This window comes from Ovis canadensis, chromosome 6 (genome assembly GCF_042477335.2).
Source record: "Ovis canadensis isolate MfBH-ARS-UI-01 breed Bighorn chromosome 6, ARS-UI_OviCan_v2, whole genome shotgun sequence".
Taxonomy (NCBI): domain Eukaryota; kingdom Metazoa; phylum Chordata; class Mammalia; order Artiodactyla; family Bovidae; genus Ovis; species Ovis canadensis.
Genome location: NC_091250.1, coordinates 23,951,912 through 24,024,000, shown reverse-complemented (window position 1 = coordinate 24,024,000; position 72,089 = coordinate 23,951,912).

Here is a 72,089-nt window from a genome sequence, read left to right as displayed (position 1 = left end):
TTTAGAGCTGATATCAAATTGAGAATATTCTCAAAATGCCAGTCTTCTTTCTTGTCAAATGTGGAGGCTGTATAAAAAATGTACAATTCTGTTTTATTTTCTATTATTGCAAAATTCTCCTTGGAAGTATTATTTGAACAAATCAATATTTTAAGATGTCTGGATTTCAGAGATCAACCTATGCCCTGTCATTAAACAGCTTATAGCTTCTAATTATCCAAATTATATCATTATGGTTGTTGTTTGATGTAATAATATTTTACTCCTGCATATTCCTGAGAAGGAAGTGTGTAGTGTATACTTGCAGAGTTTAAATTTGACACTTCTGATTTCTTCCTTCAGAGTTGAATGAAAAGACAAGCCACAGACGGAGAAAATATTTGCTCTCTGTACATCATGTATTGCATAATGAGCTTGCATCCAGATTATGGTCTTTAGAAATAATTTTAGAAGCTCAGACTCTTAATGAATATAATAAATTTCATAAAAAATATGATCCAATTTTTTTTTGAGTGGGCAAAAGATTCGGACACTTTCCCAAAGATAGATGACCAACAAACTCATGAAAACATATTCGACATCATCAGTCCCTGGGGAAATGCAACTTATAACCACCTAGCAATATTATTTGTAATATCCATCAACATATGGAATAGACACATAAATTGTAAGGTTTCCATACTTTAGAGCCAGACACGACTTAGTGACTGAACAACAACAATACTATAAGATAGAATACTGTGCTGCATTTAAAACAAATTAAGTATTGACTCATGCTGCAACATAATGAATTTCAAAAAAAGTATCTCAGTTAAAAAAAAAAGAACAAAATTAAAGATACATACTCTATAACTCTTTCATATGAAATTTGAAAGCATACACACTGATCCACTTTGACAAAGCAAATCAGCCATTGCCTGGGGATTGGCTGTAGAGGTAGGAGGGCGGCATTGCAAAGAAACAAAAGGAAATTTGGGGGAATAATGAATATGCTTGTTATCTTAATGGTTAAATAAATTAATATATTTATTTGAGCTTTGAAAACTGTGTATTTAAATATGTGCTTCAAGTAGCATTGTCTCATTAAACAAAGGAATGAAAACAAACAGAAAAGGACCCTCATCCAGGAGAGAGATGAAGTAAAGCCCTCCACCTTTTAGGAAGTCGAGGGGGTATGGTTTTACTTTTATAACTCTTGAGGATATTCCAGAACCAGGAAACTCCTCGTATGATTGAGTGTTTCAAGATTTTTTGCAAATGCTAACAATGCTTTGATAGATGAGCTTAAAAATTAATTTTGATAGTACATAAATAATGCGACTGGGTTTGAGTAAACTATCCATACAGCAGCTAATTTTTAGTATGAAGAAATACTAAACCATTGCTGTTAAAAAGTACCATTGAAAATAAGCTGTCCAAGTTCTTGTGTGGCTGCATTTGGATTCTGTAACTAACTCACAGTGCTCTGAAGCACAAACAGCCTTGCCCTAGTCTCCACTAGCTTGGAGAGATAAAAGGCTACATGAAACCTACATTTTGTATCCAAAGAGAGGTCTAAAAGCATTTGAATGCAATGTCAAACAATTTTCATGGTGTCTTTAAATTTAACAAATACCAGTGAAAGGCAACATCTGACTGTAAAAGGCCAGCTTCTCTTCACAGCCCACTTTATTCTCATGAAGCAGCGTTCTCAAATTTTTGCTCCAGCAATCCTCTTTTTTTCACTTCACTTTAATTTACTTTTTTCAGTGAAGAAAACTGCCTTTCTCTATCTGTGATAAATAATGAAGTCTTTTCAACCGGAGAGAATAAGATTGGCTGCAGAGATTTCATTATTGTCTCAATAAGATACTTCTAGAGCCAGGGAAAATAACCCTCAAAGTACAATTGGTTAAACACTTTAGTCATTTATGATGTCACTATAGGATAATATAAAATATGTGTACCAAACACAGGGAAATGGACTCTAATTGCTGACATTTGTCAATTATTTGTAAGGAATAATTTTTATCATTTCTCAAAATAATTGACAAGGCAGAGTCCAGAAATGATTTTAAAAGAGTCATTAATATACATTTTGTAACCCTTTGAGATGTAATAACCATCGTTTGGCAAACAGAATCGTTCATACTGGTACTTGGTCAGTGCTCTCCTGCAATTTCTTCATTAGTTTTCAAGAAGTATGAAATCATCTCTAAGAAGGAAAAGAAAACAAAAAATCTTCCAATCTTCCTAATATAGAATACGTTTTAAAAGTTTCCTTTAGTATCTAAACCTCTATGTTAATTATCTTCTGATGCTTCAGTTCAATTCAGTTTAGTCACTCAGTTCTGTCAGATTCTTTGCAGCCCCATGGACTGTAGCATGCCAGACTTCCCTATCCATCACAAACTCCCAGGGCTTGCTCAAACTCATGTCCATCGAGTCAGTGGACATCCATCCATCTCCTCCTCTGTCTTCCCCTTCTCCTCCTGACTTCAATCTTTATTGGCATCAGGGTCTTCCAATAAGTCAGTTCTTCACATCAGGTGGCCAAAGTATTGGAGCTTCAGCTTCAGCATCAGCCCTTCCAATGAATATTCAGGAGTGATTTCCTGATTTACTAGGATGGACTGGTTGGATCTCCTTGCCTTCCAAGGGACTCTCAAGAGTCTTCTCCAACACCATAGTTCAAAAGCATCAATTCTTTGGCACTCAGCTTTCTTTATAGTCCAGCTCTTACATCCATACATGAATACTGGGAAAACTATAGCTTTGACTAGTTGGACCTTTGTTGGCAAAGTAATGTCTCTGCTTTTTAATATGCTGTCTAGGTTGGTCATAGCTTTTCTTCCAAGGAGCAAGTGTCTTTTAAAGGCTGCAGTCACCATCTGCAATGATTTTGGAGCCCAAGAAAATGAAGTCTGGCACTATTTCCACTGTTTCCCCATCTGTTTGCCATGAAGTGATGGAACCAGATGCCATGATTTTAGTTTTTTGAATGTTGAGTTTTAGACCAGCTTTTTCACTCTCCTCTTTCACTTTCATCAAGATGCTCTTCAGTTCCTCTTTGTTTTCTGCCATAAGGATGGTGTCATCTGCATATCTCTAGTCTTTCCCTTTCTACTGTTTTCCTCTATTTCTTTGCATGGATCACTGAGGAAAGCTTTCTTATCTCTCCTTGCTATTCTTTGGAACTCTGCATTCAGATGGGTATATCTTGCCTTTTCTCCTTTGCCTTGAGCTTCTCTTTTTTTCTCAGTTATTTGCATTCTGATGCTCACTTCCATGTTAAAAACTGTACTAGATAAAAATATAAATTTGAATGACTTAAACAAAATAATTCACAATGTAAAAAGTATATCAGCAATTACAATAATTAAGTTTTCACACTTGTGACTAGACACAAAACATACGTTAAGTAATTCCTTCATTAGCTACACAGTAACTGTGTAGTATTAGACTTTGAAAATGCTAAGCTGTACTATCTTAACCTATGTATTATCTAAATTAGCCTCTCCTTTGTCTATCTGCCTTTTTGTCAATATGTCCTTGACCCTCATGTCTGCATCTCTTTGTCCAACCTTCTCTGAACTAAATATTTATAAAATAACTTCTTTCTGATAACCTCTAACTGTATGATTAACAGGTATATTAATTTTTTTTGCTGCTGTAAAAAATTACCACAAATTTATTGATTTCAACCACATAATAGTATCGTATTTCTATAGATTAGAATTCTATCACAGGCTACTCCTGGGCTAAAATCAACCTGTCAGTAGTGTTGAGTTCCCTTCTTGAGGTTTTCTGAGAAAATCCATTTCCTTGCCTTTTCTGGAAGCCACCTGCATTCCTTGGATTATGTCCCGCTTAACCATATTCAGAGTCAGCATCATTAAGTTGAGTCCTCACTCTGCCATCTTTCTCATTCTCCTTCTTGTACTTCTCTCTTCCACTCTTAAAAAGAAAAAAACATAATTACATTGGATCCGTCCAGATAATACACACTAATTTCTCTATTTTTAATGTCCACTTATTTGAATACTTCAGTTCAGTTCAGTTCAGTCACTCAGTTGTGTCTGACTCTTTGCAACCCCATGAATCGCAGCATGCCAGGCCTCCCTGTTCATCGCCAACTTCCAGAGTTCACTCAATTCCCCACTAATATATACAGTGATGTACTCAACAGTTTCCAAATCTGGATGTAAAAATCTTTGGGAAGTCATCAATCTGCTGCCACAATAAACCACCTTAAGATACACAAAATTATCTCCATCTCTCCTAAGAGGTCAGTTCTTCCCCCCATTTTTTTTTTTCCCCATCTGAGTACTTACTACTTTCAGGCCAATTCATGCGTTCATCCTAAGTCACTTCAGTTATGTCTGACCCTGTGCAACTGTGGGTTGTAGCCCATCAGGCTCCTCTCTTCATGAAATTCTCCAGGCAAGAATACTGGTGTGGGTTGCCACACCCTCCTCCACGGGATCTTCCTTACCTAGGGATCAAATCTGTCTCTCATGTCTCCTGCATTGGCAATTCAGGTCAATACCTTAGAATAAATAGCCCCTTGTCTCCTCTCAGTTTCTTTACTCCTCATCCAACCAGCTGCAAGACTTGAGGCTCTAAAATCAACATAAATCCCAATATCTCCCTTTCCACTGTGACTACACACGTCCATGCCTGGATTATCTTCACTGGACAGTCATTGCAGCCACCAAACAGTCTGCAGTTTTTCACACAGCATCCACGGTAATGTTTTAACCATAATTCTAATGCCAGTTTTTATCTGCTTTAAATTTTTTAAAAAGTTTTCTATTGCATTTAGGAAAAACATTCAAATTCCATATTTTGCATACCCTTAGCTCCCACTGGTTTGGTCTATACCTACCTCCTTCTTTCTTGCTATTTTCTAAACACAATTTTGCCTTCTTTTTGCTCTTCATTTTTATTAAATTCTGCAATGTAATTCTGATACTAACTACCTGGAGTTAGTGTAGACTTCTCAGGTTGACCTCTGAGTCTCCAGAAGACTCTCCTCTTCAGAGGAGGTGAAGCTGAAAGTTCTGAGGTTCATCAGCCACCTATACAACTAATGGGCTACAAATGTGGTGATTCTCACTGTGCTCTCAGATTTGATAATTTTCTAGAATGACTCATGGAACTCAAGAAAGTGCTATAATTATGAATGCAGTTTTATTATAAAGGATACAAATCACAATCAATGAAATGAAGAGACTCAAAGGGTGAGGATAGGAGGGTTCCGAACATGGAGCTTCTTTGTCCTCAAGATGTGTCACTTTCCTGACACACCAACGTGTGTCACCTGCCAGCAAGGACACTCTTTCTGTGTGGTTCTGAGTTTATTAGACTTTAATCGCATAGGCTTGGCTGACTGACTGATTGGCCAGTGACTGAGCACAACCTCCTCTTCTTATCCTCCCAGGACATCTGATATTAGCTGGCCAAAGTCTCAGGGTTCATATCTCGGGATTCCCAGGACTTGTGAAAAATCTACAAATAGTTAACCTTACTATTTCCTTCTTTTGTTTTCTTTTCTCTACCTACCTTCTACTGTCCATCCAATTTTTATATAGCCTGCTTCAAAAAGAGACTCCAGTAACTCAATTACAATACAGACATAAAATAAGTGTTTAAATGAAAAATAAGATTATATATAAAGAAGAAAGCAAGAACAACAAATATTTAGTAAAGTTATCATTTTAATGTGACTACATAAATATTTTCATGTGCATTTCTTGGCAAGTGCAATAAAACAAATACACAAATACATAGAGTGCCCTATTAGTATCCATTCTTTTATTAAGGTGTACCTAATAGTTCCTTGGAAGGACTGATGATGCTGAAGCTGAAACTCCAATACTTTGGCCACCTGATGGGAAGAGCTGACTCCCTGGAAAAGACTCTGATGCTGAGAAGGATTGAAGGCAGGAGAAGAAGGGGATGACAGAGATTGAGATAGTTGGAGGGCATCACCAACTCAATGGGCATGAGTTGAGCAAGCTCCGGGAGTTGGTGATGGACAGGGAAGCCTGGCATGCTGCAGTCCATGGGGTCAGAAAGAGTTAGACATGACTGAGTGACTGAACTAACCTAATAGTTCCTAAACAGAGTCAAAATATTTAATGAGTTGAATTATCCTACTTGAGAAATGAGAACACTGAGGTTTTTGCATACCCACTGTAGTATATCCCTGGTTTGGCTCCTCACAAGGAGCCTAATTCACCAACATTTCTGGTCTGCTGTGTGGGTGGACCAAAGGTGCAGACATGCAGTGCAGTGAAAGGTGAGTGGGGGGTAGACATGGAGATGGACAGTGCCCGCCACAACCCAAGCACTGTGCTAAGAATGTCACCACTTAGGTAGTGTTCCCACCTGACATACAAGAGAACTGGGGCCCTTAGTGACTTTAAATAATCTTCTTCTGGTCACAAAGCTAACAATTGACAAAACTAATTACTTTCTGCATTAACTAGGTTATGAATAATTCATTGGAAAAATTTCAGACAATGCTGCAGTGCTCACTCTGGAACATATTCCACAACCTTTGGCCAAGTTAAAGTGGCCATTTCATCAGTGGTTATCCATGCATAGTTTTTAACCCAAGCACTGACTTTTGTTAAAGACATCTTTAACTATATTCTTTGTCAGTACTTCTTTCCTTTAATAGGGCTTCCCTGATAGTTCAGTTGGTAAAGAATCCGCCTGCAGTGCAGGAGACCCTGGTTCAATTCCTGGGTTGGAAAGATCCCCAGGTGAAGGGAAAGGATACCCACTCCAGTATTCTGGCCTAGAGAATTCCAGGGACTCTACAGTCCATGGGGTCGTAAAGAGTCAGACACGACTGAGCGACTTTCACTTTCCTTTAATATGTCATTAAAAAGGCAATTTGTAGAATATTTTATTATTGAAACCAAATCCAGAAAATACCATAAACTCAGATATTCTGGGAGTATCTGAAAATTCTTCAACTAGGAAGCAAATGTTTCATACTGTAACTGTATTACTGTAACTTAGTATTCTAACACTTTTCATATTATCTGCAATATTTTCCATGTATATTTAAATAGTATTTGCTGGAAAAGAAATGCACTTTAGTTTGTAGGTTTTTTTTAAATCAATTTAATATATTGAGAAGAGTAAGTATTTTTATAACAGTAAATGTTTGACTTTCCTCCTTAAATTTAAAAATCTTAAGAAAAAGATATTCACAAACTTTATCATTATATTTAGTAAAGTTTTCTAACGTATTTAATTGAGCATGGCATAGATTGAAACTGCAAGAGAAATTGCAGATGTTTCTCTTCATTTTCATTGTTCCAAGTGTTTGGTTTTAAATTTATTAGCAATCCTAATTGGTTGACCCTATCATCATTTGCTACCTTTCCAAGTTACTGAACTATTATTATTCCACTGTTTTGTCTGGACTTCTTTTTGGAGAGTCATTTACCCAACAGGAAGCCTACATTAAGTCACTCACAGCATTGTTCACAAAGAGAGGAGTAGAGCCTCTGGCCAATAGACTTTAAGCCTTAATTCATCTTACTGGTATTTGCAATGTTAAGGACCATTGTCTCACTTTTAGCCAGTACAGTGCAGCCAAGGTTATGTGATAGGTGCAGGTATGTGTGATTACATAAGAGTAGTGTCATCTTGCTTGTCTCCTCTCTCTCTTTGTCTGTCTCCCTCACTGTCTGTGATGAAGCAGTCCACTATGAATCTTAAACCCCAAGGAGCTGATTGATGTCAACGCCTTGTGAGCCAAGGAAGAAATTTCTGTCCTCCTCCAACTTCCAGATGGACTCTATCTCCCACCAATACATTGCAGCTTGGTGAGACAGGCACAGAATCCAGCTAAGCTGTGTCCAGATTTCTGAAACTCAGATAATAAATTTGTGTTTTAAGTCAGTAAGTTTGTGGTTGAAACATGAGAAATAAATAATTATCAGAACCTCTGTAGTTCTCTCTTTTCAGAGACAGAAACTTCTAGGGTGGTTGGGAAAATATAGATACGCACAGGAAGCAGAAGCCATAATAACACCCATATCAAACCAAATACCTCTTATGTCTTTGATCCCTCTCTTCAGTCCACAGAGGTTCCTATCCAGTGTACCTCACTCAGTTCAGTTCAATTTAGTTGCTCAGTTGTGTCCAACACTTTGAGACCCCGTGAATGGCAGCAGGCCAGGCCTGTCTGTCCATCACCAACTTCCTGAGTTCACCCAGACTCATGTCCATCAAGCCGGTGATGCCATCCAACCATCTCATCCTGTCTTCCCCTTCTCCTCCTGTCCCCAATCCCTCCCAGCATCAGAGTATTTTCTAATGAGTTAATTCTTTGCATGAGGTGGTCAAAGTATTGGAGTTTCAGCTTTAGCATCAGTCCTTTCAAAGAACACCCAGGACTCATCTCCTTTAGAATGGACTGATTGGAACTCCTTGCAGTCCAAGGGACTCTCAACAGTCTTCTCCAACACCACAGTTCAAAAGCATCAATTCTATAGCGCTCAGCTTTCTTCACAGTACAACTTTCACATCCATACATGACCGTCTAGCCTTGACTAGCTTTGTTGGCAAAGTAATGTCTCTGCTTTTTTGTATGCTGTCTAAATTGGTCATAATTTTCCTTCCAAGGAGTAAGTGTCTTTCAGTTTCATAGCTGCAATCACCATCTGCAGTGATTTTGGAGCCCCAAAAAACAAAGGCTGACACTGTTTCTACTGTTTCCCCATCTATTTCCTATGAAGTGATGGGACCAAATGCCATGATCTTAGTTTTCTGAATGTTGAGTTTAAGCCAACTTTTTCACTCTCCTCTTTCACTTTCATCAAGAGGCTTTTTAGCTCCTATTCACTTTCTGCCATAACGGTGATGTCATCTGCATATCTGAGGTTATTGATATTTCTCCCAGCAATCTTGATTCCAGCTTGTGCTACTTCTAGCCCAGCGTTTCTCATAATGTACACTACATATAATTTAAATAAGCAGGTGACGATATACAGCCGTGATGTATTCCTTTTCCTATTTGGAACCAGTCTGCTGTTCTGTGTCCAGTTCTAACTGTTGTTTCCTGATCTGCATATAGATTTCTCAAGACGTAGGTCAGGTGGTCTGGTATTCCCATCTGTTTCACTATCTTCCACAGTATATTGTGATCCACACAGTCAAAGGCTTTGGCATAGTCAATAAAGCAAAAAACTCCTATTGCCAAATTCAGACTTGAATTGAAAAAAGTAGGGAAAACCACTATATCATTCAGGTATGACCTACATCAAATCCCTTATGATTATACAGTGGAAGTCAGAAATAGATTTAAGGAACTAGATCTGATAGATGAGTGCCTGATGAACTATGGATGGAGGTTCATGACATTGTACAGGAGATAGGGATCAAGACCATCCGCATTGAAAAGAAATGCAAAAAAGCAAAATGGCTGTCTGGGGAGGCCTTACAAATAGCTGTGGAAAGAAGAGAAGTGAAAGGCAAAGGAGAAAAGGAACAATATAAGCATCTGAATGCAGAGTTCCAAAGAATAGCAAGGAGAGATAAGAAAGCCTTCCTCAGTGATCAGTGCAGAGAAATAGAGGAAAACAACAGAATGGGAAAGACTATAGATCTCTTCAAGAAAATTAGAGATATCAAGGGAGGAATACTTCATGCAAAGATGAGTTCGATAAAGGACAGAAATGGAACGGACCTAAGGTATTAAGAAGAGGTGGCAAGAATACTCAGAAGAACTGTACAAAAAAGATCTTCATGACCAAGATAATCACGATGGTGTGATCACTCTCCTAGAGCCAGACATCCTGGAATGTGAAGTCAAGTGGGCCTTAGAAAGCATCAATACAAACAAAGCTAGTGGAAGTGATGGAATTCTGGTTAAGCTATTTCAAATCCCGAAAGATGATGCTGTGAAAGTGCCACAACTCAATATGCCAGCAAATTTGGAAAACTCAGCAGTGGCCACAGGACTGGAAAAGGTCAGTTTTCATTCCAATCCCAAAGAAAGGCAATGCCAAAGAATGCTCAGACTTCACTCAGAATCATCTGAAATGGCTACCGTCAATGACAACATGTTTCTATTTTTTTTTAAAAATCACTCCTTTATTTGTGTATTGGCAGTGGTTTTTCTACTCTTTTTGTTCCATCATGATGTCCAATGTTGACTGGTTTTCTCTATGGTGTTTACAAAATATAATATTCTTTTAAGATCACGGTATTGCAAATGACTGTGAAAGAACCTGGAGGACTAAAGAAGTTCCGCTGTGATCCCTCAGCTCTTTCTCACTAGTTTTCTGGTTAAACTAAAAGTGTTACGCAAACCATGCCCACAGAATTGCTCTCCTTACGTTCTGGTTCTTATAATGCATGTGTGGTCAGTTGTGTCAGTCATGTCTGACTCTTTGAAGCCTTATGGACTGTAGCCTGCCAGTCCCTCTGTCCCTAGGATTCTCCAGACAAGAACACTGGAGTAGGTTGCCATGCTCTCCTCCAGAGGATCTTCACATCCCAGGAATCAAACCTGCATCTTTTATGTTTCCTGCATTGGCAGGAGGGTTCTCTCCCACTAGCACCGCCTGAGAAGCCCTGTCCTGATATAACTCAAGTTAAATTTCTCCATCTTCCAAGAATTTGACTAATGGACAAAATGCCCAAGAAAACTGAATCACTCTCTGATATGTGGAAGACAATTGGGAAAAAAATAAAAGTCAATGTGATGACAGTAGTTTTAAGTTAAACTTTGGTTAATTTTTCCAATTTTATAAAAAATTATAAATACTTGAACATTTTGTTACCCCCTCTGATTCGCTGGGTGGCTCAGATGGTAAAGTATCTGCCTGCAATGCAGGAGACCTGGGTTTGTTCTTTGGGTCGGGAAGATTCCCTGGAGAAGGAAATGGCAAGCCACTGCAGTACTCTTGCCTAGAAAATTCCATGGATGCAGGAGCCTGGTGGGCTACAGTCCATGGGGTCTCAAAGAGTCAGGCATGACTGAGCAACTTCACTCACTGCAATATTTTGCATAGGTTTATGCAAATGAACTGCTCTGCTTTAATCTTCCTTAGCTTTATAGGGTATTTATTTGTGCATGCCTTTCCACTATTAAAACCAGATACATTCTTTAGTACTACCAGAGTTATTTATTTTCAAAAAAGTAAAAAAATAATTTTCTTCAATTCATAATGTACAATGTTATAAATTTTTCAATAACCAAACCATAAAATCTGTTACTGGAGAAAATGTATAAAACCTTTCAATAATCTGGTCTCAACTTTTATCTTCTATTTGATCTTCACAAGTCTTCTTCATGTGTAGGTCTCCTTCACCCACACACATATATATGTCATTTCCTTTACCCATTCATCTGTCACTGGACATTTAGGTTATTTTCATATCTTGGCTATTGTGGATAATACTTCTGTGAATATGGGAGTGCAGATATTTTATCAAGATAGTGATTTAATCATCTCCTGATATATATTATATATGTGTGTGTGTGTGTGTGTATACATACATACACACGGGCTTCCCTGATAGCTCAGTGGGTAAAGAATCCACTGCAATGCATGAGACACTAGCAAAGTAATGCTCAAAATTCTCCAAGTGAGGCTCAAAAATATGTGAACCAAGAACTTCCAGATATTCAAGCTGGATTTAGAAAAGGCAGAGGAACCAGAGATCAAGCTGCCAACATACATTGGATCATAGAAAAAGCAAGAGAGTTCCAGAAAAACATCTACTTTTTCTTTATTGACTACATCAAAGCCTTTGACTGTGTGAAGTGAAGTGAAGTCGCTCAGTCATGTCCTACTCTTTGCGATCCCATGGACGGGCTCCTCTGTCCATGGGATTTTCCAGGCAAGAATACTGGGGTGGGTTGCCATTTCCTTCTCCAGGAGAACTTCCCAACCCAGGGCTCAAACCCTGGTCTTCTGCATTGTACGTAGACACTTTACCATATGAGTCACAAGGGAAGCCCATAAAGAAAAAAAAAACTATTTTGAGCCCCCCTTTTTTTTGAGAGGGGGCAAGAATACTGGAGTGGGTTGCCATTCCCTTCTCCAGGAGATCTTCCTTATCCAGGGATTGAACTCAGGTTGACCGCATTGTAGGTAGACACTTTACCATCTGAGCCACCAGGGAAGTCCAGAAGCAACAGTTAGAACCAAACATGGAACCACAGACTGATTCCAAATCAGGAAAGGAGTACATCAAGGCTGTATATTGTCACCCTGCTTACTTAACTTTTATGCAGAGTACTTCATGCGAAATGCCAGGCTAGATGAAGCACAATCTAGACTCACGATTGCCAGGAGAAATATCAATAACCTCAGATAGGCAGATGACACCATCCTTTTGTCAGAAAGCGAAAAAGAAGTAAAGAGGATCTTGATGAAAGTGAAAGAGGACAGTAAAAAAGTTTGACTGTGTGGATCACAACAAACTGTGGGAAATTCTTCAAGAAATGGAAGTATCAGATCACCTTACCTGCCTCCTGAGAAATCTGTACACAGGTCAAGAAGCAACAGTTAGAACCAAACATGGAACAACAGACTGGTTCCAAATCAGGAAAGGAGTACGTCAAGGCTGTATATTGTCACCCTGATTAATTAATTTCTATGCAGAGTACTTCATGCATAATGCCAGGCTAGAAGAAACACAATTGAGAATCAAGATTGCCGAGAGAAATACCAATAACTTCAGATATGCAGATGACACTATCCTTATGGCAGAAAGCAAAAAAGAAGCAAAGAGGCTCTTGATGAAGGTGAAAAAGGACTGAAAAAGTTGGCTTAAAATTCAACATTCAAAAAACTAAGATCATAGCATCTGGTCTCAACACTTCAATGCAAAGAGATGTAGACACAATAGGAACAGTGAAAGACTAAATTTTGGGGCTCCAAAATCACTACAGATGGTGACTGCAGTCATGAAATTAAAAGATGCTTGCTTCTTGGAAGAAAAGCTATAGCCTACCTAGACAGCATATTAAAAAACAGGGACATTACTTTGCCGACAAAGGTCCATCTAGTTAAAGTTATGGTTTTTTCAATAGTCATGTATGGATTTGAGAGTTGGACTATAAAGAAAGTTGAGAGCCGAAGCATTGATGCTTTTGAACTGTGGTGTTGGAGAAGACTCTTGAGAGTCCCTTGGGCTGCAAGGAGATCCAACCAGTCCATCCTAAAGGAAATCAGTCCTGAATATTCATTGTAAGGGCTGATGCTGAAGGTGAAACTCCAATACATTGGCCACCTTATGTGAAGTACTGACCCATTCGAAAAGCCCCTGATACTCAGAAGGATTGAAGGCAGGAGAAGAAGGGGATGACAGAGTATGAGATGGCTGGATGGCATCACCAACTTGATGCACATGAGTTTGAGTAAGCTCCGAGAGTTGGTGATCCACAGGGAAGCCTGGCGTGCTGCAGTCCATGGGGGTGCAGAGAGTCAGACATGACTGACTGACTGAACTGAACTGATACATACACACACAGAGAAGTTACTATGAAAGTAGAACTCTAATGTTTTTAAAATAATAGCAAAAGCAGCAACATGGCACCCAACTCCAGTACTCTTGCCTGGCAAATCCCATGGACGGAGGAGCCTGGTGGGCTGCCGTCCATGGAGAGGCAGAGTCAGGTATGACTGAGCGACTTCACTTTCACATTTCACTTTCATGCATTGGAGAAGGAAATGGAAACCCACTGCAGTGTTCTTGCCTGGAGAATCCCAGGGGCAGCGGAGCTGGGTGGGTCGCACAGAGTCGGACACGACTGAAGCGACTTAGCAGCAGCAGCAGCAGCAAGAATGTGTTAACATCTTATTCTAATTTTGGTAATCCTCTTACAACATCAGTTCAGTCACTCAGTCATGTCTGACTCTTTGCAACCCCATGAATTGCAGCACGCCAGGCTTTCCTGTCCATCATCAACTCCCGGAGGTCACTCAGACTCACGTCCATCAAGTTAGTGATGACATCCAGCCATCTCATGCTCGGTCATCCCCTTCTCCTCCTGCCCCCAATCCCTCCCAGCATCAGAGTCTTTTCCAATGAGTCAACTCTTTGCATGAGGTGGCCAAAGTACTGGAGTTTCAGCGTTAGCATCATTCCTTCCAAAGAAATCCCAGGGTTGATCTCCTTCAGAATGGACTGGTTGGATCTCCTTGCAGTCCAAGGGACTCTCAAGAGTCTTCTCCAACACCACAGTTCAAAAGCATCAATTCTTCGGCCCTCAGCCTTCTTCACAGTCCAACTCTCACATTCATACATGACCACTGAAAAAACCATAGCCTTGACTACATGGACCTTAGTCGGCAAAGTAATGTCTCTGCTTTTGAATATGCTATCTAGATTGGTCATAACTTTTCTTCCAAGGGGTAAGCGTCTTTTAATTTCATGGCTGCAATCACCATCTGCAGTGATTTTGGAGCCCAAAAAAATAAAGTCGGACACTGTGTCCACTGTTTCCCTGTCTATTTCCCATGAAGTGATGGGACCGGATGCTATGATCTTCGTTTTCTGAATGTTGAGCTTTAAGCCAACTTTTTTACTCTCTTTTTTCACTTTCATCAAGAGGCTTTTTAGTTCCTCTTCACTTTCTGCCATAAGGGTGGTGTCATCTGCATATCTGAGGTTATTGATATTTCTCCTGGCAATCTTGATTCCAGCTTGTGTTACAACTTAAACTTACACACTGCTATATGTCAATTATATCTCAATAAAGCCAGAAAAAAAGAAAAAAATCCTAGATATAGTAAAAATATATTGGTCCCAACGGATCTTGGTTATCTATAGTAGCTTTGAGAAGAATTGCCTGTTGGCAGTATCCATCTTAGCAATTTGTAGGATGCAGTCTTGAGCAAAGATTCAGTGTGTTCCAACATAACTGCCCATGTCTTTCCCATTCCAGACATTAGGCATTGTGACTGTAATTTATAAAATACCTAAATGATAAAATTTTTCTTTTGAGATCCCCTAAAAACCATTATGTCTTTCAAAATGTCCCAGTTGTACACCTGGCCTTTCAGAAGGTAGCTTTTACTTTCTACTTCCTTAACAAGTAGTAATGATTACGTAACTATGTTGCATTGCAACAGACTGCAAATGTATGTGCAAAGTACAGAAAAAAAGGTTATTAAAGGGAAGAACCATGTCTACTATTGCTTTTTTATTTCTTCTTATTGATTGTAATGTGGATATGAAAGTTAGAATTGAAACAGCAATTCTAAATCAGCAACATACTGAGTAAGGGAGACCTTACAACAACCAGTTCAAAAAAGCCTGTCCACCGGAAGAGTTGGGCACATTTCCAGCCCTGAGGCTGCTGCCTCAATTTAACTTACCCAATTTAACTTTCAATTTTCTGAGAGAGAAATCCGTTTTTTTTTTTTTGTATTTTGTCAAAACCAGTGCTGATTTGGACTTTCTGTTACTTTTGGCTGATGCAAGAAAGTCTGTGCAGCAACAAAATTTATGATTTTAATTTGGCTTCCAGGTAGACCTGAAAAGAGGGAGAAAGTATTCTAATATTTCAGAAACAAGTAATACAATTCACCTGTATATTACATGTAGTATTATAAATTAGCAGCATGTCTTAAGAACATATTAATGAAAAACACATATAGTATACTAACCAACACTTATGTCACTTGTTCAAAATTAACAGGAAGATCGGGTTAAAGTTAGTCTCATGAGATATATTAAGCATAATGTCTCGTAAATGGATTCACTCTATGTGTCCTGAACTCTCTGCTTTAAGCCTGCTAAGTTGAGAGCTGAGCAGGGTAAGAAATTCAAGAATGTCATTCGGTAAAAGCATTTTCAATAACACTCAGTAATTTTTTTCCCTGAATATATACCTAAACTATGCAGCTTTCCGATTTGAAATACTATCACTCCCTATAAAATTAAAGATTGCTGGAAATGTAAGAATAAAAATATATCAATAAACTTGGAATCTTGATGTACTGATAATAGTAAAATAGAAGAAAACTGCTGTACTGCTAGAAATAGAAGAGGCTTCAAGTCACCTCGGCTGTCGTTGGTGAAATACTGATGTAACACTATGCTATTTGCCTAAGAGAGTGATATCACAGAAATGTACTCTTTTAGTCAGGACAATCCTGCATAGTAAATTTAGCTGGGAAAGATTTGATATTTAGGGCAAATTTAGGTAAAAAGTGGTAAGTTGTTATTCTAAATTTTGTTTAAATCAGTTTACCTTACTTTATTAAAATCATACTGGTAATCTGCATCACTGTGAACAGACCAATCTCTTTGCACAAACATTGTGAAAAACATACATTCTGAAGTCAATGAGTGGTAATAGCTCAAGTTCCTCTACCCTTTCAAATCATTATACATAGATAATATATTCCTAAGCACCTCTCTGATTTCTAAATGTTTTAATCAACGCTGTAAATATCTTTTTAAGAACACTGGTACAGAGATAATTTTAATAATTAAAAAATTGTTACCTTAAGAGCAGATTTAACGTTAATATCAAAATGCTTAGTTTGCATAATATAAAATTATGTTGGGCTAGTATATGTTATGGTAGCAAATTACTTCCAAATGTCAGTGGCTTCACACAAAATATATATACTCACTCAAAATCTGCTGTGCATCGAGGCCTCAATTTAAGATAGTTGTTGTCTATGTGTAGACTGAATGGCCCGCACAGTCTCAGTCTTATGGCAGCTTCTTATCACTTTTTTCCACAATCACCCATGCAGAGACTGTATGGGCTGCAGAGTTGAGCACCAGACATTAGATGCATCCACCTGAAAGGCTGTTGCCACTTGAGCAACAACCTTATCATGGCAGGTGATACAAATACCTTGTATAATTGGAAGGAGGAAAACTACAAATATCAGCAAAATGTACTAATGTCCACCACACTTGATATTTTTAATACAGACACACAGATAAATTGCTTTGTTCAGATGATCAGAAGCATAGGGATCATATTTTATGATACGAGTCAGTTCAGTTTATGTTCAGTCATGTCCGACTCTTTGTGACCCCATGAACCACCGCACACCAGGCCTCCCTGTCCATCACCAACTCTCAGAGTTTACCCAAACCCATGTCCATTGAGTCAGTGATGCCATCCAACCATCTCATCCTCTGTCATCCCCTTCTCCTCCTGCCCTCAATCTTTCACAGGATCAAGTCTTTTCAAATGAGTCAGCTCTTCGCATCAGGTGGCAAAAGTATTGGAATTTCAGCTTCAACATCAGTCCTTCCAATGAACACCCAGGACTAATTTCCTTTAGGATGGACTGGTTGGAGCTCCTTGCAGTCCAAGGGACTCTCAAGAGTCTTCTCCAACATGACAGTTCAAAAGCATCAATTCTTTGGCACTCAGCTTTCTTTATAGTCCACCTCTCACATCCATATATGACTACTGGAAAAACCATAGCCTTGACTAGATGGACCTTTGTTGACAAAGTAATGTCTCTGCTTTTTAATATGCTGTTTAGGTTGGTCATAATTGTCCTTCCAAGGAGTAAGCGTCTTTTAATTTCATTGCTGCAGTTGTCATCTGCAATAGAGGCATGTGAATTATATTATGGACAGACCAGCTGACATCACTGAATTTAAACAGTAACTCTACTGATAGAATGAATAGATGACCCCATTGTTTTCTTTCCCCTTGGTTTATCTGAAAATATTCATTGTTTAAGTTTTTATATTATATTAAATATTCCTGGTTCACGTAAAAAGTGTCAAAGATCTAAGGAAGTCAAGCCAAAAAGAATGTAAATAAACACTGGAAGGACAAACCTGAAAAATGAATTTCCATGGAGGCCAGAAGTGGATAGGAACAATCTAATAGCTGACAGGTATTGAGTGCTTGCTATTTGCCAAATAATTTAATCACTTTGCATGTGCTTTTAAATTTTAAATCAGAACACTCTGGTGTATATATTAACATTTTTATTTTACAAATGAGAAAATTGGTAAAATAACCCATCCAGGGTCATGTACCTGATCAGTGGTAGATAGCCAATAATCAACCCCATGGCCTGCAAGTAGTTTATTTCCATCTGCCACCTGCCTTGTGCCTCCCAGGTTGCTCAGTGTTTGAAGAATCAGCCTGCAATGCAGGAGACGCAAGAGGTATGGTATCGACTCCTGGGTAAGGAACATCCCTTGGAGTAGGGCATAGCAATCCACTCCAGTACTCTTGCCTGGAGAATCCCATGGATAGAGGAGACTAGCCCCTACAATCCATAGGGTTGCAGAATCAGACATGAATGAAGCAACTGAGCACTCAAGCCACCTCCCTTACAGAGTTCATAATCAGTTACAAATCAAGTTTTTATAGATGTTGTCAGTATTTTTATGTCTCTTCTCTATAATTTCACGAGCTAGAAAATTTCCTTTATTCATACAATAAACATTTTTACTTAATAAAACATTTAACATTCTCACACATTTAGTTGCATTTTAATTTGATAGCATATGTAGATTCAGAAAATACATGGAATATGATGGTGCAGCCGTGCTCTGGTGCAATAAATTCCTAAGATGCCATGAGTGAAAGATAGGAGGTGGTCACAAGCATGCAATCAATTTTGCTGCTGACGCTAGTGATGTACTTTCCCAAATCCTTTGTTGACCCATTTTTATTAGTCTTGATTTTAAACAGTAAGGATGTCTATAAAGGAGAGAAAGAGAAAGCTGTAGCTAGGGGAAGAAAAAGACATTGGGTTATTTATAGAATGTTTGGCTAATGTTATTTTAAAATTATTCTTGGGTAAAAAATTATTTTGCTTTCTCTAGTCAGCCTCAAAATACAGCTTAATATTTTCAGGAACTGAGTTTTGTTCTTCTGTGGTTCTTCCAAATATGAATAAACATTTGAAGTTAACTATAGATACCAATGTACATATTTCAACAAAAGAATAGAGACAAAGGATATATTAGTGCATACATCTTATTTTAGACGTGTCATAATTAAAGCCTATAGAAATGTACTGACTTTCCCAAAATAACCTCATGACATAGTAAAGATCCATTATATACAGTATGTGACTGAAAGTCTCTCAGTTGAATCTGACTCTTTGCAAACCCATGAACTGTACAGTCCATTGAATTCTCCAGGCCAGAATACTGGAGTGGGTAACCTTTCCCTTCTCCAGGGGATCTTCCCAATCCAGGGATTGAATCCAGGTCTCCTGCTTTACAGGCAGATTCTTTACCAGCTGAGCTACCAGGGGATATACAGTATAAATGCATGTAAAATTGACAAGAGTATCATCCAATGTGAATTGTGTGAGTTTATCTGGTTAGACTTCAAATTCACAATTATAATTTTTTAATATAAATTTACTTCTTTTATTTGGATGTCAATTACTTTACAATATTGTATTGGTTTTGCCTTACATCACCATGAATCCACCACGGATGTGCACATGTTCCCCATCCTGAACCCCCCTCCCACCTCCCACCCCATACCATCCCTCTGGGTCATCCCAGTGCCCCTGCCCCGAGCATCCTGTATCCTGCATTGAACCTAGACTCATGATTCATTTCACATTTGATATTATACATGTTTCAATGCCATGCTCCCGAATCATCCCACCCTCTCCCTCTCCCTCAGAGTCTAAAAGACTGTTCTATACATCTGTGTCTCTTTTGCTGTCTTGCATAGAGGGTTATCATTACCATCTTTCTAAATTCCATATATATGCGTTAGTATACTGTATTGGTGTTTTTCTTTATGGCTTACTTCACTCTGTATAATAGGCCCCAGTTTCATCCACCTCATTAGAACTGATTCAAATGTATTCTTTTTAATGGCTGAGTAATACTCCATTGTATATATGTACCACAGCTTTCTTATCCATTCATCTGCTGATGGACATCTAGGTTGCTTCCATGTCCTGGCTATTATAAACAGTGCTGCAAGGAACATTGGGGTACACGTGTCTCTTTCAATTCTGGTTTCCTCAGTGTGTATGCCCAGAAGTGGGATTGCTGGGTTGTATAGAAATTTTTAAAAACCATATTGTCTTATTTTGTTTCACAGAGTAATTTTTGTTTTGGAGACCAGTTAATCTCTGATTACAAATCTTCCAAAATCTTTGAGATAGAAGAGATCCTAACACAATCATTCATAAAGATTCTCCCCAGCCACTAAATTTTGGGTTTCTGTCTTAAAATTGCCCACGTGTTAATAGGGTAGCAGGAAGCAGCTCAAAGCCATTGGTAACTCATTTTTTCACGTTCTTTACTGTATTGATGCTCTTTGTTACTGTCCTCACAGCTCCTTCTAGATGATGTCTAACATATCATCTGCAGGTTGGACATGAGAACCTTTTGGGAAGGTACTGAACTAGTGTGAATGTCACCAAATGCTAATGGTCCATGTAGCTACCACCCCATTGAACCTTCAGCTTGCTCTAAAACCCACAGGGTTTCTCCTTTCTCTAGTGTTTGAAAATATTTCTCTACTTTTGAAAGCAGTGCATTCATTGTTGTTGTTATTTAGTCATTCAGTCACTTAACTCAGCCTCAGACTCTTTTGTGACCCATGGACTGTAACTTGCCAGGCTCCACTGTCCATGAGATTTTTTCAGGCAAGAATATTGGAGTGGGTTGCCATTTCCTTCTCCAGGGGATCTTCCAGACCCATGGATAGAACTCACATCTCCTGCATTGCAAGTGGATTCTTTACCACTAAGCCACAAGGGAAATGCAATGTATTCATTGCTTCTAGACATTTCAGGTCTCTGAGGAAAAACCACAACAACAAAAAAGGCAGCCATGACAGCTGTCAGCTGGTTCCTGACAACACTAACAGTTGCACCAAGATATTTCCTTGCTAATGTGGAAAAGTCCGCAGGCTGCCATTAAGACAGAGCAGTCCAAGAATGTGTAGGAGCAGAACAAAAGCAGCTCACTCTGTAATCATGTCTAAACTCAGAAACAAGAACACTGTGAAAACTGTAAAAGTAACCAAACATGCTTGTATTTTGGCTCCCTGTGCTGAGAAAACTCCTTTCCCAATTATACTAGCCTCAATTCATGTCACATGTCTCCTAGGTGAAGCTTATTAGGAAATTAGTCATGAAATTACCCCAACTTTCTGATATCAGAGGAAATGTTTGCTTTTTTAAACCTTACTCAAAACCACTGAGTGCAAACCCAAACCCTACAGAATCAGTGGTCCCCAACCTTTTTTGGTACCAGGACCAGTTTCATGGTATACATGGTTTCCATCGATGGGTGGTGGGGCTTGGGGGTTGCAGTTTAGGAGATAATGCAAGTTATGGGAAGCAGCAGATGAAGCTCTGCTTACCCGCCCCTCACCTCTTGCTCTGTAACCAGGTTTCTAACAGGCTGTGGCCATACCCAAGGGCTTGGGGACCCCTGCATAGAATATCACCCTTTAATTGAGATGGTTCATGGTCCCCTGTGATGCATGAATGGCTTCTTGGAACTTTTAATCCACAGGTGGGTCCCTGGTGGTCTTTATATAAGAAACATGAATACCTCTGAACTTTTTTTCCTCTCATTTCCTATTCTCTAATTATTTTATATCTAATTAAAAAAATAGCCAAACTCAAACACATTCCAAAATAACTAAAGCACACAAACACTAATGATTTTATCTATGTTGTCAAATTTATTTTTTTAATTTGCTTATGACATACTCAGTATTTTCTTTTTCTATATTTGACAGATCTACAGTACCATCCTTATTTTCATTTTTTTTTCCTGATTGTCTTTGTGAATCTCTTGGAGTTTATTAACAACCATTTTAAAGAAATGTTTTGTCTTTAATATATTGTTTTGAATGACGGCCTTTATTTTATCCATCTTTGTTTTTATCTTCATTGTGACTTTTCTATTTGGTTTTTATCTGCCATACTATTACAGAATCTTGGATCATTAATTTCAAGCCACTTTGCCTCCTCTGGTAGGCTGAGTAGTGACCCCCAAGACATCCATCCAAGTCCTGCTTCCTGGGCCTTGGGAATGTTACCTTTTACATGGCAAATGGGACTATACTTGTGCTAGGGTTAATGATTTAAGATGGGAAGAAGAGCCTAGATTATCCAGGTGGGTTCAGTGATGTAATCACAAGCATCCTTGTGAGAGAGAGGCAGGTGGGGGTCGTACTAGAGAGACGGAAGGCAAATGGAGGCCACGTGAAGTGTTGCACTTCTGTCTTTAAAGATGAAAGAACAGCCAGGAACCCTGCAGCCAGAGGTACAAATAATACAACACCAGGAACTGTAAAAACCAAGGAAATGAATTTTTCCCCAAAGCCTCCAGAGAAATCACAGCCCTGCCCACATTGTGAGTTCTGGACAGTGAAGTGAAACTGGTTTTGGATTTCTGACTTCCTAAACTGTAAGAGAGTAAATGTGTGTTAAATTAAATTTGTGTTAATTTGTTAGAGTAGTTGTAGGAAACTAATGCGCTCATCTCATATTAGTCTAGAAAGTTCTGTTTCCTTCTATAGAATGAGTTATCTGCAGAGACAATTTTTCACTCATTGTGCTCTCATTTTCATTTAGTTCCATTTTTTTTTATTTGCTTTGTGATTTTTCTTATGATTCTTATTTAAAATTATGTGGTGTGCTTTTTAAACACTTATGGATTTTCTAGACATCTTTTATTTACTGATTAATTTAACACTGCTGTGGTCAGAGAACATCTTCTATATGACTTTGCCCCCATCTTTCAGTATGGTTTGAAATTTATTGAGATTTACTTAATGGTCCAGCAGATGGTCTCTTTTGATAAAAGTTATTTGTATACTTAAACTGGATATGTTTTCTGTTACTATTAGGTGTAGTGTCCTAAATGCAATTGATTCAAATTGGTTAACTGTGTTTTGCAAATATTCTATATCCTTAGAGATTATTTAATCACTGAATAAATTATTAAAAGAAAAATGTTAGAGTAACTATTGTTATGGATTTATCCCTCCTTAAATCCATTTTTATTTTTAAATTGAATTAATTGTATAAATACTTAGTTTTTAGTAACTTCGTAAACAACTTGACCAGGTTATTCATTCCAAAATGACCTTATTTATCTCTTTATTTCTCATGGTCTTGAAGTGTACTTTAAGATTCTTTAAAAAAAAAATGCAGAAGTTTTCTTACAATTACTGTTTGCTTGATATCTGTTTTTGTTTTCAATCTTGAGTGTCGAAATATCCTTTACTCATTTTTATCTCTAATTAATAGTACAATTTAAAAATATAGAAGTAATTTATTAATAAAAATTTTTGAGTTGATAACTATTTCTCTGTATTGTGAAATTTTAACCCTAGTATACACTGACTTTATCAGCGAGCAGGAAGGTGCTTCACAGAGAGTCAAAGTATTAAAGAAATTGGTGTATGTTTTTATGACATTGCCTACATAGAGCTTTTGTTACAGAGGTTTTAAAACATTGCTCAGGTAAGTTTTTCCTAAACAAAGTTAATGTAAGAGCATTATTAATCTTGAGAGTACTGTGGGAACATAAGTATGAGTCCAACATTGACTTGAAAATTGTTCAAAATTCTTATGCACTTTTGTATTAAAGAGGAAAATGCAATTTAATTCCGTAAAACAAGTACAGTCTGCTTTTCAACAATGCATAACTCCACAAAGAAAAAGGTAAATATAAAATGCAACTGACAATACATGAGTGACACCATAATTCAGAAATAGCATTGATTCATATATATTTTTTCTCAGCACATTCAAGCATTTTACTACAAAGAACCTGTAGCTGAAAGTAAGTTTCCCTCAGATAGCTAAAGGCAGTAAAATCCCACTGAAATAGAAATGTGGCATGATGTCATACCCACAGATCTCCGTGGGTTAGTTTAACTTTACATTCTGCTTTGGAAGTGTTCATTTCACCATTTGTGTGTGTGAAAGAAAGTACTGCTCCACCTGTCCTTTCTGGGGAAGTTTTTCTGCTCTTGTTTTTCTCAGGTCCAATCCTGTTTCATCATCCTATCTATCAAACAAACTTCACAGTCTATTTTTGAAGATAAATTCTATATTTACTAGGATATTCTTCATTTACTAGAAATGTTATTGCATTATTATTTTGATTTACGATTTTGCTATTGCTCCTGATACAAAGTTTCATAGATTTCAAGCTTTGACCCTCTAATCTATTGGTATTTCCTCACCAAGACTTTTCCAAAAGCACTTAAATAATATTAGAGCAGAAACTCCTATACTCCTTTACTGAATTTAAAAACTCAGACCATTTAACTTTCTCACATAATCACAAACATATCATTAAAATTTAGTGTACCTGTAACTCATTTGAAGGAGGCGTACTTTATATATACATGAATGCCTAATTTGATTTTTCATCAACATCAAAAAACGAAACTGAAAGTATATTGATTTCACATAAACTCAGTGAAATGCACTAACCTGCAGCATTTTAAATAAGTTATCTTAACACTATGACAAAAGGCTATTTAGGAACCATAACATTAAAATCTCTGGAAATGTGATTGCTTGTTTACTTTTGACATCTGTTGTAAATAACTGAGGTGTCATTAAGTAATCAGCAAGGAATTCTACAAATTTAAATTGTTTGTGCATTTTAAGGTATTAAGAATTTCAGACCATGCTAATCTGCGAGAAGATAGTTAAAAGACAAGATATTAACAGTCACCTAGTAAACAAAGCCTTTAATGTCCTTAAAATTCTTATAGTTCTTTAAAAATAAAACCAAGTGGTAATAAGTAGAAGTTAATATTGAATTCATAAGTAATGATAGCAAAGAGAAAAGGTAACATAACTGCTTCTCAGCAAAGCTTTAAAAATGAATAAAGCAAAACAATAGCAGAGAAAATACTATACCATAGAAAATAATTTGCTATTTTGAGATCCATTTCAAGTTCATAATAGATTTTGCTTCTCTACTTTAGCAGTAAGATATTTATTTCATGCCTAATTTACATCAAAGCCAACCACAGAATCCCTTATAAATGTGAGATGAAGTTGCTTTTCACTTTTTGAGCTACACCAGTCTGACATTAGGTAAACCTAGAGGATCCTAATGCCGTGTTGAGAGAAAATGTGTGCTGGAACTTTTCTAGTGTCCTACTGAAGGAAATACTATTACTCTACTAACAGACATGGATACAATCTATTCAACTATTAAAGATCCATTTTAGTTAACTCTAAGTATTTAGGTTGGACCCTCATACATGTGTGTATCATGAATTCTATCAGATGAAAAGAGCTCTGGTACATGTCAAATAAGCTGGCAAATCTGAGCAAGCATTTTCTCTCTTATTGAGGTACTGACAATACACGTGAGTCTGAAGAAGAAAACCCCGCCCATCAATGAATCAATGAACCAGGAAAACATGCAACCTGTGTAGTACCGTTGTAACAGGAAGAGTCTCGCAATGGCTAACTGTTCTAATGAGGGTGTGAATTCTCATTTAACATGAGGGCCTTGGTGTGATTAGGTAGGAAATGCACAGATGTATTTAATGGTTAAGAAACAGTCTCTTGGTCTTCATCAGCTAGGCTAGGAAGTCTTTCTATATTTCTAGGTATTTACAATAGTACCAGGTTGTTTCCTGGCCCCCCTCCCAGTTATGCTTTACTTTTCATCAAATTAATCTAGAATACACTGATGATGCTATGGGTCTCAACAATAGAAATAAGCTGTAGGAATGTGGAAAATTATTAAACTATTGTGACCCCTACATTTTGTTTAGAATGTGCCTTTTTGAAGAGTTTTAACTGATGTCTATAATATTTATTAAATATATTCAATGTTCAATTATTAAAATATATTTTTCAATATTGATTATAATTTTCAAAATAAATTTAGTCTTATTGTACATACACAAAATGCTACCTACCTTTATATACTGAGGTTATATAGCTGTGTGTTATCTATAGCCAATGATAAGCTGAAGTTACCCATGAAGGTCAAGGGCAGATTTCTCTTATGTAAATGTGATGTGTTCAAATGTTGAGCAGGTATTACAACATAGAGTTGGACACGACTGAGCAACTGAACTGAACTGTGAACCTCAATGGACATCTCTCAAAGATTGATCTTAAAACTTAGATCCATTACAATTTTTCCAGTCTCTCTTTATCCCCATGAGAATGATCACAGCAACACATTCTCATACCATATTATTAATATAATAAAGGGGCAATGAGAATCGCTATCCTCACTACCCACTGACCTACTCCCTAGCAGTGAGCACTTTGGGCCATATTTTAGTTCTATAAAATTTACTGTCTTCTTTAAATTACAATTCTTTTAAATATACACATAGAAAAGTTGGCTAAAATTTACCCTCCACCTTTTTTAAAAAATCTTCAAATACATTAATAGTTTTCATTTTCTCACAGGTCCCACTTCATCTTCAAATAATATAACTAAAGCCCTACTTTTATATATACCACAGATTCCAGTTCTCATTTAATAATGAGTCCTCGTTCCCTTTCACCATGCAGACCCTCACAGCTATAATTATACTTTTACTTTGTCAAAATTATAACCACTACAGGACATTGCAAGATGTTCTCTAAATTGGATATAAAAATTGGTTGTAAAAAGTGGATAATTGGTGATGTTCCCCTGTAGTACCATGATATTTAAATATGACTTACTTCATAGACAAATATTGTTAGGATTTTTTTGTCTTTCCTATTTGTCAGTGTCATGATCTCTGCTATTTTCACTGCAGAAAGTTCCCAGAATGAATTTTGATTTATCTATAATAGTTTTTGTTTGTTTGTTTGTTTTTTGTTTTAAGAGATTCCCTGATAGCTCAGTTCCACTCCAGTGTTCTTGGGCTTCCTTTGTGGCTCAGATGGTAAAAAATCCGCCTGCAATGTGGGAGACCCGGGTTCAATCCCTGGGTTGGAAAGATTCTCTGGAGAAAAGAAAGACTACCCACTTGAGTATTCTGGCCTGGAGAACTCCATCATATAGGAGCTGAATTGTAGAATGTGTAGCTACCTGAAGAAACCAAATGCTTTATTTCTAGTCGTCTTGTATAAAGGCAACTAATAGCAAAACATGGACCTAAAAAAAATGGCACTTGTGAAACAAATGGAAGATGGTCCAGAAGGTAACATGAAAGACTAAGTGTAACAAACAAAATGCCTTTAACAGGTGTAGTTGTAGTCTTTAAATTTGACTATGATGATTAGTAAAATAAAATTAACACCCATCTTATTAGCAGCTGGCATTAATAACTGGAGTGTTCAAGGCAATGAACTTGTAAGAACCTACTATGCATCATCTATTTACATAAGGTTTTTCTAGTGAGCAACGAAAGAGAAACTGGGTCTGTGAAGGAAGAACCACATCTTATAAAAGATAGAATTGTGTGTTAATAAAGCCTCCTTTTCCCTTTCTCATGATGTCACAGTCCTCTTTCTCCTACCAAAAAGAAACTTTAAAATAAATTAGTTTGGCAAATCAGGGCATATCAGGATAGTGACTATTTCTTTCACATGAGAGTCCAAGGCCTGTATGCAAGTGGAAAGGCTAATTTGGAGGGGGGAGGGATTATTTAAGGACCATAAGTGGTGTCTTTATCTGTCATTTCTTAAGGTCTCATTTTCATCTGTATCCTAAAGGCCAATGGCAAAAGAACGTGGGAGACACATTTGCTTCCTTAAAATTTCAGCCTGGACTTTCGCAAATATCATAAGGCAAGATCTAATCGCATGGCCACAGTGACCACGAGGGTAGCTGGGAAGTGGGGATTAGCTTTGGCCCAGGAACATCTGGTGTGAACAGTCAGGAGGTTCTGCCAGAGAAACGTGCTGTGTGGTGTCCATGTACTCTTAGTAGCTGAGGGAGAGTGAAAATAAACTCCTTTAGACAATAAGTTGGAAAGATCCACTGGAGAAGGGATAGGTTACCACTCCAGTATTCTCGGACTTCCCTTGTGGCTCAGCCGATAAAGAATCTGCCTGTAAGGCAGGAGACCTAGGTTCTGTCCCTGGGTAGGGAAGATCCCCTGGAGAAGGGAATAGCTACCCATTCCAGTATTCTGGCCTGGAGAATTCTGTGGGCTGTATAGTCCATGGAGTCTCAAAGAGTCGGACATAACTGAGCGACTTTCAGACAACATATACTCACACTGTTATTTTTGTTTTATTGTATTTGGTTCTCAGAAAACAGTCTTATTTTAAATTCTGAGTATGCAGCTTTGCTTTCCACAGCATGTGTTGTATGATTCTCAGTGTACTTAAAGTTTTAAAAATACCATAGTTAAAGTCTGTCTTGTATTTTCATTAGATACACTCTGTGCAAATGCAAGAATGATTCTTTCAAGAATATCCACTTACAGAAACAGATTTTTAATCTAGGGTTTTTATTCATAACATACTTTGTAGAAAGTTATTAACATGAAATGAATTTCAGTAAATGGATTTGTATGGAAACAGATGCCTGTACACAATTCTCTATAGTCCTCCTTATGTTAACAGATACATAGATTATTTGAAGAAATTGGTGGCAATTGTTAATAGAATGATTCCCCCAAATAAATGTTTCCAACAAGTTCCAGGTAGAAGTAATGTAAAGAATGTGTTCTCTGAAAAAGATAGGGAATATGGCTTTTCTATCATCCAGTCATAAGAGAGCTTAAAACTGTATTCAGCTTCAGATTTGGGCTAATGCTCCATCAGATTAATAGTTGGGTGGACAATAACCTCCTGAAAAATTATCTTACCCACCTCTGCCAGGAATCTGATAATGTTATTAATTTCTCAATTTGCTTCATTATTCTAAAAAAAATTCTATATAGCTAAAGCTTTTGCAAGCCATGGTACTGGCTTTGGTCTAATTCTAATTTTGCAGTGTGTTCAATGCAAAAACGTTATCCTCTATATGGTATTTAAAAATGTGAATTCTTTTATCTTTGATCTGAAGGTCTATAACAAAATGTTCCCTGGCTTCAGCCTTTGCTGTGATTCAGAGCTGTGCTTTGTACACAATTCACCTGAGTAGATGTAACCTAAGGGGCCTTTTGTTTCTCAGCAAGGAGTGAAAAGGAGCTAGGTCTCTCAGTCTCTAAACAAAGAAATATGGGAAGAATGTGCTAATTAGCGGTGAGAATTGAAGTGCTTAGATGATGTTCTAGGGAAAGAGGCTAAAAAAAGTCATGCTAAGTACATACAACTAAAAATTATGGCTGAACAGAAACTTGAGACACACCAAATTTAGTCAATTTATATCAAGTAAAGAATAAAGTGTGCAGATAAAGACAGATATATGATGTGAAAGAACAAGAGCCCGCACCCCACAAGCCTGAATATAAGCAGCAGTAAATGCTGGCTCTCTAACAATGGTCCGTTACACAGCTAGACAAGCCACGAATCCACACCACTGCCCTGCCAAGTGAGCAGGAATTTCTCTTACCACCAAGGGGCCACCCATTCTGGTCATTGCTGGTGAGTCTCCTGAACATCCTCCTGTGTTGTAATCCACCTAAGTACTGTTGATTAGTACTCGAAAAATTGCTGTGACAGTTAAACTACCAGACCTTATATTCCTGATATCTGTATTTATTATCTTTGGAGGAGTCTTCTCTGATTTTACCTCCCTTTTGTAATCAAAATTTTAGAAACAAAGACTTGGGTAAAGTAAACAGATGTTTATTCGGGGTCTGTGAGGGCTGTAACCTAGAGACACAAATTCCAGAAACACTTTGGAAGGACTGATGCTAACGCTGAAACTGCAATACTTTGGCCAGCTGATGCAAAGAACTGACTCATTGGAAAAGACCCTAATGCTGAGAGAGATTGAAGGCAGGAGGAGAAGGGGACAACAGACGATATGTTTGGATGGCATACTGACTCAACAGACATGAGTTTAAGTAAGCTCCAGGAGTTGGTGAAGGACAGGGAAGCCTGTCATGCTGCAGTCCATGGGGTAGCAGAGAGTCAGACATGACTGAGCAACTGAACTGAATCAACTAAGGGGGGACATTGAGAACATAAATTTGCAGCTGGTGGGTGTTTTTCCAAATATGCCTGGTGGTGTCCTTGGGTTTGCTATAGTTCAAAGAGAGTTCAAGTTCTCAGTGGTGCAGGAATGTGTCTGAGACCAGATTCTTATTGGCTGCCTGACCAAACTACAATCACTGCACTATAATTTAAATTTGTCATCACCTCTCACACTTGCATCCCTATATCATTCTAAAATACCTTTCATGTCACACATTTTCTTGTTTACACCCAAATAATTTCAATATGTACTCTGAAATCTATGGAACATCTGTTCCTTAGAAAATACACTCGAATTCCTAACTTGTTTCTTCTCCTTGCTGTAACTTAGACTCATCGCGCTGCTTCTTTTGCTACCCTCTCTGGATGGTGCGGACTGAGCCCAGCTTGATGCCCTGTTGCTTTTAAACTTCTCCCCAGCCCCTCCCTGCCCATCCTTAAATAGCTGGGCCCCATTGAGAGAAAGGCTACTCAGCTACAGTCATCTCTTCTCTTCATTTTCAAGTAAACTTCAATTTTGTTGATTTTGGAACTTAGCTTATATCTTCCATGCTTTTTGCAGATTTGCCATCAACTCTGCTGATATTCCATCCAGAATATCAAAGAACACCCAGCCTTAGTTACTCAATATAGTTGCATTCACTTTTTCTCCCTAGTTGGCCAGTCTCAATGATCTTTCTCCTTTTTAATAATGAAGTTGTAGGCTTTTAAAATGTTATGTTCAAACTTATAGTTCCATGTTTTTCTCCTTCAGTTACCCCTACTACCTTTCTGTCTTAACTTTGAGAACTCCAATTTTGTGACCCCCTAAGTTTTCTGTTTCTGTTTGCTATTGTTGCCAACAATTCTGTTTATGTATGTCTTAGCTTTCCAGTTTAGGTACCGTCTTAAAAGAACCTAAACCCTCATTTCACATTACCCTTCCCTTAAAGTCACCTGGCAAAACTCCAGTCATGGGAACTCCAAATGTATGTTGTTACAAAATTTTAAACAGATTGCTAGTTTGAATTCAGAGGATTCATCCTCAGTTGTGCCCTCCATCTTGTGGGATAATCATCTATTTCATTCAGATTCTTCACAATAGCTATTTAAATTGTTTTCCAATTTCTTTAAGCATTGAACCCTACAAATTTTTCTCTAGCAACAGAAAAACTCAAATCTCTTTACAGAGAAAATAGTATCTAAGTTCCTGCCATTAAACCTACAAATATATTTGTATTACCATTCACTATTTTTATGTTTCCTCCTGATTCTCTTTATAGTCACTGATTATCTATATTCTGGAGGTCTTTCTCTTGCATACCACCACCCTTCTAACTCTTTAATGAAAGTTTTAACATCTCAGCATATCTTACATGTTAAACGATCACACCCTACCTTCTTCTCCTTAAAACAATGTGCACAGTTATTGTATTCTCACCCCAATATTGGTCTCCACAATTACAGCCTCATTTTTCTTTTGAGACAGCCAAACATATTCGAGTATTTACCTTTTTCATTTCTTTAACGTTTGTCTACCCCTCCCTTTACAGCAATCTTTACTTCCAGCAACCGAGTGGAATGACTTTGACAGTGATTAACATTGATGATTTATTGATAGATCATGGCAATTTCATTCAATCAACAGATATATTATCAGAATAGCAAAACAATAGTGATTTTACTATGTAGTAGTCCTTAGGAAACATAATTAATTACCAGAGTTGAAATAATGTACCTTTCTTTATAGAACTATAGACAATTTTATTTTTAAAGAAATACAGGTGTTTTAGAAATTCAACAGTATTGAGTGAGACATTAACACTACCATCATAGTTAAAAAACGAAATGAATTTCTTTTATAAGCTTTATAATCTAGGTTTGTTAAATATAGATTGTGAGAGTGCCATTTTCCCAGCTCCATATGGAACATTTTAGACTAGAGTTCAGAAAATGGTGATTCAAAAATTATTTAGACCAACACTACATTTTGTCATCAAGAAAAAAGAACGCATAATCTGTATACTGTTGAAGGCATTTTAAAATAGATTGGATACTTTTCTTTCTTTGCTAATTCATTAATTTTCATTGCAAAGTAAAATATTTTTTGAATTTTTATCTTTTAATATGTATGCTTCTTCCTTTACTGAAAATTTGCTGCCTGAAATAATATGATGTACGTCCAGAATAATGTTATTCAAAGTGCTGATACATCCTGTCAGTAAGCACATTGTTTAAATGACTTTACAGATTGATAAGCAACTGTGTGCAACGTGAGAGTGCTAGTCTCTCCATGTAAAGGTCAGGAAGTAAGTTGGAAGAAACTGAACAGTTGTGATTCTCTTAAGATTGTCTTCTAACTTAGCAATAAGTGTGAAACCTTTGCATCACATAAAACTTTTAAAATGAGAGTTTTGTTAACATAGATAAAACCCTCCAGAATATATGAGAAATCAACACATATATCAACATTCATTTTACAGAATTGTTTTAATTTCAGGTCTAATCCTCAAATCATTTATTTGCATATTTTTTGCCACCATTATTTTTGTTACCATGGTGTTTGCTGTATTCATGGCATTGTTTAAATGCTCTATGAATGAAACTGTGGCTTAGGCTTTACTCTGTGTAAAATAATATTTAAAGACTAGTATGAAAAAATTTTGGTTTTAATATATATTAATGTGCTAAAATAGAACTGCTCTATTTTAGTCTTTGTGGGGTGGTAATAGTTATTTTTCACTGTTCAAATGAGCAGAAAAGCATGGCTTTTTGGTAGAAATGGGATATAAAATTACTATATAATGACCCAGCTTTTAAACCTAATGTCTAATTGACTTGAGTTACTGGGGCTTGAAGGATTGATTTCTAATTTAAGTATTCTTTGAGTGAGCTAAAGTATATGCATGTTCCTAGTTAACCCTAGAATGACTCAGGTATTGGTATAAGACCAGTATCTATCTATTTAGGAGATGTCACTCCAGGGATTTATAACATGCAAAGCTCTAAGGATTTTTGCAATTTCTTTAGGCAGCAAAAACTTAAAAAACATATAATTAAATGTGTTGGTCAGATCAATAAGACCTAATAACACTTGTAATTAGATTGCTTAAATAAGTATTTAATTTGTTTGTATACAGTTGTTATTTGAAAGTCATTTAACTGTTCGAAGATAAATAATTTATTGTTTTCTCTGTAGTTAAACTGAGAACCATGGTGCTAAAGTATAGTTTTGAGCTAATTTTGTTTAGGCATTGACTATAGGTTCTTTAAATATAAGCAAGTATATTAAGGTTTACCCCTCTTTTTGACAATACAATAAATCAAATATTTAATCTGATTTTTAGCATTGTTCAAACTGATGGCATAACACAAGGGCTGAAAAATGTTAGTTTAAATTTTAAAAAATTAAAGAAAATTTAAAACTTTAAAAAAAAAAAAAAACTCAAGTAATATTTTCAGCTTCTTGGTCCATAGAGTCCCTGTAACAACTATTCAAGCCGGCTATTTTTAGTGGGATATCAGAGATAGTATTTAAGAAAGTGAGCCTGCCTGTTCTATGATAAAACTTTCCTTGATAAAACTGGAGTCACCTTGGATTTAGTTTGACCACTCATATAGAAAATAGCACTGCAATTAACATGAATTAGAAAGTAATATAGTGTCTAGGAGAGTACCTTCTCAAAAAAAAAGTTCTAAATTTTTATTTTAAATGAATTCAGAGACAAGTGTATCTCTGTCTAAAAATAAGTTCAAATTTTTAAATACTACTTTAGGAATACTAGAAATATTTTAAAATAGAAAAAGCTTATCTTCTTGAGAGATCAAGATTGAAATTGAAAAATATGATAAAACAAAATAATGTCAAAGCTGTTGCATGTCATCTACTTGTCACACAATTTGGTCTTCTGAATCTACTCTGAGTCTCGATCTTGCAACTACAGCTGAAATGAACATTTTATAGAGGCAAGTATTAGAAAGAATTTGGTTATCTCAGGTTTTTTTAAGGTATATTATTTTTGCTTCTCACAGGGTAAAGTTTTCCTCATTAATAACTAGGCTGGCAATTATGCAGTGCTTAGTAAATGTAAGTAGCATAAAAGAATGAGTAAATATTCATTTTTCCCCATGAAACTTAAATATTTCTAAATGCACTGTTGCTGACCAAAGTTTTAGATAGCTAATAAAATTATAAGAACCTTATCATTGAGAGAATGAACTTTTTCCCTGTCACTGTAAACAATCAACTCATTTATTAATATTGAACACCAATTATGCCTAGGTGCTGCTATTACATCTACTGGGGACTAAAACCTAGCAATATACATAGGATATTTATTTTTAATTTTCTCTCCTTTCTATCTAGATCTTTAACAATCTTGGAAGGACAAAAACAATAATTATGAAAAGTGTATCTAGGGCAATTTCAAGAAGAAAAGCTCATTCAATTTGTTATAGGAATGGGTGACAGGTATAATATCTCACAAAATTTATTGGAGTTTCTTATGATACACTTTAATATTTAACATGTACTTCATTCCTGGGAATACAATAGGTGGCACTATTGAGTGTACTAAAAAATGGACAATTAAATGAGGCATGACTAATTTCCTCCCCAACTTCTCACTCCTTGATGTGTGTGTGTGTGTGTGTGTGTGTGCATGAACATGTGTATTTTATAATGTTGTGACTGGGGACTAATTTCTTCCTCTTTGTACTAAATTGACTGACTAAAATACAAGCATCATCCCTTATGTTCAGGATCATGTGACTATCACTTCTGTAACAGAGTACTTACAAAGAGAATGATAGTTTCATCCTTACATGTGAATTTGGGGGAAGTGTACAGAGTCTACAAAGTAAGAAGTCAATGGGAAATGTGATTTTGATGACTATTTTAGTTTCCTGGATTCCTCAAAGAAAGTGGTGTGCCACCTCTCAAACAAAATGGGAATGCTTTCCCCAACACTTCCAGATTTTCTTTCTCATCTTTAGTTTCATTAAACCAGTACCATAAAATAAATTATTTTCTTTAAATTCTACAAAATCTACAGATATTTTATATGTTGTTGGATATGGTTTTCTGTAAAGGAGTCAGGATATCACAATCAGGAGCAACATTCTGAGCTGGGTGTACAGGCAGTAAAAAAATGCTATAAATAAGAAATACCACTATGAAAGAGATACTTATATAAACCTGAAAAGAAAACCAAGATAATTTTGTAAACTGAAGTATTCCTAAAGACCTGAAAGCTTTTGATCTTTTATGAAAGAATATTGATTTTCATTTCACTTATCCAGCATACTTGAGGAAACCTTTCTAAAAACCATCTATCAACCTATTCAGAAGAGCCTGTTATTTGGCAAATATTTTCACTTCTCAGAAGGGGTTCAAGAAGACAAAAGGAACAAGAAAAAAATGCATGCCAAAAATGAGCAAAGACAGGGGTGTTGTTAAAAGTCAAGAAGAACTTCTGAGGATATTAAAAATCTCTCTGGTTTTTTTTTTGTTTGTTTGTTTGTTTGTTTTAGATTTTATTTTATTTTATTTTATTTTATTTTATTTTATTTTTTTTAATTTTTAGTTTTTTATTTTTTAAATTTTAAAATCTTTAATTCTTACATGCATTCCCAAACATGAACCCCCCTCCCACCTCCCTCCCCAGAACATCTTTCTGGGTCATCCCCATGCACCAGCCCCAAGCATGCTGCATCCTGCGTCAGACATAGACTGGCGATTCAATTCACATGATAGTATACATGTTAGAATGTCATTCTCCCAAATCATCCCACCCTCTCCCTCTCCCTCTGAGTCCAAAAGTCCGTTATACACATCTGTGTCTCTTTCCCTGTCTTGCATACAGGGTCGTCATTGCCATCTTCCTAAATTCCATATATATGTGTTAGTATACTGTATTGGTGTTTTTCTTTCTGGCTTACTTCACTCTGTATAATCGGCTCCAGTTTCATCCATCTCATCAGAACTGATTCAAATGAATTCTTTTTAACGGCTGAGTAATACTCCATTGTGTATATGTACCACAGCTTTCTTATCCATTCATCTGCTGATGGACATCTAGGTTGTTTCCATGTCCTGGCTATTATAAACAGTAGCAAATGAAGCAACTGACAAACAACTAATCTCAAAAATATACAAGCAACTTATGCAGCTCAACTCCAGAAAAATAAATGACCCAATCAAAAAATGGGCCAAAGAACTAAATAGACATTTCTCCAAAGAAGACATACGGATGGCTAACAAACACATGAAAAGATGCTCAACATCACTCATTATTAGAGAAATGCAAATCAAAACCACAATGAGGTACCACTTCACACCAGTCAGAATGGCTGCGATCCAAAAATCTGCAAGCAATAAATGCTGGAGAGGGTGTGGAGAAAAGGGAACCCTCCTACACTGTTGGTGGGAATGCAAACTAGTACAGCCACTATGGAGAACAGTGTGGAGATTCCTTAAAAAATTGCAAATAGAACTACCTTATGACCCAGCAATCCCACTTCTGGGCATACACACCGAGGAAACCAGAATTGAAAGAGACACATGTACCCCAATGTTCATTGCAGCACTGTTTAAAATCTCTCTGTTTTTTAATTGAAGTATGGTTTATGCACAATGTGTTAGTTTCAGGTGTACAGCAGAGTGATTCAGTTTTGAATATGTGTATATATACATATATATATAGATGTATATGTATATATATTCTTTTGTAGATTCTTTTTCCTCATAGATATGGAGTATAGTTTCCTGTACTATGCAGTAAGTCCTCGTTGGGGATTTCTTTCATATAGAATAGTGTGTATATGTTAATCCCAAAATCCTAATTTACCCGTGCTCCCTGCATTTATCCTTTGCAATAATAAGTTTGCTTTCTATGTCTATGATTCTATTTCTGTTTTGTAAATGTATTCACTTGTATCTTTTTTTGTTGTTATTTTTAGATTACACGTATAAGCAAAGGCATATGATATTTACCTTTCTCTGTCTGGCTTGCTTTAGTATGACAGTCTCTAGGTCTATCCATGTTGCCGCAGATGACATTGTTTCTTTATTTTCTATGACTGAGTAATATCCTATTGTGTGAATATAGCACATCTTCTTCATCCATTCATCTGTCCATGGACATTCAGGTTGCTTCCATATCTTGTAAATATGGCCGCAGTGAACACTGGGGTGCATGTGCCTGTTTGAACTGTAGTTTTCTCCATATATATGTCTAAGAGTGGGGTCACCGGAAAATACGGCAACCCTATTTTTACCTTAAACTCCATACTGTTCACCATTGTGGCTGCATCAATTTATATTCCTACAAACAATAAAGAAGGATTCCCTCTTCTCCATACCCTTTCCAGCCTTTATTATTGGTATAGACTTTTTGATGATGGTCATTTTGACTGGTGTGAGGTAATACTTTATTGTAGTTTCATTAGAGAAATGTAAATCAATTAGTGATGCTGAGCATCTTTTCATGTATCTTTTGACCATCTGTGTGTATAGTTTTGCAGAATGTTTATTTAAATCTTCTGCCAAATTATTTTATTAGGTTGTTTGTTATTAGGGGCTTCCCTGGTGGCTCAGTTGCTATCGAGTTGTATAAGCTGTTTGTATATTTTGGAAATTAATCCTTTGTCAGTTGCATCATTGGAAATATTTTCACCTATTCCATAGACTGTCTTTTTGTTTTGTTTATGGTTCCTTTGCGGCACAAAAGCTTTTAAATTTATTCAGGTCCCACTTATTTCCATTAGCCTAGGAGACAAATCCAAAATGGTACTGCTGCAATTTATGTCAGAGAGTTCTGCCTATGTTTCTCTGTAGGCGATTCATAGTATCTGGTCTTACATTTAAGTTTCTCATCCATTTTGAGTTTATTTTATATATGGTGTTAGAGAATGTTTCAATTTCATCCTTTTACATGTAGCTGTGCAGTTTTCCCAGCACCACTTACTGAAGTCTGTCTTTTCTGAATTGTATATTCTTGCTTTTGTTAAAGATTAATTGACCACAACTGCATGGATTTATTTCTGGACTTTCTATTCTGTCCCATCTATCTATATTTCTGTTTTTGTGCCAATACTATGCTATTGTTATCACTGTATCTTTGTGGTATAGTCTGAAGTCAGGAAACTTGATTCCTCCAGTTCCACTATTCTTTATCAAGATTACTTTGGCTGTTTGAGTTTTTTTTTTTTTTATATATATCCATATAAATTAAAATACGTTTTCTTCTAGTTCTGTGAAAAATATCATTGGTAATTTGATAGGGATTGCATTGAATCTGTATGTTGCCTTGGGTAGTATGGTGATTCTCCCAATCTGATAACACAATATATCTTTTTATCTGTTTATGTTATCTTTAATTTCTTTCATCAGCATCTTATAACTTCTGGAGTATAGGTCTCTTCCTTTGGTAAATTTATTCCTGTGTATTTTATTCTTTTTAATATGATGGTAAATGAGGTTGCTTTGCTAATTTCTCTTTCTGATATGAAACTAGTCATCCAAGTCCAAGAAGTGCAAAAACCTTTCTGGTTTTAAAAGTATTTTGAAAGTATAATGGATATGAATAATTTCTTTGAATTTTCTTCACCCTTCATTTTTCACTTCACAGTAGTTAAAGACAAATGTTTACAAGAACATTGAAACAAGTGGCTTAAGCAGAAAATTAAGCTAAAACTAGTATGTTGATGTTAACCATCCAAAACAAATTTTCACTAATATTTATTTTAGGGGTGTACTTAAGTCCACAAAAACACCTGCTTCTGTTATGGATTTTATATTGGAAGGGAATTTGCAATACTAGACATTAAAGATATAAAAGTCTTCAAAGTCATCTCATGTAAATTTTTACCCCCATTTCTCCTACTTTCCAGGTTTATATATAATTAGTGTGTATATCTGAAAATATATATATTAACACATGTTGGCCCTACCTTATTCCTATGATATTTAAGGTAAACCTTATATGGCTTCCCTGGTGGCTCAGACAGTAAAGCGTCTGTCTACAATGTGGGAGACCTGGGTTTGAGCCCTGGGTTGGGAAGATCCCCTGGAGAAGGGAATGGCAATCCACTCCAGGACTATTGCCTAGAAAAATCCCATGGACAGAGGAGCCTGGTAGGCTACAGGCCATGGGGTTGCAAAGAGTCGGACATGACTGAGAGACTTCACTTTCACTCACTTATAGATTAAAAATACTGTTTTAGCATATAAATGATCTAAATTAATAACTTGAAAAAAAGTTCTTTTTGTAGATAATAACTTGTCAAGAATCAATATTCTCTGACCAAATTACTTTGTGAATTTGGTACCTTGTAACGTTTTTCTGTAGTGAATTTAAATGATGAACAGATGAGAGAGAATATTTTCATGCTTATACACAACCCAATTTTTTGTTTGTTAATCACTGAGCCAAATCTGTGGTGACATATGTTCAAAAGATGTCATTTTATTTTTCCTGTACCAATGTATTATTCCCCATTTATCTACTATTAGGCATTTTTCTCCTCCTATAGTGTATATAACTTTCACCTAAGGTCATTTTTTAATACTAAACTACAAATGTGTTACATGATTTTGTTAAAGGCTATAGTTAAAATTTTAGGCAGCAAAGAATGACTTAGGCATAGAAAGTAAAAGTGAAAGTCGTTCAGTGGTGTCCAACTCTTTGCCACCCCATGGACTAATTCCATGGAATTTTCCATGCCAGAATACTGGACTGGGTAGCAGTTCCCTTCTCCAGGGGATCTTCCCAACCCAGAGATCAAACCCAGGTCTCCCACATTTCAGGCGGATTCTTTACCATCTGAGCCACAAGGTAAGCCCAAGAATACTGGAGTGGGTAACCTATCCCTTCTCCAGTGGATCTTCCTGACCCAGGAATCAAACTGGGGTCTCCTGCATTGAAGGCAGATTCTTTATCAACTGAGCTCAGGGAAACCCCTTAGGCATAGGGGTACTTCTAAATTCAGGAGTTAATGTGAATTTTACTTCTCAGTTGAAGAAATACTAGTTGAAAGAAAAAAGCCATCCTGAGCTTGAAGCAATGAGTTGAACAATTCTCAGGAGAAAAACAAAAGGTGCTGTGGGAATAAATAGGCCTTGGTAGACCAGAGGGAATGGAGGACTTCTCCCAGCCAGATTGGAATTTATAGAAACAGAGACTATGGAGCATAGGAAACAAAGCTTAGGATGAAAATGCAAAGGAGATGGTAGGAAATGCAAATGAGAAAAGATCCCAAAGACAGACATCAAATTTGCACCTTCAAGCTCCATTTTATTTCCTCTGCAAAAGTCAAGATAAGAACTTTCTTTTGTCTTACTGTATCACAGATTTCAAAATCTCATTAATGAGGATACTGAGAAATCTCTCCACAACTAATAAGTTTAAGGAATAAAGTGATACTGATTATTATCTCTTTTGAAAATTAGTTCTTATCAAAATAATGGACAACTATTCTGATTTTTTTTTTTTACTGGACTATAATTGTTTCACATTGTTGTGGTCTCTGCCATGTATCAATGTGAATCGGTCATGATTATATATATATATTATATATATATGTATGTATGTGTATATATATGTATGTATGTGTATTCCCTTCCTCTTGAGCCTCCCTCCCCCTAAAATTTGTTTTTATTATATTTCAATTCCTTAAACCTCATTTGAATTTATTTCTCTTTATTTGAAGTTTTATTATTCTTGATTTTGTTCTTTTATGTTTAATATCAAAATATTTAATATTTTTATTCCTACTTTTAACCCCCAAATTACACACACATGCAATTAATTTTACTTGCTTTGCAGAAAATTAGCAAGAAAAATAAGGGAATCCCCACCATAAGTTATATGCTCATCACCTAAAATTCCTAGTAACTAGTGCAAATCTTTAACGTTTCTCCCTCCAGATGGTAAGTTTTTGAGAGCAAAACAAGAGCCAATGCATAAAATAGCTGGAGGCCGTGCAAGTACACTATGAATAAATGTGAAATGAATAACTATCAGATAAGCTGACTAAATAGTTCACTATTTAATGTTAAATAACACATGCAAATTCATTGACCTAATACTTTTGACTGGTTTCTGTGAAGCATCTCTCAGATGGCTGCTGGCAATTCCTCTTGTTCATCTCTACTGAGATCCTTATAATAGGCAGGTACCTTTTTTTTTTTTTTTTCCCCCTTCTGCAAGATAGCTTCCTTTATACATAAACAGTTTCTTTGAAACGGAGTTTTCTTTTCCCTGAGCCAGGTTTTCCAATCTTAAAAGTAAAATTTTATCAGTGCTAAAGCTAAGCATTTTTACATATTGTCTGGCATTAGTGTTCTGTTGTACATGCATTTTTAAAGCACTTAACGAACCCACCGATTGTGAAACATTATCTATTAAAATTTCACATACTTTCAAATGGAGCATTAAATTTATCATACACAGACTAAATTAAGATAGGAGAACCAAGGCTGAACATAATGGATTAGAAAGAATGTGAAAGAAATAGATGATTCAGCATTTTCAATTAATAGTATATTAAATTTCTGCAAAACTGCTGGACTTTGATAAAAAGCATCCATATTCCTTAATATTGTTGAGATAAAGAAGCTCTCTATAAGGCCTCATATACATGGTGACTGGCATTCCTAGCAAGATTCAATATCTTAAAGGTATACATCAACTATGAAGTCTATGTATTACTTTATTTTTCCTTCTCCATTAAATATAATTGAGTCTCAGTCTGTCCAATTACAAGAAAATAATTTTTTCTTCTAATACATATACATATATTCTCTTGGTATTCAAAGTCTTTTGTTTTTAAGTTTTAAAATATTGGAATGAAACCTGTTCATCCAAATTCTCTTAATTGAATAAGGACTTAACTAGATTAATTTTTTAAAAAACACATGATTTCTTCAATTTAATGGTTGTAATTATTTCCTAGTTTTGCAACTTAAAAAGAGATGAATCATTTAAAAATTGACTGAACACCAAAAAGTGGGTCTGGTTGTGGAAAACAATGGATAAAACTGATACATTTCTTTCTGCAAGTCTAGAAAAGTATATTTATTATGTGTACAATGTGAAAAGTTATGACAAATTTAATGGCTTAACAAGATACACAGTTGTAATTTCACAGTGTTTGCATGTCAAGAGTCTGGATACTATGTTTCTTGGCCCTTGGCTTCAGGGTCTCTCATGAAACTACAGTCAAGTTGTCAATATTTCCTGGGTTCCATATGAAGATCTTGTAGGGCAAGTGCAGAGAAAAAGAGAGTGAGCCAGGCAGTCAGGCAAGAAAAAGGGAAATTATTTGAGGGAAAATAGAGGATGACTGGCCCTTAAGGAGAACTTCAGTGTCAGACTTTATTTTTCTGGGCTCCAAAATCACTGCATCCATGAAATTAAAAGACGCTTACTCCTTGGAAGAAGAGTTATGACCAACCTAGATGGCATATTCAAAAGCAGAGACATTACTTTGCCAACAAAGATCCGTCTAGTCAAGGCTATTGTTTTTCAGTAGTCATGTATGGATGTGAGAGTTGGACTGTGAAGAAGGCTGAGCACCGAAGAATTGATGCTTTTGAACTGTGATGTGGAGAAGACTCTTGAGAGTCCCTTGGACTGCAAGGAGATCCAACCAGTCCATCCTAAAGGAGATCAGTCCTGGGTGTTCATTGGAAGGAATGATGCTGAAGCTGAAACTCCAGTACTCTGGCCACCTGATGTGAAGAGTTGACTCATTGGAAAAGACTCTGATGCTGGGAGGGATTGGGGGCAGGAGGAGAAGGGGACGACAGAGGATGAGATGGCTGGATGGCATCACTGACTCAATGGACATGAGTTTGAGTGAACTCCGGGAGTTGGTGATGGACAGAGAGGCCTGGCGTGCTGTGATTCATGGGGTCACAAACAGTCTGACACGACTGATCAACTGAACTGAACTGAAGGTCCTCCCTTTCTGACGGAGTCTTTCTTGTACCCCACCAATGAAAAATTCCCTGAAGGGATGGTCATGTAGCTGGAGGTCTGGAATCTGGTGGTCTCACAGCTTTGAGAAGATAGGTACCAGTGAGATAACAGGATGCCATTTGGGCAATTTTGTCAGTCTCACAGATCACTGTGATTTTATTCTTTGTGAGTTTGAGGAGACATCTTATCAGTGAGACCCCATGTAGGCTCTATCACATCTAATTGGGGAAGGATTCAATTCCAAACTCACTTACATGGCTGTTGCCAGGCTTGACTTGATTTGGGGATATTAACCTGAGGATTTCTGTTTTCTAGCTGGCTGTTGACCAGTAGTCACCCTTAGTTCTCTGCCACATGGGCTTCTCTAGCATGACAACTTGCTTCATCAAGCCAGCAAGCAAGAGAGGAATAAAATAATCTACTAGATAGAAGTTATAAGTCTGTTTTAACCTAATCCCAGAAGGTGTACCATTGTCGTATTCTATTGTTTAGAAGCAAGTTACCAGGCCAGCCCATGTTCAGGGTAAAGGATTATATAACAACTTGAATGCCAAAGATAGAGATCACTGTGTGCTTCCCTAGTAGCTCAGCTGGTAAAGAATCCACCTGCAGAATGGGAGACCTGGGTTCAATCCCTAGGTTGGGAAGATCCCTTTGGAGAAGGGAATGGCTACCCACTCTAGTATGCTGGCCTGGAGAATTCCATGGACTATATAGTCAATGGGGTTTCAAACAGTCAGACACAACTGAGTGACTTTCACTTTCACTTCACTTTCAGAATCATTGTAAACTATCTTAGAGTTTGGTCACACAGGATATTAGTTGCAAGAGAAACTTCTTACAATTACAAAAAAAGCAGCATTATGTTCAATATAAGAGAGAGGTGTGTGTAGGACAAAATGGTAGTGTTCAATTTTGGTATTTAGAAGCTATAAAGGAAACCATGTTGCAGAATAATTTTTTTCTTAAAAGAATTTCATGGTTTTTAAAATTTGATTATCCAAATTGTATTCTTCATTGATGGTGTAGTGTTGCATTATAATGAATGGGAATGTGCTTTGAAAAATATAGTTGAAAAAAATAGTAAGATCATGCATATATCTTTAAAAAAAATCAGTCCTCCATACTCCCAAAAGGGATATCATATAATAAAAACAAACATGTAAACACTAACACCAGGAAGAATTCTTATGCATCCTTGTGTGTTCAGTCATTCAATCATGTCCAAATCTTTATGACCCCATGAACAATAGGCTGTCAAACTCTTCTGTCCATGGAATTTTCCAGGCAAGAATATTGGAGTGGCTTTTGCCATTTCCTTCTCTGTCATGATCTTCCCTACCCAGGGATCAAACCTGAGTCTCTTGAGTTGGCAGGTGGATTCTTTACCACTGCACTACTGGGGACTATGTTAAAGTAACTCTTTAGTCAAATACAATTAATGAAACATTTGAAAGTCTTCAAAATGGATCAAAAAGAACACAGAGTATGCTCACTGGAAACAAGGCATTGTCTTGTTCACCACCAACATTATCTGATTTTCTTGGGTTTCTGAGACTTGCTATATTCTTAAATTAAAATGATTTGGTTGGTGCCAAAGCAATTGTGGTTTTGCATTGTTGATTTTTGCAGTTGGATAATGAATACATTCCTAAATAAATGTGGTTATGTTATACATCGTTTTAATGCACACTTCTATGTGTATGTTTTTTTGCTAATAACATTATTGCTATTTATTTTATATTTTAGACTAGGGAAATTATGTTACACAAAAAGCACATTTGAGTAATTTACTTATTTGCGTTAAAAATGTGTTACAAGGCAGCAGAGACAACTTGCAACATCAACAATGCATTTGGCCTAGGAACTGCTAAGGAATGTACAGTGCAGTGTTTGTTCAAGAAATTCTGCAAAGGAGATGAGAGCCTTGAAGATGAGGAGCTCAGTGGCCAGCTATCAGAAGTTGACAATGACCAACTGAGAGGATCATTGAAGCCGATCCTCTTAAAACTAACTGAGAAGTTGCTAAAGAGCTCAGCATTGGCCATTTTATGGTCATTCAGCATTTGAAGCAAATTGGAAAGTTGAAAAAGCTTGGTTAATTGGATATCTCATAAGTTGATTTTAAAAAAATCGGTATTTTGAGGCATCCTCTTATTCTGTGCAACTACAATGAACCACTTCTCAGTTGGGTTGCAATGTGCAATGAAAAGTGGATTGTATATGACAACTAGTGATGGTTGGACTGAGAAGAAGCTCCAACGCACTTCCCAAAGCAAAACTTACACGAAAAAATGAACATGGTCACTGTTTGGTGGTCTGCTGCCCATCTGATCCACTATAGCTTTCTGAATCAGGAAAAACCATTACATCTGAGCAATATGCTCAGCAAATCAGTGAGATGCACCTAAAACTGCACAATGCCTACAGCTAGCATTGGCCAACAGAATGGGCCCAATTCTTCTCCAAGATAAGGCCCAACCACACATCACACAACCAATGCTTCAAAAGTTGAATGAATTGGCCTACAAAGTTTTGCCTCATCTGCTGTATTCACCTGACCTCTCAGCAACCAACTACCACTTCTTTAAGCATCTTGACAACTTTTTACAGGGAAAATGCTTCTGCAAACAGCAGGAAGTAGAAAAATGCTTCCCAGGAGTTCACTGAGTCCCAAAGCATGGATTATTACACTACAGGAATACACAAACTTATTTCTCATTGGCAAAAATGTGTTGTATATAATGGTTCCTATTTTCATTAACCTATTCTGATTAATAAAGATGTGTTTGAGTCTAGTTATAATTATTTAAAATTCAGTCAAAAACCACAATTACATTTTCACCAACCTAATATCAGATTGACACAGACTTTATCTTATGTACCTATTTATGGCATGAGAGTTTAAAATACATTTACAGTTGAGTACTAATATATGACACCTAAAATATCGTCAGTGATGTGTGAGCTGATTAACAATTTCACATTTTATATAATTTTTCATAATTTTTAAATACTCCATTTGTCATTGAGAAATGATATTAAAATTTATAGCAGCTATTGTAAATTGCAATAAAGAAACACTTCATTAAGTTTTAGTACTAAAGAATGAAGGACATCTTTTAGAAATGAAAGAGGTATGGATTTAATTAAAATGTCAAATTATTATTGAAACAAAGGTCATAATCATAAAATGTAATTGAAAGAAGTTCACTACCTGTACCCTAATGTGTTCTTTGCATTTCAAAATGCATATTCCATATTTGTCATTTAAATAATAAATATCATCTTATTAAAATGAATGAACTAAGATAAGAATTATTATAAACTACATATTTTTATGGAGTTTTTTCAGATATTCAGTTTTTCATCTGTGCAATTTACTTAAATCTCCAGATAAGTAAAAAAAAATTTTATAACATTGGAGGCAAATACAATGATGATCTTCAATAAACTAGAACTTTCCTTATGTCACGTAAGTACTATTTGAATCCTTAGAGTGTAAGGTATTTATTGTCAACTTATCATTAAACTTTTGATTATGTATATAACTTGTGAATATAACTGTGAATGGTTATTAGTATTACATATTAAGTGATGTAGAGCATCATGCATTATAATAAAAAGTTAAGCAGTCTATAGGATGTACACTTGGGCATTTGTTGTGGTTGGTATAGTTGCTCTTGTTCTAACTCTTTGGTGGTAGATGGAAGAATATAGTATAGTGGAAAGAATATTCCCCTGGGAGTAATAAGACATGCTTTAGCTGTGTGATACTGGAAATAAATCATCATATTTCCTTAGGCTGTGTTCTCCACATCTGTCAAATAAGATAAATGAATTCTATGATCCATTGTATATATAAATCTATATTCTCAAAATCTTAATAAATGTACAGGAAATCATAGAAATTGTAGATATCTTTTATTTTTTGCCTATGCAGAATGAGGTTAAAAAGGTCATTTTCTGTCTTTTATTTTTGTAAATCATGCAAGGAAATGTATTTGTAGTCAGATGTACACAATGAATTGTCTTCTAGAGAACATTGAAGAGCAGATTTGAGGGTGCAAGAGACTCTATAATAATGATGCAAAATAGAAACTTTCTAGCATTACAGACACCATGATGAGGATGAACAAAACTCCTAATGAGATTTCAAACTTGTGGATAAATCTGTAAATAATTATTTTAATAAAGTTTATCTTTTATGTTGATTTTTACTAGTACTTAAATTACACTCTTTGTAAATAATGAGATGACAGTTAACCATAATAGGCTTTCTATATTTTACACTACATAATTTTAGAATTGTCACATTCCTTCCACAAACAATTCTACCCCTATACATAAATACCAATGAAACACAAAAATATTATAGGAAAGTGTTTTATGCTGTTGTTATTTTGAAGAGAAATAATAAGTAACATCACTTCTTATTAATTAAGTAAAAAGAAAAGAAAAGGAGAACCCCTGCCCAAAATTATTTCACCTCATTTTGGTTGTCCAGAACAGAGGACAACATATATACAACACATAATTTACAATTGTATGCACTGCTGTTTTTATTCTCTAATGGATATATTCTATTCTGTGAAATCAAATCCATGTAAAATTTTATTTGACATTCTTAATAATAGAATTTCTTTACCAACTGAAATATCCCTAAGGGGGAGAAATATGGTATTTCATGTATATAATACAGCCAGTATCAAGTTCACTTAGTGATTTTATTTGTTTAAGGAACTAAACTTTCTGGATTAAATTTAACTTTAACAAAAAGTAGATTTCAAAATTGTAAATTGTCAGTCTAACAGGTTTAGAAGTGAAGTTATGTTTAAGATGGTCTATTTACTAATAAATCATTATAAAGAAGCTTTCAAAATGTGCTGCATATTTACCAGAAATAGAATTCTGACTGATATATATATATATATATATATATATATATATATATATATATGATCCTGACAGTATATTCTTATCTCACCACTAACTAGATTTCCCCTATTATTTTCTTACAGTGAAGTGTCATATAAATTTGTTTAGGAAAGCAATTGATTTATTCTAGTGAAGAATCTTTAATGAAGGTCTAATTACACTTTGGAACACAGGATTCTTCTTATTAGATACTCACTAACACCGAATAGCTTTTATTCTTTCACATTTTTGCACTGTAATTCTGTGTGTGTGGTTTATTGCTTTTACCTATGTTGATATTCAAAAAAGGAAAGGGAAGCAAAATAAGTGCACTGATTTTTAGAGGAGCAAAGTGAATATTTAGCTGAAATCCTTAAAAAGCTACATTAATGCTAAATTCTACCAATATAAATTGATTTTAGACAGTTAATCTATTTTAGTTCTGACTCCCCAAAAAGTTAAATTATACTGTATATTATAATATAATAATTACACTGATGAGCAGAAATAATGACTATTTAAATTAGAAAGTATAAGCAACTGATATAGACATTAGAGTTTTAAGATAATATAAAAATATTGCAATAGGAAAAAAACTTTTCATATGACAAAGTCAGTGAAAATACAAAACAATCTCTACCTATTTTGATTGTGAAATAAAAACTGAAATCTGGTATTGGTTATATGAAAAGAAAAATGTTTTCAAATCTAAGCAATGATCATAAAAGTACAAACCTGAGCTCTTGACTGACAGCCATATAGCTCTATAGATTAATCAACTCTTAGCAAAAAATGGTTGCATTCTAAATTTTTATTTAAAGTTGTTTTTATCACTATAGTTTCACACAGAAATGTGTATCTGAAAAAAGGTATATGAGCTTAATGCAGATGAAAAGGAAATTTTAGAATATATTACAAATGAACATGAAGCGGAAATAGATGTTTCTCTGTAATTCCCTAGCTTTTTCTATGATCCAATGGATGTTAGAAATTTTATCTCTGGTTCCTCTGCCTTTTCTAAATCCATTTTGTACATTTGGAAGTTCTTGGTTCATGTATTGCTGAAGCCTAGCTTGAAGGATTTTGAGCATAACCTTGCCAGCATATGAAATGAGTGTAACTGTATGGTAGCTTGAACATTCTTTGGGATTAGAATTGAAAGAATGAACATTCTTTCATTAGGATTAGAATGAAAACTGCTCTTTTCCAGTCCTACGGCCATTGCTGAGTTTTCCAAATTTTTGGACATATTGAGTGTAGGACTTGAACAGCATCATCTTTTATGATTTGAAATACCTTAGATGGAATTCCATAACCTCCACTAGCTTTGGTCATAGTAACTCTTCTTAAAGTACACTTGACTTCACACTCCAGGATGTCTGGGTCTAGGTGAGTGACCACACCATGGTGGTTACTGGGTCATTAAGACATTTTTTGTTGTTGTTGTTATTATAGTTTTTCTGTGTGTCCTTATCACATCTTTTTAATCTCTTCTGCTTCTTCTAGGTCCTTGTCATTTCTCTCCTTTTTGTGTCCATATTTACACAAAATGTTCCCTCAGTAGCTCCTACTTTCTTCAAGAGATCTCTGATCTCTTTCATTCTATTGTTTTCCTCTTTTTTTTTTTTTTTTTTGCATTGTTCATTTAAGAAGGCTTTCTTATCTCTCCTTTTCCTGTAGAGAATTCTTAAAGAGATGGGAATCCCAGACCACCTTACCTGTCTCCTGAGAAACCTGTATGCAGGTCAAGAAGCAACAGTTAGAACTGGACATGGGACAGTGGACTGGTTCAAAATTGGGAAAGGAGCACATCAAGGCGGTATATTGTTTCTCTGCTTATCTGACTTATATGCAGAGCTGCTGTTGATGTTCAGTCACCAAGTCATGTCTGACTCTTTGTGACCCCATGGACAGCAGAATGCCAGATTTCCCTGTCCTTCACTGTCTCTTGGAGTTTGCTTAAACTCATGTTCATTGAGTTGGTCATGCCCTTCAATCACCTAATTCTCTGCCATCCCCTTCTCCTCCTGCCCTGCATCTTTCCCAGCATCAGGGTCTTTTCTAAAGAGTTGGCTTATTTGTACCAGGTGTTTAAAGTATTGGAGCTTCAGGTTCAGTCTTTTCAATGAATATTCAATGTTGATTTCCTTTAGGATTGACTGGTTTGGTCTCTTTGCGGTCCAAGGGATTCTAGAGTCTTCTCCAGCACTACAATTTGAAAGCATTAATTTGTTTGTGCTCAGCTTTCTTTATGGTCTTGATTCTCACATTCATACATTTCTACTGGAAACATCACAGATTTAACAAAATATTGGAAACAATATAGCTTTGACTATATGGACTTTTGTCTGTGAAGTGATGTGTCTGCTTTTTAATACCCTGTTCAGGTTTGTCATAGCTTTTCTTCCAATGAGAAAGCAACTTTAAATTTCATGGCTGCAGTCACCATTTGCAGTGATTTCAAAACCAACATAAAAACTGCTATTATTTCCATTTTTTTCCTGTTTATTTGCCATGAAGTGATGGAACCAGATACCATAATCTTAGTCTTCTGTATATGGAGTTTTAAGCCAGCTTTTTCACTCTCCTCTTTCATCCTCAAGAGGCTCTTTAGTTCCTGCTCACTTTCTACCATCAGGCTGTATTATCTGCATCGCAGGTTGTTGATATTTTGCCTGCAATCTTTTATTGTGTGTGTTGTTTTCCTTTTTTAATTAATTATTTTAATTGGAAGCTGATAACTTTACAATATTGTGGTGGATTTTGCCATATATTGACATGACTCAGCCATGGGTGTACATGTGTCCCACCATCCTGAATGCCTCGCCCACCTCCCTCCCCACACCATCCCTCTGAGTTGTCCCAGAGCACCAGATTTGAATGCACAGCCTCATGCATTAAACTTGCACTGTTCATCTATTTTACATATGGCAATACACATGTTTCAATGCTATTCTCATATTGTTCCACCTTCGCCTTCTCCCACATAGTCCAAAAGTCTGTTCTTTATATCAGTGTTTCTTTTGCTGTCTTGTATAGGGTCGTTCATTATCATCTTTCTAAATTCAATATGTATGCATTAATTTACTTTATTGGTGTTTCTCTTTCTGGCTTACTTCACTTTGTATAATAGGCTCCAGTTTCATCCACCTCATTAGAATTGACTCAAATCCATTCTTTTATATGGCTGAGTAATATTCTATTGTGTATATATACTACAACTTTCTTATCCATTTGTCTGCTGATGGACATCTATGTTGCTTCCATGTCCTAGCTCTTGTAAATGATGCTGTAATTAATATTGGGGTATATGTGTTTCTTTCAATTCTCGTTTCCTCTCTGTGTATGCCCAGCAGAGGGATTGCTGGGTCATATGCCAGTTCCATTTTCAGTTTTTTAAAGAAATCTTCACACTCTTCTCTGCAATGGCTGTACTAGTTGGCATTCCTACCAACAGTGTTGGTAAGAATTGAGGGTTGCCTTTTCTCCACACCCTCTCCAGCATTTATTGTTTGTAGAAATTTTTGTTTTAAATATAAATTTATTTATTTTAATTGGTGGTTAATTACTTTACAATATTGTATTGGTTTTGCCATACATCAACATAAAACCACCACAGTTACACAGATGTTCCCATCCTGAATCCCCCTCCCTTCCCGTACCATCCCTCTGAATCATCCCAGTGCACCAGCCCCAAGCATCCAGTATCATGCAACAAACCTGGACTGGCGATTCATTTCATATATGATATTATACATGTTTCAATACCACTCTCCCAAATCATCCCACCCTCTCCCTCTCCCACAGAGTCCAAAAGACTGTTCTATACATCTGTGTCTCTTTTGCTGTCTCGCATACAGGGTCATCGTTACCATCTTTCTAAATTCCATATATATGTGTTAGCATACTGTATTGGTGTTTTTCTTTCTGACTTACTTCACTCTGTATAATAGGCTCCAGTTTCATCCACCTCATTAGAACTGATTCGAATGTATTCTTTTTAATGGCTGAGTAATACTCCATTGTGTATATGTACCACAGCTTTCTTATCCATTCGTCTGCTGATGGACATCTAGGTTGCTTCCATGTCCTGGATATTATAAACAGTGCTGAGATGAACATTGGGGTACACATGTCTCTTTCCATTCTGGTTTCCTCAGTGTGTATGCCCAGCAGTGCAATTGCTGGGTCATGGACATGACTGAGCTAACTCACTTTCACTTTTCACTTTCATACATTGGAGAAGGAAATGGCAACCCACTCCAGTGTTCTTGCCTGGAGAATCCCAGGGATGGGGGAGCCTGATGGGCTGCTGTCTATGGGGTCGCACAGAGTTGGACACGAATGAAGCGACTTAGCAGCAGCAACAGCAGCAAAGCAGTTCTATTTCCAGTTTTTAAAGGAATCTCCACACTGTTCTCCATAGTGGCTGTACTAATTTGCATTCCCACCAACAGTGTAAAAGGGTTCCCTTTTCTCCATACCCTGCCCAGCATTTATTGCTTGTAGACTTTTGGACTGCAGCCATTCTGACTCGCGTGAAATGGTACCTTATTGTGGTTTTGATTTGCATTTCTCTGATACTGAGTGATGTTGAGCATCTTTTCATGTGTTTGTTAGCCATCTGTATGTCTTCTTTGGAGAAATGTCTATTTAGTACTTTGGCCCATTTTTTATTGGGTCATTTATTTTTCTGGAATTGAGCTGAAGGATTTGCTTATATATTTTTGAGATTAGTTCTTTGTCAGTTTCTTCATTTGCTATTATTTTCTTCCATTCTGAAGGCCATCTTTTCACCTTGCTTACAGTTTCCTTTGTTTTGCAGAAGCTTTTAAGTTTAATTAGGTCCCATTTGTTTATTTTTGCTTTTATTTCCAATATTCTGGGAGGTGGGTCATAGAGGATCCTGCTGTGATTTATTTCAGAGAGTGTTTTGCCTATGTTCTCCGGTAGGACATTTATGGTTTCTGGTCTTACATTTAAATCTTTAATCAATTTTGAGTTTATTTTTGTGTATGGTGTTAGAAAGTGTTCTAGTTTCATTCTTTTACAAGTGGTTGACCAGTTTTCCTAGCACCACTTGTTAAAGAGATTGCCTTTAATCCATTGTATATTCTTGCCTCCTTTGTCAAAGATAAAGTGTTCATAAGTGCATAGATTTATCTCTGGGCTTTCTATTTTGTTCCATTGATCTATATTGCTGTCTTTGTGCCATTACTATACTGTCTAGATGAATGTGGCTTTGTAGTAGAGCCTGAAGTCAGGCAGGTTGATTCCTCCAGTTCCATTTTTCTTTCTCAAGATTGCTTTGGCTACTTGAGGTTTTTCGTATTTCCATACAAATTGTGAAATTATTTGTTCTAGCTCTGTGAAAAATACCGTTGGTAGCTTGATAGGGATTGCATTGAATCTATACATTGCTTTGAGTAGTATCCTTATTTGCACTATATTGATTCTTCCGATCCATGAACATGGTATATTTCTCCATCTATTAGTGTCCTCTTTGATTTCTTTCACCAGTGTTTTATAGTTTATATATATAGGTCTTTAGTTTCTTTAGGTAGATATATTCCTAAGTATTTTATTCTGTCTGTTGCAATGGTGAATGGAATTGTTTCCTTAATTTCTCTGTTTTCTCGAGGTTAGTGTACAGGAATGCAAGGGATTTCTGTGTGTTAATTTTATATCCTGCAACTTTACTATATTCATTGATTAGCTCTAGTAATTTTCTGGTGGAGTCTTTAGGGTTTTCTATGTAGAGGATCATATCATCTGCAAACAGTGAGAGTTTTACTTCTTCTTTTCCAATTTAGATTTCTTTATTTCTTTTTCTGCTCTGATTGCTGTGGCCAAAACTTCCAAAACTATGTTGAATAGTAGTGGTGAAAGTGGGCACCCTTGTCTTGTTCCTGACTTTAGGGAAAATGCTTTCAATTTTTCACCATTGAGGATAATGTTTGCTGTGGGTTTGTCATATATAGCTTTTATTATGTTGAGGTATGTGTCTTCTATTCCTGCTTTCTGGAGAATTTTTATCATAAATGGATGATGAATTTTGTCAAAGGCTTTCTCTGCATCTATTGAGATAATCATATGGCTTTTATTTTTCAAAATAAAAATTGGTTGTTAATGTGGTATATTACATTGGTTGATTTGCAGATATTGAAGAATCCTTGCATCCCTGAGATACAGTCCACTTGGTCATGGTGTATGATCTTTATAATGTGTTGTTGGATTCTGATTGCTAGAATTTTGTTTTTTTTTTTTTTGTTTTTTTTTTGTTTTGTTTTTTTTTAATTTTTAGTTTTTTATTTTTTAAATTTTAAAATCTTTAATTCTTACATGCATTCCCAAACATGAACCCCCCTCCCACCTCCCTCCCCAGAACATCTTTCTGGGTCATCCCCATGCACCAGCCCCAAGCATGCTGCATCCTGCGTCAGACATAGACTGGCGATTCAATTCACATGATAGTATACATGTTAGAATGTCATTCTCCCAAATCATCCCACCCTCTCCCTCTCCCTCTGAGTCCAAAAGTCCGTTATACACATCTGTGTCTCTTTCCCTGTCTTGCATACAGGGTCGTCATTGCCATCTTCCTAAATTCCATATATATGTGTTAGTATACTGTATTGGTGTTTTTCTTTCTGGCTTACTTCACTCTGTATAATCGGCTCCAGTTTCATCCATCTCATCAGAACTGATTCAAATGAATTCTTTTTAACGGCTGAGTAATACTCCATTGTGTATATGTACCACAGCTTTCTTATCCATTCATCTGCTGATGGACATCTAGGTTGTTTCCATGTCCTGGCTATTATAAACAGTGCTGCAATGAACATTGAGGTACATGTGTCTCTTTCAATTCTGGTTTCCTCGGTGTGTATGCCCAGAAGTGGGATTGCTGGGTCATAAGGTAGTTCTATTTGCAATTTTTTAAGGAATCTCCACACTGTTCTCCATAGTGGCTGTACTAGTTTGCATTCCCACCAACAGTGTAGGAGGGTTCCCTTTTCTCCACACCCTCTCCAGCATTTATTGCTTGCAGATTTTTGGATCGCAGCCATTCTGACTGGTGTGAAGTGGTACCTCATTGTGGTTTTGATTTGCATTTCTCTGATAATGAGTGATGTTGAGCATCTTTTCATGTGTTTGTTAGCCATCCGTATGTCTTCTTTGGAGAAATGTCTATTTAGTTCTTTGGCCCATTTTTTGATTGGGTCGTTTATTTTTCTGGAGTTGAGCTGCATAAGTTGCTTGTATATTTTTGAGATTAGTTGTTTGTCAGTTGCTTCATTTGCTATTATTTTCTCCCATTCAGATGGCTGTCTTTTCACCTTGCTTATATTTTCCTTTGTTGTGCAGAAGCTTTTAATTTTAATTAGATCCCATTTGTTTATTTTTGCTTTTATTTCCAGCATTCTGGGAGGTGGATCATAGAGGATCCTGCTGTGATTTATGTCTGAGAGTGTTTTGCCTATGTTCTCCTCTAGGAGTTTTATAGTTTCTGATCTTACATTTAGATCTTTAATCCATTTTGAGTTTATTTTTGTGTGCGGTGTTAGAAAGTGATCTAGTTTCATTCTTTTACAAGTGGTTGACCAGTTTTCCCAGCACCACTTGTTAAAGAGATTGTCTTTACTCCATTGTATATTCTTGCCTCCTTTGTCAAAGATAAGGTGTCCATATGTATGTGGATTTATCTCTGGGCTTTCTATTTTGTTCCATTGATCTATATGTCTGTCTTTGTGCCAGTACCATACTGTCTTGATGACTGTGGCTTTGTAGTAGAGCCTGAAGTCAGGCAAGTTGATTCCTCCAGTTCCATTCTTCTTTCTCAAGATTGCTTTGGCTATTCGAGGTTTTTTGTATTTCCATACAAAGCTTGAAATTATTTGTTCTAGTTCTGTGAAAAATGTGGCTGGTAGCTTGATAGGGATTGCATTGAATTTGTAAATTGCTTTGGGTAGTATACTCATTTTCACTATATTGATTCTTCCAATCCATGAACATGGTATATTTCTCCATCTATTAGTGTCCTCTTTGATTTCTTTCATCAGTGTTTTATAGTTTTCTATATATAGGTCTTTAGTTTCTTTAGGTAGATATATTCCTAAGTATTTTATTCTTTTCGTTGCAATGGTGAATGGAATTGTTTCCTTAATTTCTTTTTCTACTTTCTCATTATTCGTGTATAGGAATGCAAGGGATTTCTGTGTGTTGATTTTATATCCTGCAACTTTACTATATTCATTGATTAGCTCTAGTAATTTTCTGGTGGAGTCTTTAGGGTTTTCCATGTAGAGGATCATGTCATCTGCAAACAGTGAGAGTTTTACTTCTTCTTTTCCAATTTGGATTCCTTTTATTTCTTTTTCTGCTCTGATTGCTGTGGCCAAAACTTCCAGAACTATGTTGAATAGTAGCGGTGAAAGTGGACACCCTTGTCTTGTTCCTGACTTTAGGGAAAATGCTTTCAATTTTTCACCATTGAGGATAATGTTTGCTGTGGGTTTGTCATATATAGCTTTTATTATGTTGAGGTATGTGTCTTCTATTCCTGCTTTCTGGAGAATTTTTATCATAAATGGATGATGAATTTTGTCAAAGGCTTTCTCTGCATCTATTGAGATAATCATATGGCTTTTATTTTTCAAAATAAAAATTGGTTGTTAATGTGGTATATTACATTGGTTGATTTGCAGATATTGAAGAATCCTTGCATCCCTGAGATACAGTCCACTTGGTCATGGTGTATGATCTTTATAATGTGTTGTTGGATTCTGATTGCTAGAATTTTGTTAAGGATTTTTGCATCTATGTTGATCAGTGATATTGGTCTGTAGTTTTCTTTTTTTGTGGCATCTTTGTCAGGTTTTGGTGTTAAGATGATGGTGGCCTCATAGAATGAGTTTGGAAGTTTACCTTCCTCTGATGTTTTCTGGAAGTATTTGAGTAGGATAGGTGTTAGCTCTTCTCTAAATTTTTGGTAGAATTCAGCTTTGTAGCTGTCTGGACCTGGGCTTTTTTTTTTTTTTTTTTTTTTTGCTGAAAGATTTCTGTTTGTTGACTTTTTGATGGCGGCCATTCTGACCAGTATGAGATGGTAACTCATTGTGGTTTTGATTTGCATTTCTCTGATAATGTGTGATGTTGAGCATCTTTTCATGTGTTTGTTTATTATCTATGTGTCTTCTTTGGAGAAATGTCTGTTTAGTTCTTAGGCCCATTTTTTTACTGGGTTATTTATTTTTCTGTTATTGAGCTGCATGAGCTGCTTGTATATTTTGGAGATTAATTATTTGTCAGTTGCTTCCTTTGCTATCATTTTCTCTCATTCTGAAGGCTGCCTTTTTACCTTGCTTATAGTTTCCTTCCTTGTGCAAAAGATTTCAAGTTTAATTAGGTCCCATTTATTATTTTTGTTTTTATTTCCATTACTCTGGGAGGTGGATCATAGAGGATCTTGCTGTGATTTATGTCAGAAAGTGTTCTGCCTATGTTTTCCTCTAAGAATTTTATAGTTTCTGGTCTTACATTTAGGTCTTTAATCCATTTTGAACTTATCTTTTTTATATAGTGTTAGATAGTGTTCTAGTTTCATTCTTTTACAGGGGGTTGACCATATTTCCCAGCAGCACTTGTTAAAGAGATTGTCTTTAATCCATTGTATATTTTTGCCACCTTTGTCAAAGATAAGGTGTCCATAGGTATGTGGGTTCGTTTCTGGGCTTTCTATTTTGTTTCATTTTTCTGTCTTTGTGCCAGTACCATACTGTTTTGATAACTGTACCTTTGTAGTATATTCTGAAGTCAGGCAGGTTGATTCTTCTGGGTCCCTTATTCTTTTTCAAGATTGCTTTGGCTATTTGAGTTTTTTTGTGTTTCCATACAAATTGTGAAATTATTTTTTCTAGTTCTCTGAAAAATGCCATTGGTAGCTTGATGGGGGGGTTGCATTAAATCTATAGATGGCTTTTGGTAATATATTCATTTTCACTATATTGTTTCTTTTAATCCAAGAATATGGTATATTTCTCCACTTATTTGTGTCATCTTTAATTTTTTTTGTCAATGTTTTATAGTTGTCTATATATGCTGCTGCTGCTGCTAAGTCGCTTCAGCTGTGTCCGACTCTGTGTGACCCCAGAGACGGCAGCCCACCAGGCTATGCCATCAGTGGGATTCTCCAGACAAGAACCCTGGAGTGGGTTGCCCTTTCTCCAATTCATAAAAGTGAAAAGTGAAAGTGAAGTCACTCAGTCGTGTCTGACTGTTCGCGACCCCATGAACTGCAGCCCACCAGGATCCTCCGTCCATGGGATTTTCCAGGCAAGAGTACTGGTGTAGATCTTTTATTTCTTCAGGCAAATTTATTCCTAAGTATTTTTGTTGTTGTTGTTTTCATTGCAACGGTGAATGTGATTGTTTCCTTAATGTCTCTTGTTCTTTGTCATTCTTAGTGTAAACGAATGCAAGGGATTTCTGTGCATTGATTTTATATCCTACAACTTTACTATAATCATGAATCAGCTCTAGTAATTTTCTGGTGGTGTCTTTAGGGCACAGGATCATATCACCCCCAAACAGTGAGAGTTTTACTTCTTCTTTTCCAATCTGGATTTCTTTAATTTCTTTCTCGTCTCTGAGTGCTGTGGCTAGGACATCCAAAACTGTGTTGAATAGTAGTGGTGACAGTGGGCACCATTGTCTTGTTTCTGATTTTAGCAGAAATGGTTTTCAATTTTTCACCATTGAGGATAATGTTTGCTGTGGGTTTGTCATATACGGTTTTTATTTTGTTGAGCTACGCTCCTTCTATGCCTGCTTTCTGGAGAGTTTTTATCATAAGTGGATGTTGAATTTTGTCAAACGCTTTCTCTGCATCTATTGAGATAAGCATACAGTTTTTACCTTTCACATTGTGTATCATATTGATTTTTTGTGAATATTGAAAAATCCTTGCATCCCTGGGATAAAGTCCACTTGGTCACGATGTATGACCTTTTTAATATATTGTTGGATTCTGTTTGCTATTACTTTGTTGAGGATTTTTGCATCTATGTTCATCGGTGATAGTGGCCTGTAGTTGTGTGTGTGTGTGTGTGTGTGTGTGTGTGTGTTTTTGTAGCATCTTTGTCTTGCTTTGTTATTAGGAAGTTGATGGCATCATACAATGAGTCTGGGAGTTTGCCTTCCTCTGCAATTTTCTGGATAAGTTTGAGTAAGATAGGTGTTAGCTCTTCTCTAAATTTTTGGTAGAATTCACCTGTGAAGCTATCTGGTCCTGGGCTTTTGTCTGTTAGATTTTTGATTACAGCTTTGATTTCCATGCTTGTGATAGGTCTGTTAAGATTTTCTATTTCTTCCTGGTTCAGTTTTGGAAGGTTGTAATGATCTAAGAATTTGTCCATTTCTTCCAAGTTGTCCATTGTATTGGCATAGAGTTGCTGATAGTAGTCTTTTATGATCCTTTGTGTTTCTGTGTTGTGTGTTTTGATTTCTCCATTTTCATGTCTAATTTTGTTGACTTGATTCTTCTCTCTTTTTCCTTGATGAGTCTGGCAAAAGATTTTTTCTTTTATCATCTCAAAGAACCAGCTTTTAGTTTTGCTGATTTTTGTTATAGTCTCCTTCATTTCTTTTTCAGTTATTTCTGCTCTGAATTTTTATGATTTATTTCCTTCTACTAACTTTGGTGTTCTTCTTTTCTTCTTTTTCTAGTTGCATTAGATGTAAAGTTAGATTGTTTGTTTGATGTTTCTCTTATTTCTTGAGGTAGACTTGTATTGCTATGTATCTCCCTCTTAGAACTGCTTTTACAGAATCCCATAGGTTTTGGATTGTCACAATTTTATTTTCATTTGTTTGTATGTATATTTTGATTTCCTTTTTTGATTTATGCCATGATCTGTTGCTTGTTCAGAAGTGTGTTGTTTAGCCTCTATATGTTTGTATTTTTAATAGTATTTTTCCTGTAGTTGACATCTAATCATTCCATATTGTGATCAGAAAAGATGCTTGAAATGATTTCAATTTTTATAAATCTACCAAGGCTAGATTTATGGTCCAGGATGTGATCTATCCTGGTGAAGGTGATGGCACTCCACTCCACTGCTCTAACCTGGAAAATCCAATGGATGGAGGAGCCTGGTGGGCTGCAGTCCATGGGGTCAAAAAGAGTCAGACAGGACTGAGCAACTTTATTTTCACTTTTCATTTTCATGCATTGGAGGAGATGGCAACCCACTCAAGTGTTCTTGCCTGGAGAATCCCAGGGACGGGGGAGACTGGTGGGCTGCTGTCTATGGGGTCGCACAGAGTCAGACAAGACTGAAGCAACTTAGCAGCTTAGCATGATCTATCCTAGAGAATGTTCCATGTGCACTTGAGAAAAAGGTGAAGTCCGTTGCTTTGGGGTGGAATGTCCTATAGATATCAATTAGGTCTAATTGGTCCATTGTATTATTTAGAGCTTGTGTTTCCTTGCTAATTTTCTGTTTGATTCACCTATCTATGAGTGTGAGTGGGGTATTAAAGTGCCCCACTATTATTGTGTTACTGTTAATTTCCCCTTTCATACTTGTTGGCATTTGCCTTACATATCGCTGTGCTCCTATGTTGGGTGCATATATATTTATAATTGTTATACCTTCTGTTTGATTGATCCTTTGATCATTATGTAATGTCCTTTGTCTCTTATCAGGGTCTTTATTTCAAAGTCTATTTTTTCTGATATGAGTATTGCTACTCCTACTTTATTTTGGCCCCCATTTGCATGAATATTTTTTCCCAGCCCTTCATTTTCAGTCTGTATGTGTCCCTAAGCTTGAGGTGGGTCTCTTGTACACAGCATATATAGGGATCTTGTTTTTGTATCTATTCACCCAGTCATTGTCTTTTGGTTGGAGCATTTAGCCCATCTACATTTAAGGTAATAATTGATAAGTATGGTCCCATTAAAGTTTACTTTGTTGTTTTGGGTTCGATTTTATAAATCTTTACTCTGTTTCCTGTCTAGAGAAGATCCTTTAGCATTTGTAGAAGAGCTGGTTCGGTGGTGCTGAAATCTCTCAGCTTTTGCTTGTCTGTAAAGCTTTTGATTTCTCCTTCATATGTGAATGAGATCCTCGCTGGGTAGAATAATCTTGGTTGTAGGTTTTTCTCTTTCATCACTTTAAGTATTTCCTGCCATTCCCTTATGGACCGGAGAATTTCTATTGAAAGATCAGCTGCTATCTTTACAGGGATCCCCTTGTGTGTTATTTGTTGCTTTTCCTTTGCTGCTTTTAATATTTGCTCTTTGTGTTTGATGTTTCTTTGTTTGATTAATTTGTGTCTTGAGGTGTTTTGCGTTGGGTTTAAACTCTTTGGGACTCTGGGTTTCTCAGATTTGGGTGGCTATTTCCTTTCCCATATTAGGGGAGTTTTCAACTATTATCTACTGAAGTATTTTCTTGTGCCCTTTCTTTTTGTTTTCTTCTTCTGGGACACCTATGATTCTAATATTGGGGCATTTTACATTGTCCGAGATGTCCTGAGGTTGTCCTCATTTCTTTTAATTCTATTTTTATTTTTTCCTCTCTGCTTCATTTATTTACACCATTCTATCTTCCACCTCATGTATCCTCTCTTCTGCTTCAGTTATTCTACTGTTAGTTTCCTCCAGAGTACTTTTTATCTCAGCTATTGAATTATTCATTATTGACTGGTTGTTGTTTGTTTCTTCTGGATCCTTGCTAAACATTTCTTGCATCTTCTCAATCCCTGTCTCTAGTCTATTTATCTATAGCTTCATTTTGTTTTCAAGATTTTGGATCATCTTTACTATAATTATTCTGAATTATTTTTCAGGTAGACTCCCTATCTCCTCCTCTTTTGTTTGGTTTGGTGATTATTTATCATGTTCCTTCACCTGCTGAATATTTGTCTGCCTTTTCATTTTGTTCAGATTGCTGTGTTTGGAGTGCCCATTCTGCAGGCTGGAAGTTCATGGTTTCTCTAAATTGTGGAGTCTGAACCCTGTGGGTGGGGTTTGACCAATGGCTTGTTCAGATTTTCTGGTTGGGGGAGGTTGTATCTGTGTTATGGTGGGTAGAACTCTTCTCTCTGGAGTGCAATGATGTATCTCATAGTAAATTTTGGAGTTTCTATGGGTTTAGCATGGTTTTGGGAAGCTCGTCTTTTAATGTTCAGGGTTTTGTTCCTCTTTTTCTAGAGAACTGTCGTGGTGTGTCTTGTACTGATTCTAGTTGGCTCTTGGGTGGAGCTTGGTTTCAGTGTAGTTGTGGAGACTTTGGAGTGAGCGCTTATCTATTAATGTTCACTGGAGTCAGGAGTTCTCAGATGTTGTAAAGTTTGTGAGTTAAATCTACTGCCTCTGGCTTTTGGCCCGTCCTCAAGACTTATCCATCCATAGAGCATAGAAGTTAAAACCCCTAGATTTATTGGTGAAACAATTCTCCACAGCCAGGAATACCCAGACAGATTCAGAGTTATATAGAGAAGAGGGAAAAGGAAGATAAATATTACCAGGAGGAGAAAAGAGAGAGTCATAAAGGGAGAGAGGTATCTAGCCATTAATCTAATCCCTAAGTGCTCACCACAGCCTGGAACACCCAGAGATATTCACAGTTATGTAGAGAAGAAAAGGGGGAGGAAGGAGATAGAGGTGACCTGGGGGAGAAAAGGGAGAGTCAAGAGAGAAGAGAGCAATCAAGCCAGTGATTAAATCCCTAATTGAAAATGGATACTGAAGATTAGATTCTTAGAGGTACAAAGTTGATAACAAATATGAAAAAGTAAAGATTAAGAACCTACAATAGAGGATAGACTCAGAAAAATACAATATAAAAATACAAACATATTAATAATTTTTAAAATAAAAATTTTTTTAAAAATAAAATAGGGCTTTGTTGGAAAGGTAAAGAAGTAATAAATAGCTAAGTTTTATGTTTTTTTAAATTAAAAAGTGATAATAAAAATATATATCTAGGAGTTTCTCTGGACCTGTTGTGGGCAGTGTGGGGTCAGTTCCATGTAAGATAGTCTGTTGTTCCAGATTATACATGTACTCAAGGTGTATAAGTGCCCCTCAAATATCTCCAGTATTAAAAGCAGGGTTTAAATATGTTGCACTTGTTACTTCCAGACCATTCCCCCTTCTTTGTTTATTTTGGCTTCCTCTGTTTGCAAGTCTCTTCAGTGTAAAATTTCCGGCCTGACAAAAGGGGGTGAAGTTCAGTTCAGTTCAGTCCCTCAGTCGTGTCCAACTTTTTGTGACCCAATGGACTGCAACACACCAGGCTTCCCTATCCATCACCAACTCCCAGAGCTTACTCAAACTCATGTCCACTGAGTTGGTGATGCCATTTAACCATCTCATCCTCTGCCATCGCCTTCTCCTCTTGCCTTCAATCTTTCCCAGCATCAGGGTCTTTCCCAATGAATCAGCTCTTGACATCAGGTGGCCAAAGTATTGAAATTTCAGCTTCAGCATCAGTCCTACCAATGAATATTCAGGACTGATTTCCTTTAGGATGAACTGATTGGATCTATTTGTAGTCCAAGAGACTCTCAAGAGTTTTCTCCAACACCACAGTTCAGAAGTATCAATGCTTTGGCGAACAGTTTTCTTTATAGTCCAACTCTCACATCCATACATGACTACCAGAAAAACCATAGCCTTGACTAGACAGACCTTTGTTGGCAAAGTAATGTCTCTGGTTTTTAATATGCTGCCAGGTTGCTCAAAATTTTTCTCCAAGGAGCAAGTGTCTTTTAATTTCATGGCTGCAGTCACCCTCTGCAGTGATTTTGGAGCCACCAAAAATAAAGTCTCTCACTGTTTCCATTGTTTCCCCAACTGTTTACCATAAAGTGATGTGACTGATGCCATGATCTTAGTTTTCTGAATGTTGAGCTTTAAGCCATATTTTTCACTCTCCTCTTTCACTTTCATCAAGAGGCTCTTTAGTTCTTCTTCACTTTCTGCCATAAGGGTGGTGTCATCTGCATATCTGAGGTTATTGGTATTTCTCCTGGCAATCTTGATTCCAGGTTGGGCTTCATCCAGTCCAGCATTTATCTTGAGGTTCTCTGCATATAAGTTAAATAAACATGATGACAATACACAGCCTTGACATATTCCTTTCCCGATCTGGAACCAGTTTGTTGTTCCTTGTCCAGTTCTTACTGTTGCTTCCTGACCTGCATACAGATTTCTCAGGAGGCAGGTCAGACGGTCTGCTATCCCCACCTCTTGAAGAAGTTTCCACAGTTTGTTTTGATCCACACAGTCAAAGGATTTGGCATAGTCAATAAAGCAGAAATAGATGTTTTTCTGGTACTTTCTTGCTTTTTGAATAATCCAACGAATGTTGGCAATTTGAGATCAGGTTCCTCTGTGTTTTGTAAATCCATTTGAACATCTAGAAGTTCATGGTTCATGTACTGTTGAAGCCCAACTTGGAGAATTTTGAGCATTAATTTGCTAGCATGTTAGATGAGTGCAATTGTGCAGTAGTTTGAGCATTCTTTGGCATTACCTTTCTTTGGTATTTGAATCAAAACTGACCTTTTATAGGCCTGTAGCCACTGCTGAGTTTTCCAAATGTGCTTGCGTATTGAGTTTAGCACTTTCACAGCATCATCTTTTAGGATTTGAAATAGCTCAACTGGAATTTGCCTCCTTAAGTAGGTTTATTATCTTTTTGATGTGATAGTAAGTGGGACTGTTTATTTAATTTCATTTTCTTATTGTTCACTGTTCAGTTCACTCAGTCATGTCCAACTCTTTGTGAGCTTGCTCAAACTAACATCTATCAAGTCGGTGATGCCATTCAACCATCTCATCCTCTGTCATCCCCTTCTCCTCCTGCCTTCAATCTTTCCCAGCATCAGGAGTCAGTTCTTTGCATCAGGTGGCCAAAGTGTTGGAGTTTCAGTTTCAGCATCAGTCCTTCAAATGAATATTCAGGACTGATTTTCTTTAGGATTGACTGGTTTGATGTCCAAGGAACTCTCAAGAGCCTTCTCCACACCACAGTTTTAAAGCATCAATTCTTCATTACTCAGCTTTCTCATATCTACTCCAGTACTCTTGCCTGGAAAAATCCCATGGACGTAGAAGCCTGGTAGACTACAGTCCATGGGGTCGCAAAGAGTCAGACATTACTGAGTGACTTCTCTCTTTCTTTCTCACATCTGTACATGACTACTGGAAAAACCATAGCTTTAACTAGACAGTTCTTTGTTGGCAAAGTAATGTTGCTTTTTAGCATGCTGTCTAGGTTGGTCATAGTTTTTCTTCCAAGGAGCTGCTACTGTTGCTGCTAAGTCACTTCAGTTGTGTCCGACTCTGTGCGACCCCATAGATAGCAGCCCGCCAGACTCCCCATTCCTGGCATTCTCCAGGCAAGAATACTGGAGTGGATTGCCATTTCCTTCTCCAATGCATGAAAGTGAAAAAAGAAAGTGAAGTCGCTCAGTCATGCCTGACTCTTAGCGACTCCTTGGACTACAAGCTACCAGGCTTTTCCATCCATGGGATTTCCAGGCAAGAGTACTGGAGTGGGTTGCCATTGCCTTCTCCATGCCAAGGAGCAAGCTTCTTTAAATTTCATGGTTGCAGTCACCATCTGCAGTGACTTTGGAGCCCAAGAAAACAAAGTCTCTCATTGTTTTCATTGTTTCCCCATCTGTTTGCCATGAAGTGATGGGGCCAGATGCCATAATTTTATTCAAGACATTTCTATGTATTAATTTTATTTATCTTGCAACTTTATCAAATTCATTGATGAACTCTAGCAGTTTTTTGATAGCATCTTTTGGGATTTTCTATATATGGTATCATGTCATCTGGAAACAGTGACAATTTTACTTCTTTTCCAGTTTGGATTCCTTTTATTTCTTTTTCTTCTCTGACTACTGTGGCTGGAACTCTTAAAACTATATTGAATAAAAGTGGTGTGAGTGGACATTCTTGTTTTATTCCTGATCTTAGAGGAAATTTTTTTTTCTGTTTTTCTTCATTGAGAATTAGGTTTGCTTTGGGTTTGTCATATATCGACCTTATTATGTTGAGATACATTCCCTATAAGCCCACTTCATTGAGAGTCTTTAATAATAAATGGATGCTGAGTTTTGGGAAAATCTTTTTCTGTATCTATTGACATGATTATAGGATTTTTATTCTCAAGCTTGTTAACATGTTTTATTCATATTGAATGATCTGGATATACTGAAGAGTCCTGTATGCCTGGGATAAACCTCACTTAATCCTGTTGTATGAACCTTTTAATGTGTTGTTGGATTCTGTTTGCTAATATTTTGTCAAATATTTTTGTGTTTATCTTCATCAGTGATACTGGCAGGTAATTTTCTTTTTTTGTGGTATCTTTGTCTGGTTTTGACATCAGGGTGATGATGGCCTCATGAAATGAACTTGGGAGTGTTCATTCCACTGTAGTTTATTGGAAATTTTTAAGAAAGATAAGTGTTAACTCTACTCTAAATGTTTGGTAGCATTTCCCTTTGTAGCTATATGTCCCTGGACTTCTGTTTGTTGGAAGATTTTGAATCAGTTTCAATTTCAGGACTTATGATTAGTTTGCTTATATTTTCTATTTTTTCCTGGTTCAAACTTGAGAGTTTGTGCCTAACAATTTGTCCTTTTCTTCTAGGTGGTCCCTTTTCATGGCATATAATTGCTTGTGGTCATCTCATATGATCCTTTATATTTCTGTGGTGTTAGTTGTAACTTTTCACTTTTAATTTCTAATTTTATTGATTTAAGCCCTCTCCCTTTTTTCGTGATGAATATGGATAAAGATTTATCTATTTTGTTTATCTTTTCAAAGATCCAGCTTTTAGTTTTGTTGATCTTTTCTCTTGTTTTCCCCATTTATATTTCACTTACTTCTGCTCTGATCTTTATGATTTCTTTCCTCCTACTGATTTTGGATTTTCATTGTTCTTTTTTCTCTAGCTGCTTTATGTGTAAAGTTAAATTATATATCTGGGATTTTTTGTTTGTTTGTTTGTTTCCTGAGGTAAGATTGTATTGCAATAATCTTTCCTCTTATAACTGCTTTGCTGCATCCCATGGATTTTGAATTGACATGTTTTCATTGTCAGTCATCTCTAGGTATTTTTTGAGTTCCTCTTTCATTTTTTCAGTGATCTATTGGCTGTTTCATAACATTTTGTTTAGCCTTCATGTGTTTATACTTTTTATATATTTTTTAAAATGTAATATATTTCTAATCTCAAAGAGTTAAGGACAGATACTTCATATGATTTCAATTTCCTTATATTTACCAAGGCTATGTTTTTTCTAGTAGTCATGTATGGATGTGAGAGTTGGACTGTGAAGAAGGCTGAGCACCAAATAATTGATGCTTTTGAACTGTGGTGTTGGAGAAGACTCTTGAGAGTCCCTTGGACTGCAAGGAGATCCAACCAGTCCATTCTAAAGGAGATCAGTCCTGGGTGTTCTTTGGAAGGAATGATGCTAAAGCTGAAACTCCAGTACTTTGGCCACCTCATGCAAAGAGTTGACCATTGGATAAGACTGTGATGCTGGAAGGGATTGGGGGCAGGAAGAGAAGGGACCGACAGAGGATGAGATGGCTGGATGGCATCACCGACTCAATGAAAGTGGGTTTGGGTGAACTCTGGGAGTTGGTGATGGACAGGGAAGTCTGCCATGCTGTAATTCATGTGGTCGCAAAAAGTCAGACATGACTGAGTGACTGAACTGAACTGAACCAAGGCTTGATGTGTGGCCCAATATATGATCAATACTGGAAAATATTTCATGTGCATGTGGGAAGAAAATGTATCCTGTTGCTTGTGGATGGAATGTTCTATAGGTATCAATTAAGTACATCTGATTTAATATGTCATTTAAAGTCTGTGTTTCCTTATTGATTTTCCATCTGGATGCTCTGTCCAGTGAAGTCAGGTCCCAAAATTGCAGTAATTGTATACCTGGACCCACTGTGGAATCTATGGGGGAGCTCAGAATTCTTGCCTTATCCAATCTCCCCATGTATGTGCCCACGAATCCCAGTGCTGCTAAAGCTAGACCCGTCTCTGCTGCAGGAGAGAACTCCTGTTTGAATGTTTCAGAGGCACTGAGTTTACAAAACCAGTATTGGGGTTTGTAAATCTGTGGTTCCTGCATCTGTGAGGAGAGATTTCAACTCCTCTTCTTCAGTTGCACAGCTCCTAGGGCTCAGCTGTGGTTTCAGCCTCACCTCTCTGTTTAGAATTCCCGCTGGTATCTGCTCCCAAGGCTTCCTAGGAGCACACACACATGTTTTGCTGGCTGGTGGCAGAGCTGTGGCAGATGGGGCCTGTGGGACCCCTCAGGGGCTGGTGTAAATAATACATGATTTTTCAATACAATCCCAAATTTCTCAGTAATTAAGTTCCAAGAGCAAAATATATATTAAATAGAGATCTAAAGTTCATGGATCCTAATGGCAAGTCAGAAAATATTTCATGGTCACTAATCATTGTTTTTAAATAACATTATTCAATGATATTCATTCTACTTATCTACATGAAATGAAGTTCAAAATCTGTTATATAACTTGATAAATAAGAGAATACTGTCATATATTTCTTCAATTGTAACTGCACTGAAAGTATTTCCACAAAGTATGCCACTGAGCTCTATAGTAGAGCTGCCCAACTCTATTATTAAAGTTATATTTGCTATTTTAAAAATTTGAAATAGTTACAAACTTCAGTTCAGTCTCTCAGTCGTGTCCGATTCTTTGTGACCACATGAATCACAGCATGCCAGGCCTCCCTGTCCATCACCCACTCCCGGAGTTCACTCAGACTCACGTCCATCGAGTCAGTGAAACCATCCAGCCATCTCATCCTCTGTCATCCCCTTCTCCTCCTGCCCCCAATCCCTCCCAGCATCAGAGTCTTTTCCAACTTACAGGATTGTAAAACTATTAAACAATATATGAAACTCTAGATACAGGATTTTTATTTTTCAATTAGAGGAAAATTCCTTTACAATGTTATGTTGGTTTCTGTTGTATATAGCAAATCAGCTACAATTATATGTATAGACCCTCCTTCTTGAGACTCTCTTCTTGCTCCCTTCCTTCCAGGTTGTCACAGAGGACCAAGTCGGCAACCCTGTGTTATATATATAGCAGCTTACCACTAGCTATATATTTTACACCTGATAGTGTATATGACACAGAATGGCCAATTAGCATTTTGCTACATTTGGATTAACATTCTATTTCTCTTCTTGTATATACATATGTGTTTAAATAGTATATGAATGTGTGTGTGTTTGTACAGAAATTTGTTGAATTATTTTACAGTGGATTGAAAACATGATGATTCTTTACCTATAAATATTTGTTTTTTAATATTTCAGTGTTTCCCCCCTCCAAAGAAGCATATTCCCTTACTTAACTGTATCAAATTATCAACATTTGACTTTGATACAATTCTATTATCTATATTCCATATTCAAATCTCATCAACAGTCCCAATGTCACATAGTTTAATTTGTGGGGCAAGTAACTTAAAGCTTTTACTGGTTTAACCAGATGTCTAAACTGGCATCTCTTCTTTGCACCATTTCAGGCACATCATTTCCTCTTTGACATTTATATTGAAATACAACTGTTAAATCTCTCAGTGCTGTGGAACATATCTTGAATATTTGAATGAATATGTGCATTTACCTTGCAGGAAATCCTGTGTTGGTCAACTAGCTTTTTTGGAAGTCTATAGAGAATAATGCTTGTGGTATATAACAACACCTCTCCACATTGAATTTTTATAGCCAACTGCTGTCCCTGTACATTTTCCCACTACTTCGTGTTGCATTTGCATAATGAAAATGTCAGTAATGCCAAGACACAATTTAAAGGCTTTTCATCTATATCCAAAGAACAAAGAAATTTCTCAGTGACAATAGAAAAGCAGAGAACTACTTGGAATTGATAACAAATCCAAGCTGCCAGGGTAGATTCAGTTTTAGATTGGCAGTATATTTTCCTTTAGCTGTTGAACAGAGAAAACCTTTCTTTCATGTACTGATAAAAAGAATGAATGCTACTACAGAAAGAAGTGAGGAATATTTTGCCCAAGTGGGTTTTTAGGTTAACCTGAGTGGTGAACTGTACTGCAATATTTACTGTAAAGATATTTTCTTTACCACATAATTAATTTAAATGAACTAAATACTTTATTGGCTATCTTGAAAAGGAAGTCTTAGCAGTCCTAAGGGTAAGCTATATCACTGTGAGTCAACATAACCAAACTGTTTGTATTAATTTGCCTTTAAATTAACTCCTTGTCTATATATTTATTGCATTTAAATGGCCCACTACTAATATTATATCTCCATCTAGAAATAATATTATGTTGACTTATAATTCTTTTTCATTTGGGGAATCCTGTTTTTAGAAAGAATAGAACATTTTTTACTTGTAAGTAACCTAACAAGCATATGTGTATCTCTCCCTTCCCATTGCTACTTCTATAAATCAAATATTCAATATTCCCAACAGAAAAATTCCTCCTTCCAATACTACATATACTTCCAGTAATTTCTCCTGAATAACCCCAGAGTTATCTTTGAAAAATTCTTACTCAGCTATATTTATTTTCCCTGATTTAAATAATTCAAAAACTTTCCATAGTTGAAAAAAAGGTACTCAACATGGCTATTAAAATCTGCCTCTTAAAATGATATTTTTCTCTCAGCATCTTCTGAACACTCCTCAAATGCAAATGACTACATTATAACTTTTAGGTAATTGCTTCTATATTTGTGTTTGTTTTGATTTTTCCATAGGAATTTCTTTTAGACATACCGTGTACTATTCATTCAAAGCAATGGGAAAACAATAGCTTTTAAAGCCAAAGAGACTAATGTCTAAATTTAGCTAATGACTATATTTCACACACTACACATTTATTAATAATACCCATGACTAATTTTGCATCTGGAAGTTTGTACCTCTTCAGTTGAGTTCAGTTCAGTCACTCAGTTGTGTCCAACTATTTGCAATGATATGGAATGCAGCACGCCAGGTTTCCCTGTCCATCACCAAATCTTGGAGGTTACTCAAACTCATGTCCATCGTGTTGGTGATGCCATCCATCTATTTCATACTCAGTCATCCCCTTTTCCTCCTGCCTTCAGTCCTTCCCAGCATCAGGTTCTTTCTCAGTGAGTCAGAACTTTGCATCAGGTAGCCAAAGTATTCTAGTTTCAGTTTCATCATCAGTCCTTCCAACGAATATTAAGGACTGATTTCCTTTAGGGTGGACTGGTTGGATCACCTTGCAGTCCAAGGGACTCACAAGAGTATTCTCTAACACCATAGATCAAAAGCATCAATTCTCCAGCACTCAGCTTTCTTTATGATTCAAATCTCACATCCATACATGACTACCAGAAAAACCATAGCTTTGACCAGAGAGACATTTGTTGGCAAAGTAATATCTCCACTTTTTGATGTACTTTCTAGATTGGTCATAGCTTTTCTCCCGAGGAACAAGCGCTTTTTAAATTTGATGCCTGCAGTCACCATCTGCAGTGATTTTGGACCCCCCCCCAAATAAAGTCTCTCACCGTTTCCATTGTTTCCCCATCTATTTGCCATGAAGTGATGGTATCAGATGCCATGATCTTAGTTTTTTGAATGTTTAGTTTTAAGTCAGTTTTTAAAACTCTCCTCTTTCACTTACATCAAGCGCCTCTTTAGTTTTTTGTTTTCTGCCATAAGGATGGTGTCATCTGCATATCTAAGGTTATTGATATTTCTCCCAGCAATCTTAATTCCAGCTTGTGCTTCATTCAGTCCAGCATTTCTTATGATGTAGTCTGCATATAAGTTAAATAAGCAGGGTGACAATATACAGCCTTGATGTAACCGTTTCCCAATTTGGAACCAGTTTGTTGTTCCAAGTCCAGTTCTAACTGAATTTTCTTGACCTGCATGCAGATTTCTTAAGAGGCAGGAACAAAGGTCTGGTATTCCCACCTCTTGAAGAATTTTCCACAGTTTGTTGTGATCCACACCGTCAAAGGCTTTGGTGTACTCAATACAGCAGAGATACACGCTTTTCTGGAACTCTCTTGCTTTTTTGATAATCCAGTGGATGTTGGCAATTTGATCTCCAGTTCCTCTGCCTTTTGTAAATCCAGCTTGAACATCTG